The sequence below is a fragment of the Calypte anna genome, chromosome 3, assembly GCF_003957555.1.
Source record: "Calypte anna isolate BGI_N300 chromosome 3, bCalAnn1_v1.p, whole genome shotgun sequence".
In the NCBI taxonomy this organism is placed as follows: Eukaryota; Metazoa; Chordata; class Aves; order Apodiformes; family Trochilidae; genus Calypte; species Calypte anna.
The window spans coordinates 17,119,840-17,191,928 of NC_044246.1; the positions used below are offsets into that span (position 1 = coordinate 17,119,840).

The 72,089-nt window shown below is 39.7% G+C and overlaps 1 protein-coding gene across 1 annotated transcript; it reads left to right on the top strand.

The window, feature by feature from the left end:
• The first annotated feature begins 4,505 nt into the window (after positions 1–4,505).
• PPP1CB (protein phosphatase 1 catalytic subunit beta) lies at positions 4,506–34,433 on the top strand. Its single transcript, XM_030446593.1, has 8 exons — positions 4,506–4,906; positions 17,510–17,641; positions 20,690–20,920; positions 21,253–21,357; positions 26,159–26,230; positions 29,683–29,834; positions 31,336–31,470; positions 32,073–34,433. Exons 1-8 carry the CDS (start codon positions 4,855–4,857, stop codon positions 32,175–32,177), a joined length of 984 nt encoding a protein of 327 aa, XP_030302453.1. The 5' UTR covers positions 4,506–4,854; the 3' UTR covers positions 32,178–34,433.
• Positions 34,434–72,089: the final 37,656 nt, after the last annotated feature.

Here is a 72,089-nt window from a genome sequence, read left to right on the forward strand (position 1 = left end):
GTTTTCGAGACACACATACTAGATTGAAATTTCTATTCTATTTTTTTAACTGTTTCAACACTGGCTCTTGACACTAACAATCTGTTCTCATTTTAATTCCAGAGGAAATAAGGGAACATCTAGACCTGCCCTGTCTTTTAAGTTTGCATAGAAGGAATGAGGGTGTAACTACTTTCACAGGATTTAAGGGTCAGTATTAATCTAGAAAAAGATCTTGTTCTTCAAAATACAGTATTATGAAAGCTTTGATGATTATAGCAAACACATTTGTGTATCAGCCAAAGACTTTATAATGTGTTCCAAATATTTCAGTTATGTCTCTTCACTCTCTGGAGAGGTTCATGTATGTATTATTCCCATTTTATAAATACGGGAATCAAAGCTGAGACCTCACCAAAGTTGCCCAGGTAATGATCAGCAAATGTATGACAAGAAATTGATTGGGGAGGCCGAGTCTGATTTACCCATAAACTCTTTGGAGTAGAAAGAATAAGAGTAAAAAGTATATTTAATATACATGTTACCTTAATAATACCCTGCTTCTTTGGTTGGATTAATATTTAATTATCTCTACAAACTACAGCTACATGAAGAGAAATGTCCCAGCTCTACTGCTGAATGATTAGGGCATTCACCTGACGTGATACAGATCCAGACTCAAGTTTCTGCCCCAGTGGACATTTTTTATCCAAAACTTTGCAGTTCCTAAGAGTGAAACCAAGAGACCCACCTTGCATGTTGCAGTTCAGTGAAGAGTTTTTCCTATCTTACGTATGTGCCTCCAATCCCAAAATACTTGCTAATTTAGGATTGTCCTTCTTCTCTAATGTCTCAGGAAAGCTGATGAAACCTTGACTTTATCTTAGTGAAGAAAAGTATTGATTTGTTGTGTTTTGCTTCGTTTTAGATTTTTTTGTTTTTTCTTAATCTTAAAAGGATATAACAAAACATACTATTTACCCAGCTTCAGTGCAAATACTGACAAAACAAAGAGGGTCATAAAGTGCTACAGAGTGTAGTCTGTTTTGTTTTCTACACCTGTCTCTGAATCTAAACTTTTGGGACAAAATAGTGATAATTTATCTGCAGTATTTGTATACAGTGAGATTACCTTGATGCACTTTCTTGTCATTTCTGACTAAAAAAACAGGATCTATGATTCTTTTGTAAACAAACTATCCTAAGAAAATACATTGCTGATTTGGATCACAAATTTCTATTTCGAGTCCAAAGCTGAAGATGGCTACTGAGGAGGCAGCAGTGCTTCAGTTATCACCTTCCAGTCCAGGAAGAGTATGGTCCTAATTACATGCTGGAAAACTAACCACATGGCTCCTCCTGCTTTCTTCTTCCCATCTGCATCACAGCTGCAGTCAGCCCCAAGTCAGAGCTGGCAAAGGTGACAGAGGACATCAGAAACAAGCTGTAGTGATAGGGTAACACCGGGTGCTGCCTAGCAGGTAACTGAATACAAACTTAGGAGGGCCATGTAGTCCATGGTTTTTGAAAGCAGCAGTTACAGTGGTGTAGTAAATAAATTTAAAGAGCATGCAGTGCACTAACTTTATAGCACAGTGAGAGAAGTAGTACTGGCTGAACCAATGCAAGGTTACTAGGAAAGAGTAGGTAAGGTGAGAGATGCTGAGGCAGTGCTGTGTAGCTGAGGATGCAACAGTACTAACTTGCAAGCAGATATGTAAGTAAGAACTCCTCTCTAGCAAGCCACAGTTTAGGGAATGACACTAACATAACAATTTTTTGCTATCTTCTTTGGAAATCTGTGCCCTTCAAATCTTCCAAACTCAGCAGAAGAGCAGTGCAAATTGAAGGACACCTTGAGATGGCACACAGATAAGGGGAGGAAAGTTAACATACGGGGTATTTAGGGTAACTAACAGTGGGACTAAATAGGGGAAGGTTAGAAGCAAAGCCACGTTGGTGAACACAAGAGGAAATGTCAGAATAAGTGAAGGAAGTTTAGAAAGTTGACTATTATTAATGAGAATTTGCCATAGACACCAGAAATGTTTGGCTCCTCAGGCTACTTAAATCACTAGTTAAATATCTATGGTGTGTATCTGCGCATGGTATAATGCTAAAAATTACTGAACATCTCCCCTTGGTCAAAAAAAAAATGCATTCAGTCCATAATAACTACTTCTTTCTGAATCACAGAAGACAATAGGCCTCATTCTCTGATCTCTTAATTCTATTTGCTGTACTGAGATTATGCCAACATAACCACGGGACCTGCCAAGTTTAACCCATGGAGGAGGAACCTCATGTAGTCCTTTTCCTGCTCGAGCTATTAAGCAAAAGGGGGGAGGGAGCACAGGTGTAAACTTTACAAGGTTATGCAGCAGAGTGAGGTGACCATCCTGTACAGCTGGGGAGTGACTCTGTCCACCCAGCAGCATTCCCATTGCGTGGGCTGATGGAGAAGGATGGAAAGTGTGCTGGGGTGTGTGAGCTGGGATGCTGCCATGGCAGGAACCAAGAGACAGCCCATGAGGTGTCTCTGAGGCTGAGGCAGCACCAGTGTGATTGTATCCTTCAGAAAACTCAGAAACAGAGTAGTGAAATGGATAAAAAAACCCCAAGCTTCATGTATTTATGAGAGATCCTCAGGAATGCAAGGAGACGAGTTGTGCAGGTCAATGTGGGGCAGATGTCATGTGGTAAAGTAAAATAAGACACTGGTACAGCATCTACAAAGAAAGAAGTGAGGTGGTTTTTTTGCAGCTTGTTCTGTTCCATAGCATCTCCACTTATTTTTTTAGAATGAAATGCCTCTGAATTGTTTCTGGGACATGCTGACATGCCTAGCAAAAACAGTTGCTACAGAATGATGCTTAGCTCAGTGTATCTCAAAGTTTAGTATCTTTAGAGTTGTGGAAGACAAATTAATTGTATCTTTATGACACAGTGAAAGATAATTTCATATCCCCATTATGTTGTCAATGCAGAATGTTCTGTGATAATATTATTATGTCTGAGCCTGATGTTGTGATGCTTAAAATAACCCTCAGGGCAGTTCCACTGTGTGAAATGAAATGGGGACAATTCCTGAAAGCTCAAGAGGGACTGCAGATCTGTTAGTTTTGGCAGCAATAGAGTAGTTTGGATAAGGAAGATCCTTCTAAAAGGTGACTAATTATTTTTCCTGGTTTGACAAAAAAGATTATTTTAATGATTTGGCTTTATTTGTTTAATTTAATTTTCACTACTAGCAGAATTTGAAAAATAAGAAAGGATAGCACTATGTGTTTTCAGCAGATGAGCTGAAATTCCATTTCCATACGTGCTGCCTATAAAGGGAGACAGAAAATCAATTTTCTTTTCTGAAGTATCTTCCTTCAGTGTACCAACTGAAACTTTGTCATTGCAAAGGTATTTCAAGAGACTGCTCTTTTACCCGACCCTCTGGACATCTAGTAACATCTGACATCCTATCATTGCCCCGGCTCATCCTAATTGCTTTTGGTTTGCTCACATGCATTTTCTCCTAACCAGGAGAGATAAAGCTGGGTTTTGAAATTATTTAAGGTGACATCATTTTGCAGGCTTGTACAGGCCAATGGAAAAATTCAAGTTCAAGCTCACAAACTTAAGTTTCTGCATCAACATCTATATTTAGTTATACAAATAGCCTGTTTTTCTCTAAAACATCTGGCCTCTGCTATTCTGTCAACATTAATTGTGTTTGTCTGCTGTCCCAGTTTGGAAGAAGTTTTCACCACCTACATTTTAAAGCACATCTCTGTCCATCCAAGGCGAGCATCTGTTGATAAAAGTATGTAAGTTAATGTGTCTTTAGAAAGCTCATCTTAAAAAAAAAAAAAAAAAAAAAAAAGTTGCAGAAATCACCAAAAAAGTACTCTCTTAGCAGGTCTGGCCACAATGAAACTTCAACCACATTGGCCAGGCTTTGCTGCCAGCTACGTTACAAGAGGGCTATAAAGAACACAACTTGTCATACCAGTTCTGACAGATTTTTCTGTAATAAACTGTGATCTTTCACAGGTGCAGTTTCAGCAGAAGGGGTGACACACAGGTTACGCGCAGTCTACCAGGGCTTGTTTTTCTTGTCTTTTGTACATAACCGATGGCTGCCAACGTAACCACTTCTGAAGGAGAAGCAGCACACTACAGGAGATGTATCCTGGAATCCACGGTGAAGTCCTCGGAGCTGCTAACCCGGCTGCAGAGCTCCGGTGGAGCTGCCCAGCCCCTCAGACTCCCCTCGTCCTGCGCTTCCCCTCCGCCTGAAGGGGCTGCCCCAGAACCGGACCCAGAGGAAGCGCAGCGGGGGGCTGGCTTGAGAGCCCCCAGGATTCGATGCCGGGGCCGGGCATGAAGCAGGCCATGGAAGGCCGGCTGGGTGTGGGGATGTTGGGCATAGATCTCCTGCGAGACCCGGGGGGCCGTAACCGAGCCGAGCGGTTACCGGGAAACCACCTGCGAACAAGAGAGGGAAGACCGGGCATTCTCTGCGCATGCGCCTCAGAGCCCGCCGGCCTTGCCTGCGCCTGCGCGGAGCCCGGAGAGCTGCGCGGCGGAGGGCAAGGCGGGCGGAGGTTGGGGAGGGTTCGCATGCGCCTTGGCGGCCTCTGAGGCGGGGAGGAGGCGCAGGGAGGAGGGGTGGCAGCTTCCCCCCATTTAGCGGTGGCGGAGCGGGCGCGGCGCTTTCCGTCAGCTAGCGCGGGAGAAGCCCGGCTGCCGCAGGGGACTGTCGGAGGGGGGTGGGGGGAGCCACTGTAGCTGCGGCCACAGCTCTCTGCTCCTCCTTCTCCTCCCTGAAGCGCCCTCCACCCCGCCCTCTCCCCGCCCGGGACCCAGCCTGGTGGCCACAAAATGGCGGATGGGGAGCTGAACGTGGACAGCCTCATCACCCGGCTGCTGGAAGGTGAGCGAGGCGCCGGGCAGCTCCGCCTGCCTGCCCTGCCGCCCCACGCTCTGCACCGCGGAGGGCGAGATGGCGCCGTCGCCTCCCCCCGGGGCTGCCGGCGGGGCGGGGGTGAAGCGGGCGGGGCGGGCTCGGTCCGCGGTGCGGCTGGGGGAGCTGGGGCAGTGTCTGCTCCGCGATGCTGGACCCGGGGGGGCGGACGGGAGGGGGCTTCGACAGCCCACGCGGTACCGCCGGGCTCGGCTCTGCCGAGCCCCTCGGAGGGAGGGAGGAGGGGAGCTCTGAGGCGTCCTGAGGGCGCTGGTGTGGTTGTGCAGGGTCTGTCCTTCTTGTCTAGGTGAAGTGGCGGCTTTCCTGTGTAAAAAACCAACAACCCTAAGAAGTAAAAAGAAAAAAACCCAGACCAAAGAAAACCCAAACCCGTAATACAAAAAGAAAAAATGGGAAAAAAAAAAAAAAGCCTCGATTCTTCCTTTTCTCCCCGATGCAGCTGCCTGGCTTAGGGGCGAGATGGAGAAGCCTCTTTAGCTGAACTATGGGCGGCCTTATCCTTTTTTTCCGGACGGGTTAGTTGCAGTCTTTGCGAGTTCAAAATTATGTGTATAAAGCTGCGTTGGGTATGGAGTTGCATGCGTGTGTTGGTGGAAGCAGAGGGATTTAGTGGGCTGAAATTCCTCAGCTTGCCTTCGAGGTAGTCTCCAAAAGTGGCTCCGGTGGATAGGTAATAAAAGCTGTGAAGGGTTTTGTGTGTATTAAATAGCGAGTCTTTCCTTTAAAATAAGGAGACCGACGAACCCCCTGCCTTTAGAGAAGCTGAGGAACTATTCCTAGCACTTTCTTTCTATTTAAGCCATGTCTTGAATGTTTAGTCTTAGGCCTCTTCTCTAGTTAATCTTTCGTTCCAAGTTCGCAAATACCTGTTGGAGATGAGAATCCACGGGCGGGGATGTGCTGTTCACTTACTTGGTTCCTCTATTTCTGGGGATCACTTTGCTAGGCGGCAACTTACAGAAAATAATTTCTGGAGTATGTACACAGTTCTAGGTGGGAAGTAAGTTTTACAAGTCTAAAAGTTTTGTTCAGCTGAGTTAACTGCAGAGCAGAACATTTAGGGGTTTGAGGATTATCTTTTTTAGCAGTTGTTATCTGCTTTTTTCCCATGTGAAACCTAATTGTAAACACTTAAATCAATATTTAAAAATTAATAAAGGCTTTGGGCAATTGTGCTTATGTTTGTGATTTAAGGTATGCTGTGTAGGATAGTGTGAAGAAACCTGCAGGTATTATCAATCGAAGTTTATCTTTGATCACTAATAGAGATAAAACATCCCTTTTTCTGGATGTTGAAACACGGATTATTAGGTAGATTTTTAAGACAAACCAAATAGTAACCTAGTAAACATTGACTTTGCAGTATAGATAATTTTTTGGACATCAGAATGAACGTGCATGTATGGTGGTGGGTTAACAGTGTTTGAAAGGTACTTTTTCTCTTTGCTCATCAGTGTAATTAGTTAAATATAGGTTACTTTAAGAGGAGGGGATTCTGCAGTGTTTTGGTATGCAACTTGGATTGTTCTTTATTACTCTGCTTATCTTTTTTTTTTTTTTTTTTTTTAATTAAGACTTGTAAAATACACATTTGCTACCTTTTACATGCATCATAAATATTTGTGTTGCAACTTTGTAGCTTTTTTTGTTATGGGCCTTGTGTCCAAGCAACCTAATCTGTGTTTTGTATTTCATAGTACTTTAATCTTTAGGGATATGTATGTGCAACTTCTGAAGGAAGCTTTGCTTAGTTTTTCATCTCTGAGGCTGGTTCTTCCTCTGAGCAGAGTTTGGAAGATCCTTAAAGAAGATGGGGGTGGGGTTTCTCCGCTTGTCATCTACTACCAGTAGTAGGAGTGCCCTGTTAAAATACGTTGTGTCCACAAAGGAATAGATTCTTGCAGGGTTTTTTTAGAAAAACAAAAAAACACAACTATTGAAAGATTGCATTGTGTATGTATTCTTTGTGCTTCCATTTAATGTCTTTTATTTGTTGTACTTCTAGCACTTATGATTTTAAACTCTAGTTCAAATAATATTTCACAATGAAGCTTTTTTTGTACAGTTGGCAGTTCACAATCTGGAGCTTGTGCTGCTGCTTAGCTGACCTGTTCTGATAAAGTAAATATGAATACCTTCCCACACTGCTTGTGCAGAAAAGCTTCTATTGGCTCATATCTGGAGCAATTAGTTTACAGCAAGTTTTTTTTCTCCATTACTCACACTTCAGCTTTGACTTAAAGGATAAGAAAACATGGCTTTTGAGCTGTAAAGGTGTACAATAAAATAAGCAGAAGTAGTTTTAATGAAATGTCATGACAGACAGGGTAAGTCCTTTTATTTACTTTAAGTGAAATGGGTGGCTTTAAATTTGAATAGCCAGCTACAGTTGTCTCTTGGTGGCTGCTGTACATCAATGTTAAAGTCTAGCAAATACATATCAAAAGCCACAGCAACAGGAAACTTCCCTGCTGTCATTGGGTTGCTGCTTGGTGACACCTGTTTCTAGGCTATGATGTTATCCATCATGAGTGCTTGCTCTTTAATTAGGTTACTCTTTTTATCTTTGTTGCTTACCATAGTGTATCTTTTGGGTTGTATGGATACATTAACTTGCCTTTTGATTGTAATTACCTATTTTAGATGTAGTGGGTGTTTTTTCCTTCTTTTTTTCTGAGCTAGCAGTATGAGGTGGTCAGTCGCTGAGCTGCCTTGGAGAATTTGTAAAAAACACCTTCCCAACCCTGAACGTGTGTGCATCAAAGCTTATCTGAATACATACACATTTTGGAGATCTTTTGAGTACTGGAAGCCAGATGGATTAACTCTTGACTTAAACTGGGGATAGTTCTCAGAAAAACTCAACTCATAAGATGTGGTGATAGTCTTCTATGACATTAGCTTTTAATTTGCATTTTCTTCTGCATATACTAAGTTCTTGTCTTTATTCATTGGCTGAGTGGTGAGTTTAGGAATGGCTAGAGCCTGTTCAGAGTAGACTTCTCTTGCAGAGTGTTAGTACTTGTGTACAAGTTAGTGATGTCTTATAAATTTATTTGGAGGAAAGTAAGATATTATGCATGAAGTCTGAACCTCAGTAGCAATGCTCTTCTTTATTTCTGTTATCTCCAGACTTAAATTTCTGTTTGTTTCTTTACTAGAAGAATGAGGGAAATGCTACTGCTCCTAGATGTGTGCCTGACTGATCTTGGAGATAGGTTTAGCTTTTTTATAAGATTTCTTTTGATAAAGAAATCACTTATTAGTGAATATGCAAAGATTAACAGGTCCTGGAAATAGAAAATTCCATAGCTTTGGGAGCACTTTTAGACTAATGCATGACCGAGAAAGCGAATAAGCCAAATTTAAGACTACTTTCTTCTTGCACAGTTACTCAGAATTCTAGTCATGGGGCAGACATAGATGCTTTATGGCACCCAAAAACATGATTGCCTAATTTTTGCTTCGTTGTGCCTTTTTATTCTTTTTTTTTTTTTTTTTTTTTTTTTTTTTTTCCCTACCTTCCCAGCTATGCCATCTGGTGGATAGATCTTCCCAGCCTATTCTAGCTTTTGGCAGCACAGTGATATGCACATACACGATATTGACATGAGCACAGCAGACATTGAATATGTTGCGTTTTGCCCCACCTAGACACACCAAATATCCCTCTGTGGGAAATGCCCTGAAATTTTCAAAGATGCTGAGCTAAACTTCATACACCAGGCTTGCATTTAACCCAGGCTCTAAGCTACTTTAAGCTTTGGGGATGTGTGGAAAAGTTCCCTGTGTAATAAAGCAAGGATGCTGCAGTAGGTGTGACCTTACTTGTAAAATGCTGTGGATGGTGTTGGGTAAGACTGCTGCATTTCCGTCTGGGTGTTTACCCTTCTGTTTCTGTGCTGTACGTCTCTCGTTTCTGGCTGTAAGGCAACCCAGCTGGACTTTGCTTTCTGCACTTTCAAATCTATAGGCATCTGTATCAGTAAACACTAAGGACAGTACCATATGGAAGAGAGGATGTGCTTGGGGAAACCCAGAAAAATAGTAGCCTTAAATACAAGTTGAATTTCTGTGAAGAAAGCTTATTTATATAGCTGTACAAACATATATAGCCTGTTTGTGCAAGACCTCTTGTTTGCCTAAATCTAGCTAACCTATTTTAAGCTAGCAGTTTGAAATCACTTGATGGAACTTAATGTGCATCTGCTTTGAAACAGAATTATTTTTGGTGAGTCTAGCAGGGCTATGAGTTCTGGTAGAACTGATCCACCAAGAAGGCTGGGAAATACTAATCCAAGAGGAGAGTTGGCAAACTTCAGTAGGTGTGAAGAATGGTTATTGCTTTGACGTTCATCTCAAAGTGTGCTTTATATGACTGGCTTAATAAAAGCAGGTTGCACGCAGTGCTTGCCCTCTCACGTGATGACTTTTAAGAAATCTGCAGTCTTCAGTTTCATCTGATTTCAGATGTCTTGTAGGTTGTGATAAAAATAGTAATGTGAATTACTAATTTTTTCCAGTGGAAATTGGATTTAAATGCTTATGAAAGAATTGAGATTTTCCTTCTTAGTTTTAAATGCCGTAGAACTACCAGGCCCATGTATTATGGTTATTAATGTCTGTCTTGTTTGGTTACCATCTTAACTAATAACCTATCCAGCCAGGTCTGATGGTGTGGTGTGATACAGCAGTAGTGCTTGCAGTTCCACAGGCTCTGTAACTGATACTGAGAAAGAGAAGCAGTGGTGGAGAAGAAAAATAAACCTTAATGAGCTGTTGCAGAACAATATAAACAAACCATGGAGGTGCATCTAGAATCAACAAGGATTATTACCTGTTTGGTGTGAAATCATTGGATAATATGCTATCAGAGAAAAATTAAATAGGAAAACTTAAAGGAATTTCTTGCAAATTTTTAAAATAGTCTTGAGAGAGAGAAATTAGGCAGTTTTCATATGTTTTGAGGACAGTAGGTATTGTATTAACAGGGTGAAGTTAGAAGACTGGTGTTTGTTTCTGGGTTTGTACAGCAGTGCAGCTATCAGCTGGTCCATCTTTAGCTTTATAAGTGCATGACGAATGGGATGGTTGGCTTGCAAAAGTGCACAGAAGGCCAAGAACGTCAGGCAGCTTGTGCTAATTTTCCTTTATTCTGACAGGCTATTTTGCCACTTGAAGCCTATGTGATTCAATGTTTCATTTAGATTATTCTGTAGCACAATTTTTACTTGTCTCATTTAGTATCTTGCTTAGAGATAGAAAGCTTTTGTGTGTAACTACAAATTATTACTACAAAATATTACCATATTATTACTAAATACCTTATAAACTGAAGAGCAGCAAAGGTCAAGTTAAGCCCAAGCTTTTTGTATACAACTTAAGTAACTTCTTGGTACTTTTGGGGAGTAACTTTGTAATTTGCCTCTGCCTTCCTCAAATTTTAGGAATTTCACTAACACTGTCTCAGAGAAAAATTAAGTCAACCTTTGAAAAAGAAGCAGAAATTCTTTGTTTTATTAAGGTTTTGTGCTATCCTAGCCTTCCAGGTGTTCTAGAACAGGAATTGTCACCAATTTGTATGGTACAGCATAGTGAGAGCCTCCTACCTTATGTTTTGCTAGTGCTGAGTTTTAGGATCAAGTGTAATTAAGCAAACAGTAAATGTAGACCAATAACAGGCATTCAGGTTACACCTTTTGCTTACATAATGGAGTAACTAATGTGATCTTGTCCTTTGGTCTTGAATTCAGGAGTTCTTGAAACTGTGCATGATACAGAATAACTGAAACCTTAAGCTAATTTATGGAACCTCTATTTAAGGGGGCAGGTGATCCATGGAAAGCAAATACAATGGACAAAGGTTGTTCTAGGGACACTGGCATGTTTTCATGGGCTTATTTGGGTATCCCCTGAAGCAACTTGGATACTAGTTTCTAATGAATCTCCTTCTCTGTTCAATAGTATGCATTTTAAGAATGTAAATTCATGTTTGGGTGGAAGAACACTTCATAGTTTGATTATTTTCTTGGTTAGAAAATAGTCTTGGGCAGACTGTGCAGTGAAATCGTGTTTGATGTTAGGCCATCCAAGTAAAACGATTTCACAAGCCATCACTGTGTTCTTCAGCAAAATGGTGAGTATCAAGGACATTCAGGAGAAAAACTCCCTTGAAAGTAGATTCTTCTGTTTTTTAGAATAATTCTTCTATTTTTAGTGGGGAGTTTGGATGATGTACCCTAGGAAAGGTGCAGGTCTCTGCTCTGTCCACCATGCAGAGGAGCTTTATATTCAGCAATACATTTTTTACTGATTTGAGCAAAGCTCTGACAGAGCTTCTTTTATAGTATAGTTGTTCATCAATGTAACACATGAATTCAAGCCATTCTTTGCTTAGTTCTGTTACAAAAATCCTGAAACTGAAAATTTCTGTCACTGGCTTAGTTTTCAATGTTTTGCTGCAAGATAGGGAGTGGCTGTTTGTGGATGACATCTTAATTTAAATAACAGAAAATATTTTGGGGGAGTAGAAGTTTTGCTTTCTAAAATTAAAGACATTTTTAAAATCCAGGATAGAATTTCTGACTTAAAACTGAGAAAATACGTAACTTGAATTTTAAAAAAGCTGAGAGCAGATAACTTCAGAACATGGGTTTATATTTTTTTTCCAAGTTACTGGGATTGCCATCTTTGGTTTCCAAATCCATTCTGCTTCTACCATTAGGAGAGAGTTCAGTATTTATCAAATAACCAAAAGTACTTGAACGTACAAGAAATAAGTAGTTAAATGTTTTATTTGTTGATCACCAGTTGTTAAATATTCCACAGAATGTCTGGGGGGAGCATAAGCATGTGGGAATTGCATATATGCAATCTGTAAAATTGCATACTTGCTATCTTGTGTTGTAGTTCTGGGTGTTTCAAGTATACTCTGGCAAAATAGTTCTCTAAAGCCGTAATTTCAGAAATAAGCTTGGTTGGAGCTATTGTGAAAGCAATCAGAACAAGCTGCTTATTCCTTCACTAGTTGTAGATCAAGTTCACAGTGGATGTATTCTTCATCTTGGGGAACTATTTATATTACATTTTTGTTTTATTGTGTCATTGTACTAGAAAGAAAAGATCAGTTCACTGATGCAGTTTACTGTGTGGCCACACAAATGCATGTGCCTGCAAAAAAAGCAAGGGTGTATCATAGAATCAGAGAATTATCAGGTTAGAAAGGACCTTCAGGATCATCTGGTCCAGCCTTTCTGATATTATTGTTTATGTGAAATGTCTCAGCAATCTGTGGAGCTGAGAATTAAAACTTTCCAAAGGGGGGAATCCACCACATCCCCTGGAAGACCATTCCAGTGTCCGACTGTCCTCACAGTGAAAACTTCTCCTCTTGTGTTCAGTTGGAATCTCGCCTGGAGCAACTTGTGCCCATTACCCCTTGTCTTGTCCGTGTGACTCCTTGTAAATAGGGAGTCTCCATCTTCTTCATAGTCCCCCTTTAGGTACTGGAACATCATAATAAGGTCTCCTCTAAGCCTTCTCAGGGCTGAACAGACCCAGTTTTCTCAGACTCTCCTGGTATGGCAGGTGCTCCAGTTCTCTAATCATCCTCATGGCTCTTCTCTGGACCCTCTCCAGCCTGTCTGAATCCTTTTTGTACAGCAGGGACCAAAACCGAACAGGTGCAGCCTGACAAGTGCTGAGCAGAGTGGGACCATGGCTTCTTACCATGGCTTCTTACCATGGCTTCTTACCATGGCTTCTTACCATGGCTTCTTACCATGGCTTCTTACCAGAGAGTATCATCACCCTCTTGAAGATACAGTTCACTCTGCTTGTTGTTTCTGGCCACCTTTATTGGCCTCTGCTGGACATGGCCATGCCATGAGCCTTTCTGCTTTCTCCATACCCTTTCCTGCCCCTCTGAGATGATTCACTTTCTGAATATATGTGTAACTGATACAATGTCTTAGTCTGTGATTCTTTATTTCTGCTGGTGATGCCCTTGTTGATGCAGCTCAGCATCCTATTGGCTTTATTTGCTGCTGCACACTGTTGGCTCACGTCAAGCCTATTATCCACCAAGACCCCCAGGTCCATTTCCACAAGGCTGCTCTCTACCCAAGTCTGAACTACCCTCCTGGGTTAAAAAGAGGCTGCTTCCTAGCAGTGATGCTGGCCAGTTGTTCTGAGACTTGGGAGAAGTCTGGAGTTTAATTCCATGTGATTACTTTGTTCAATATACAGGACGTGTGGTATTGCAGAACATGGTATAAATGTGTAGTAGGACAGCTGTACATACCTCAGCTGATGTAGTAATTGAAGAAACTTCTATTAGTGGAGCCACAAAATGAGCAGCACTGTTACTTAGTGAGAGGCACAACAAAACCAGTGTGGCACAGTGGCTTAAATTGTTTTTCTTTCCATTTCACAAAGGAGTATGGCAACAGGTTATGCTCATAGAACTTCCAGCTGCTAGTTCTTGGACCACTTTTCTTAGTGATATTTTTCTTTCTCTCCAGGTATGCCTTACATAATTTGCTACTCTTAGGCATGAATTTGGAGTGATCCAAGAATTATTTTTTTTTTTTGCTGTAGTTTTTCCACTGTGCAACTCATGTCTCTGGTTACTAATTGCTATCAGTGGACTTGCTTAGGTTGCTTATGAAAGGTTGTGTAGATGCAGAAATCATATCAATACTGATTAGAGCAGCTTTTGCAGTACTATAGGATCTATTGTGCTAAAATAACAGCCTGACAATACAACACATATAGTTGCTTTTATGCTCTTATTGCCTTTATTAATTCTCTTTATTGCTATATAACTATGCTTTAACTATGTAACTTTGCTTTAAGCTCTTTGCAGCAAATGCTCATCATGGCATAGAGCTATGCACATGGGATTGTGTATTACAACAGGAATTGTCCCTATCAAAGACTTCTGTGTAAATCAAAGCTTGTTTGCAGGATGTCTTAGATTAAAGAATTAATTTATGTCTAATGTTGAGAGGCTGTTTCTGCTCTGGGTAAATGATAACCATTAAAAATTATGGGTTACCCCAATGCAGTTAAAGGCTTTTTGTGAGCTACAGCTTTTATAATGCATGCAGCTATGATTTGCATGTTTTAAGAATGGATAGCTTTAGTAATTCATGAAGTCTGCAAACCATCAGTTATACTCAGTCTTATTTTTGTAAATCTTAAATTTGCTCTTGGGCATTTGACTATTGAAAAAAATAAATGTGGTGGGAGGTGTTATTGTTTACAATCTATGCAGAGCTCAACTGAGTAAAGAGAAGTTCAACAAAACTCTAGTTGTAGAGCAAGCTAGTGAAAGATGTGCTTGGTGTTTCTTGTGTACTTGTACCACAGCTGTGGCACAACTGTTTTGAATGAGTACTTGGTGATCCTATCAAGGGCTGAGGCTTCCAGAGTGACAGTAGCTTCTAATTTTTCAATATTCAGTACCCTTATTATGATTGGAGGGTTGTGGAAGAGGACTTGTCCCAACTCTACTATTGATGATTATTCCTCAAGAAACCACATACTTTTTTCTTCTAATGTAACTGAGCTTACATGTTGGCTATGTGGAGCTGTTGAGTGTTCAAATGGAGGGAGGAAAGTGCCTTTGCACAGGTGTGCTTGCCCAGATTTGTATCCTTTCCAAGGGCTGGAAGTAATTGCTATCAGTAGGTGTGTGTTGTCTCCCTCTCTGAGAGTCACATACTTGACATAGTTGTAGCAACCTCTTATATGGAGAATCCACACTGTGCTAATAAGTTACTGGCGATTTTTTCGTTTGTTAAGGGCTTAAAACATTTAAGGCTTTACTGTGAAGAGTAAAGAACTAACATCAATACACTTTATACACTGTAGCAATTAATTTTGAAGTCAGGAATGCAAAAACCCAGCAGCATTTAAAGCCTCAGTTCTATGAAGCAATTATACAAAGTTTACACCTCCTTGTGAGTTTCAAAGAGAGCTACAGGATGGTGTTATAAGAAATACTGATTGGATCAAAATTACTGAGTATTTGAGTGCCTTCCTTGATATGCTGTGTCAGTTTTGGACTTGCTGCTTAGTCTGGTGTTACATTTCTCTGGCAGCATTAATGCTGTATTTGATGGGCCTTCCCAAGTTTAAGTTCTGAAACAAGAGTGGATGGAAAAAGTTTGCAGTTAAATCGTTTCCTTTTTTACCTACATGAAATGTCTTGAATCTGTGTTTTGCAAAACATGAAAATAGTTAAATACAGATTTTATAGAGAAGAAATAGGACTGAAAAGCTAGTTTTGCTGCATGCTGCTTTGGCATGAGCTTGAGCTGGTCAGCCATGGGTTTAAAATATATCAATTGTTTTAGTAAAATGATAGCATTGTGATGTTAAGACTGTTCTTTCAGATGGAGCTTTTTTATGTATAGTGACAATTTATTGCACCTTTCAAAACAAGTTTCTGGTCCATGAAAGAGATTATTATAAGCTATGGAAATGCAAATGTTTGAAAAGACAGAGTTTTGGAGCATTTTGGTACCTCACAGATTGGTTAGTCAAGTCCTGTGCAAAGCAATCACACCTGAGATTTATATTCTTTTTGCAAATAATCCACATGGGACTGAAGATATATCTATAAGTGCATCAATTAGCAGATGTTTAAGATGTGATGAAATGGAAGCCTGTAGGCATTTACTGTTTTCTAGTTATCTTGATTGTGTCTAATGTCTGCCTTTGTATTCTTTTAATATGTAAGCCAACATCTTAGTGCATGAAGAAAAGCAAAAAAAAAAACAAAACCAAAACCGTTTGCTTTCTCAAATAGAGTTGAAATCTTAATTAGCAAAAGGAATGTGACTTACCATATGGCACATATCACCTGGTACTGATTCAGAGCGTCACTAAAAGAACTACAGTATGCCGCAGTCTTGTTCTTGTGGAATTCTAGAAGTGAAGTATTCCCTTTGTATCTTCACTGCAGGTAGATTAGCCCTCCTGCTGTTCCTGCCCTCAGCCTGGAGGACCAGGATCTAGAGTCACATGTTCTTTTCCCTGCTTGAGAAAACCATTCTTCCTTTCTGCCAATTCACATGTTTCTGTGACTGCTTCTTAACCTCAGTTTAACAAGTGTGGTGTTTATTAAAAACAGAATTTCATAGCACACTGATGTAATGGTCAGATGTACAGTTACACTGGGAGAGATAAGCCAGAAGTGATAAATCAGAGCAGAGTTTTTTGAGCTTTGGACTATAGTATCAAGGGATAACTTAATAGAAACTGTTTCCCCTTGTAACCTTTTTTTCTTCATTGCAGAATGTAGATCATGATACTGGTTTTCTCCATAAAATGTTTTATTAGAGTTAAGGGAAAATAACAAAAATTTTAAAGGGAGATCATAGTAATTAAAAAAAATGTTGCAAGCTTAATCTTGTTTTTTAAAGGAGGGAAGCAGGCAAGCCAGGAATTTATTTTGTGTGAAGAACTGGTTTTTGCCATTCTGTTTCCAAATCTGTTATTTGACTTCCTGAAGTTGCAGCTTAAACCTCTTATAAAGTGATGTCTTACGGTGTTTGGGTTTTGAAAGCATTTGTATTTGAACTGCTAAAGTTTCATACCACCTTCTCTTGTGGGTACCATGGTGGTTCAGTGCTGAATGTTTCTTCCACCTACAGCAGATGGCAGACAGCATGTTTGCCTGTTTTAGACACTGACACAGTCTGCCTTATTAGTTTGAACTCTCAAGTTTGGTTTATGCTGAGATGCATAAACCAATTGCTTAAGACAGAGCTGGATCACCCAAAGTGCAGACACATTTGTTCTATTTTGCTGCCTCATTGAAGACTCATTAAAAAAACCTCTGACAGAGGAATCATAGATATTTGTGCAGAGAAGCAGCTGTAGACAAACTTGTCTGAGGTTGTTGGTTGGAATGCAGTGATGTGAATGCTTTTGAAAACTTAGTGCTAAATAGAAGTTTTAGTACCTGACTTATTAGTTTAGGAATTTTCATTCTTATTAGAATGTCTTTGGAAGTAAAGGCTCCAATAACTCAAAAGCCTTTATATATGAATGGAGGTTTCATTAAAATTTCAGTTTTTAAAGTGATGTTCCAAATAGGGGGATTTCAGAGGTTTAAATGTGCTTTTTTTTTCTTTGTGTTTATTTAGGCCTGTGTAACTCAGTTGTCCTAAGGAAGTTTTTGTGCTAATGTAAAAGTGTTTTTAGGATTTTCATTCTCAGGATATTTTGCCTATTGTGAATGCTCTAGTACAATGGGGCTGTTAAATTAAATACTGTTTTGAAGTTGCAGTATATCCAAATGTTGATGGAAGTAAGGCTTAAATTGTTCTGAGAACCTGATTTAAAAGAAATTACTACAGACCTTTAAGCACAAGATACCACAGTATCAGAGATTAATTTACAAGTTGTTGGAATTCGGTAGGTACGTTGGGATGTTGCTGGCTTTTTGTCAAATATAGATGTTAACAGCTCACCTGCACTTACCTGTTCCTGCATAACTGTGTGATAGTTACCTTCAACTTGTTAAACATCTCATTTCAGTACGAGGATGTCGTCCTGGGAAGATCGTTCAGATGACCGAGGCAGAAGTTCGGGGCTTGTGCATAAAATCACGGGAAATATTTCTTAGCCAGCCTATTCTCCTGGAACTAGAGGCACCTCTGAAAATTTGTGGTATGTAAACTTTGTATGTATGTGGTTTTATGTAGGTGTTTTAATCTAGTTCTGGTCTAGAGGAATTGGAAGGATACTGAGGTAGGCAAGTGATGCTGGCTTGGCTGATTCTGATTAGAGTGATGTCCTCACAATTTTAAAGGTAACTTTAAGTCTAGATTGGATTAATCCAAGCTAACAGTTGATAGTTTGCTCCTGGTACTAATTACAAGCAAGTTCTGTTGGCATTAAGGGCTGCTTGTGCCCTTGTCCAGTGCAGATTTTGCACTAGACTTGCAGATTTTGCCCATTGTACTTCCCTAGGAACTGCCTGCTTAGAGCTGCTACTCTTTTGATGACTGTTTCAAAAATCAGTTAGCTTCTTTAAAACAGCTAATGCATTAGTTGTTCTTTTAAAGCATGAACAAAACAAACATATTTACATATTTTGAAACAGAACACTTCAAAAATAGTGTTGAAGAAAGCATTGTTAATCTTCCAGTTGAAAAAATAAAGATGGGTGCAAACTCTTGAATTGTGCCTAGTTACCATGTAATAAATTCCTCGAGCTTTATTGCAAGTTTTAACAAACATCATTATTGCTGTCAGGTATTGATAAAACTACAGTGTGTGTTCTTTACTTGTCTGAACCTTTACAAGATACCAGACTTGTTCAAAACTGTGCTATTGTTAATAGTTAAGCTTGTTAAAAACTGTTGCAGAAGTATTGTGAATACTGGCATGTGACCATCCTTCAACTTCTTAGCGGCAGACACAGTCTTAGCATAAAACTTCTTGAATTAGGTCTCTTAAAGTGTCATAGCACTAAATTTGTAGCAGTCTTCGTTGTTATTAGCATGCTCAAAGATAGCTTCTTCCTGGCAGATCTAAGGTAGCAATGTTTCTTATATTAAGATAAAGTGTAAAAAAGCATTAATGGCAAAGTAGTTTTTAAATGACCAATTTTTTTTTTAGAGTGGGGAGGAGAAACTGGACCAGCTTGCCTAGTAACAAAGTTGAAGTTAAAATGCAGCTTTACCACATTGTGTTTATGCTATGTTGAAAAGCTTAAAGGAGTCTTGTCATATTCCTAGATAAAGAAAAAATAAACTGACATTCAGATTGTATGTAAAAATATGTACTGCAAAATATAATTAACCTTCAAACTTATTTTCTGTTTTTTAATGGAGGTGGTTGAAAAGACTGATTGATGGACAGTACTGTAGTAGAAAATGCACAGTTAAATAAGGCATTTTTTATTTTTAAATTGGATTCCAAATGCAGTGATAGCACCAGGAAGTGTCAGGTACATCCAAATTCAATATTAAAGCAATTGTTGAAAGATGCATTTAGATAAAAGTGAAAGAAACATCACTTTCATCAAAAGGAAAATAAGCAGTTCTGCTGCTTTGAAGTAATACTTTAGTGTGTTCAGGCAGTGCCTGAAGATCCATTATAGGACTGGCTTCTCCTGTAATCTAAATCAGTCCAAAATAAGCTTTTACATCTTGAATTGGATGTGTTTTAATGTAAGATGAAAGATACTTTTATGTAAACATTCATTTTAAAATAGGTGCGGTTTTTACTGTAAGACTTCATATCTGGTAGGCTTTAATTCAACTTGTACCCATATGAAGCTTTATTTTAAAATGCCAGGTGCCTTGAATTGAATAGTAAATGCTTTGGTTCTTTTACAGAATTGTTTCTATAAATTGTTCCTTTGCCCTTTGAGTGTTTTGATCCCTCCAGCTTATGTGTGTAACTGAAAGTAGTTCTAGACAATGAGCACAACTGTAATATTCTTTCTGTAGTATGTTTACTTAGTAGTTAATTCTCCTTGAGTGGGGAATTGTTACAGAAGTCTGTTCAAAGGAGGAGGTATTGCATTTCTCATGGAAAGAGTAAAGATGAATATAGCTATGTAATCTTCTTACTACTGTATGCTTTAATTTAAATGTGGAGCATATGGGTTGGGGAATATGTTGTCTTTTAAGATTATGGAAAAAGTTGTAGATATGCATGTGTTGGGTTTTTGGTTTTTTTAAGGCTGTAGTAGCTAGTGCTTTACTGGAGAATAGCTGTGCACAACAGAGTTGGGATTTGGTGCTGAACAAGCACCAAAAGAGAAAATGCATTAATGGAATGCTCACAGTAGGGGACCTGGAGGTACTAAATTCATACAGCTTGTATTTGAGGGCTCCTTGTGTAGCTTTTTTGCATTCAGTTCTGCAGCCAGCTAGAATGCTTTGCCTGTATTCAACATGTTACTCTAGGTCAGCTTTGGTATCCTCTTTGACTTCATGGGTAGCTCACAGATGGTTGGCTTTGGCTAGTCCAGTACCATAATATGCTGTAGTGTTGTAATTGCTGCTTTGAGGTGTTCCATAGAAAGCCTGCTTAACTTAAAAGCTGGCAGCGTGATGAGTAACACGAGTTGTTTTTTTCTCTGATACACCTGCAGGATTGAGTATCTTATTAGGAATATCAGTCTTTAAGTCTCTGTACTGTTATGGTATGAATAATTGCATCAAAAGAGGAGTTACCCTAATTGCTGGATGATAGCAGTCTCAGTGGTGTTATGGGGAGGAGAGGCAGTTGACCTGTGTAGTAAGTGCTCCCTGCCAATGCAATGTTCAGTTTCTCTTACAGCTTCTTTACTGATCTCCCTTTGCAATAAGTAATGTGACTTATTCTTAGCCCATTGTGTTCCTGGCCATGTAACTGTTCAGTTAGAGACTGTCCTTCTGACCTTGTTTTAATTTTAACAAATTAGAGCTGGCTCAGAAAGCATCAACCTAATTGTGAAGACTTCTGTAGCTTTTCATTTTCAGGTTGGTTTCGTGACAGCAGTTCTGCAAATACTGTGGGTTGTTTACATTTAGTCAGTGCTTCAGTTTGTAATAGTAACATGGTTCTCACTTTTCTGATACCTATTCCCAGTCTGTTTTTTAAACAAATATTAATATTTTTTTTAAATCGATAATAGAAAGTTGCTAGCTGGCTTAAGTTCTTGATTTGTGTACTTTTTATATTGTTGCACTAATTCTTATTAAACATTTCCTTATTCAGGTGATATTCATGGTCAGTATACAGACTTGCTTCGACTATTCGAATATGGAGGGTTCCCACCAGAAGCTAATTATCTTTTCCTTGGAGATTACGTAGACAGAGGCAAACAGTCTTTGGAAACAATTTGCCTATTACTGGCATATAAAATCAAATACCCAGAAAACTTCTTTCTCTTAAGAGGAAATCATGAGTGTGCTAGCATCAATCGGATATATGGATTCTATGATGAATGTAAGCAAAACCTATTTATTTTGATACAATGTTATAGACTAATACTGTTTTTCCAGTATTCTATGAACCTGCTCTGAAACTTTCTAAAAGTACATTTCAAACCAAAGTTAAAGTCACTGTAGAGAATTATTATTATTATTATTATTATTATTTGCTTTTCTCCTGTTCTTTTGAAATGCTATTTCAGGAGATTGAAACTAAAGTAACACTAACAGAAATAATACCCTTTGAAGACAATTGGCTAACATTTTTGGTCAGTTTGTGATATGTATTTTAGGTTAACTTTAAGAAAACAGTCTTCTCTTCCTAATGACACCCAACTGTTTTTGTAGGCAAGCGAAGATTTAACATTAAGCTGTGGAAGACCTTCACAGACTGTTTTAACTGTCTGCCTATTGCAGCCATTGTGGATGAGAAGATCTTCTGTTGTCATGGAGGTAAGCTGGTTGCTGCTTTTAAAATCTGTCTAAACTGGTACTTGGGTTAATGTTAAACCAAATGGAGTGTGGATGTGGATACCTAGCTGAACACGTTTCACCTTATGTTGTCTCTAAAGGTTGCTGTTATGCCTTGTGCTTTTCTGTGCATCTGGCAGCAGACACATCATCCTTACCACATGGCCCTCTGTGCCTGAGGCCTGAGCTTACATTGTCACCCCTAGCAGTGAAGTGGAAGAGTAACTTTCACAGGTAACCCTAGCTCTATAGTGCTGGCCTCTTCAGCTGGCTTCAGAGATATTTGGTAGAAGGGACCACTGCTGTCACAAAGTCAAGCCTGCTGCTTGAAGACATTTGTTAGCCTTACAGCGTGTCAGCTATGGCTTGCCCTGACTGCATACAACATTTGTTGTTGGAAAATCCACATTCTGTGGGCACCTGACTCTGTGCTTGCCTCTTCTTGTGAAAAAAATATTTGGTGCTGATCTGAACGAGGCTTGTCACTTGTCTGAATATTGGAACATACATGGATGCTCATCTTCGTGGAAGGGAACTCCCCATGTTTTTACAGGCAATGATGCTTATGAGGGTTCCGGACATTGCAGAGTCATACAGTTGACAACAATTTCAAATTATTTGTAAAAGAGCCATCCTGCCTTTTAGCAGCTGTCTTTGTGACTGTGTCCATTAACAGGCAACTTGATGCCTTGCACTGAGTGATCCAGAGGTGATCTGGCAGGTGTCACACTTGCACTGTCAGTGAGATGGTTAGAGCTAAGTGGAGTGAGAGCACTGCAGAAACGTCTATTTTGACTAGACAGCTGTCTTTGAAATTAAAAGTACCAGGAGCCTAAAGTTCCCAAGTAGACCTTTCCAGTCTTTGTGAAGTTGAATTGATGGCTTTTACTTACAGGTATCTCTGCAGCAATTCTACCTGTATGCAACATGCTGTAAAAATCACCCTGGCTCTTCTTGCATCTTGTGTTTTAAGCTTTTGACTACACTGCCTGCTGTTATAAGCTGTCAGAGTTTTATGCATAATATGCTCTGAAAGCATGAGAGACAGGCATTAAAGTCTGCAAGTTTCCAGGTAGCATTGAAATGTTAGAGAAAGTCCTTTTCTTACAGATCATCTCATTTTGTTCTCCGTCAGCGTGGTGTAGTGTCTCTTTTTTCTTTAAGAGATGGTACCTGTCTTAAAAGCTAGATCTTTTACTTTAGGAATATAAGATACAAAATCACTTCTTGCACCAAGGTAGCCAATTATCAGTGGCTAAAACAGTTTACTATTAAAAAAATGGCAAAATACTTTTTTTACTATTGCTTTACCTTTTTGTATCTTGTTTGATTCGTGAAGCAGTAGAGAACAAATGATGACAAAATACTGTAGTGTTTCAGGGAAACAAGCTTAGGTGGGTGGTAGAATGTAATCAAGGAAGTTTAGTAGCTAGAGTAGAATGGTGTGTTCTGTGAAGAAGCTGGTATGTTTGTGTCTATAAGCACTTGAAACTTGAGTCATGAGCAAGAACCCTAGAAAGCTGTTTTTCAAGAAAAAATGTCAAGCTTTATTATAAACATATTGGGTGTTAGCCTGTTTTTTAATCAAGCAGGCTTTTGTGCATATAGTATGTTTTGAGAATTCTCTCATGAAAACCAATATTTACTACTTTATTGAATGCTCCTGCTCCCTTAATTTGTACAGGCTTCATCTGTAATGAAAATTACATCACTCACTTGTGGCTGTGAAATAAAGTGGAAAGATTACTAAATGTGCTGTGTGCTCCTAATAAAGCAAAGTGGACTTTGAGCACATCAGTATGTTATGCCCTTTCCCTGCTCTTCTCCAATCCTATCCAAACTGCATTCCAGATCCCATGAAGTCATGGACTGTCAACGCCTTTTCATGATGTTGCTACTATAATAAACACTGAGACAGCAGCACACACCATGCAACTCTGCTGGAGGTTGAAGCTAGCATATAGCTATAAGGTAGGTGCCTTTTTTACTATATTGCGCATTTTTGCATAGTTTATTTTAAAAATATTGTCCTCTGGGATATATAATCAAACTTTGCAAAACCGCATAACATAGTAAAACAAAAGGCACCTAACCTACCCCAGTAGACTATCTACAATAGCTTGAAGCCATGACTCAGTTTTGTTTTTTTTTATCTAGACTTTTCTGGGCATCTGCTGTTTAGAGTTTTGTGTACCACAGTATAAACCAAGCCTCTCTTGGATACATCCCTGTATCCAAATGTTCATGCAGTTGAAAGGATCTGTCAGTGTATGCCTTCAGTCACCTCCCTCTCTTCTCTGTCCTTCCACCTTGCTCATACATGCAATATTTTGACCTTTTCTTAAAGCTGTCCTCTTGACTTCTGATTTTGCTTTTTATCTCACCTCATTAAAGCTTATTCTGTAACCATTCCCAACTTTCTCCCCTTTGCTCTTGATTTTTAATCTGTACGGTGTTACCCTCTTATCTGTGACAACACTCCAACACTCTAGTTCTAATCTTTGGAGACCTTATGTGATTGCTTCCAAGGTTCTATAAACTTACAGTGCATGTTGTAGTGTCACGTTGATGGAACACATTGGACTTGCCACGTTGAATTTAAGCTCTGAGATGGAAGCCATTTTAGTTTAGTAGGATACTAGATTTATGTAATTTCAAGCTCTGGAATTATTTTTTTCTTGTGATGGTAACAACAATGAAATATTTGTGAAGTTGAAGTCTCCTTGATAATCTTACGTAGCATCCAAAGAGACTTGAGGAGCTTCCTGGATTACACTATAACAAATTACTGTCATGCATATTCTACTAATTCCGTGTATCAAGGGGTGGTTCAAATTGAGAGCCTGGATTTGATGAGTCTGCCAGGAGTGATGACAATTCATTTTTATTTTTCCCTTAGGGAAGGGGTGGTCTTACACCTCAAGAATATGATAGTGTATTGAAAGACACTTTCTGTGCTTAGCTGTCATATATGACAAGACAACTTGATTCAATTGTGTGCTTTTCAGTTTTCTTTCAGTAGATAGCAGTGATCACTGTAGTGACAGCAGCTTGACAGTGAGCTTTAGTGTAGCCTGTGTTTGCATTCTTATTTCCTTCATGTAATGCTGGTCATGTACAATTTTGTCTCAAGATCTGAATTTGAGACATTAGCTATTTATTTTTGTGCAGCAGGAGTTAGATACTTGGAAAGAGGAGACCTCTTGTATGGTTACAGAGAGTTCTACAAATGTGCAGGGAGTTCACAGTGGTGTAAAATAGCACAAAAATTAACAGCCACAGGGTTGAGGCATGGTTTATAAAGTACTTTCTTTTAAGGTCTTTATGTTTTGGGTGCAACTTGAAACACTGAGAGCTGTAACTTATGAGGTGACAGAGTGGTTGTGCTTATTTCACTGAGATTGTCCCTTACTTATCTCAGGACATTACTAAGTACATTTAGAGTAGAATCCACATGCCTTTGTGCTAATGTAATATGCATGCAAATAGATCAGTTCTGAAAAAAAGAAAGTGGTAGGTTGATCAAAGTTTAAAAGCTATCCAGCCACTTGAATTTACATTAGTATCCATATTGTTGTGTTAAATAGAAAGGATTAAAACTCCTATGATACACTATTTAAGGTAAGATTTCTGCCCTCCTTCACAACCTCAGAGTAGTACTGTGGAGATAGATTTAACAGGCTGATGAGGTTAGAAGGCTTTTGTCATAAGAATACTTCTACAAATATAATTCAAGATCTTAGTATTTGGAGAATAATTCATTGAGTCTTTATATCAAGTGCATTGGAGTCCTTGTTGTAACATGGTGCATTGCCACTGTGCAAATGTCAGCTGGAACTATTTCATGTAGCGACTTCTTTCCAGTGACAGGTTTTCTTCTATCATGTCCCAAGTTCTGGACTGAGTCAAATGGGTATGGCTTGCTAATATGAAATATGCTTCATCACAAATTAACTCTTTGTGCTCTATTTCTAAATTTGCAACCTCCTTGATTAGGTAATCTTGGCCTAAGTCATTTAAGTCATTTCAGGACCATTACTTAAGATGCTAGAGCATCTAGTATGCTGTCTTTCATGCCTCTGTGGCTCAAGTAGAAAAGCTGTAGATTTTGTACTTTAAAGCTGTTCAAAGGGTGGCTTTGGAATCCCAAGCTCTGATTGTAATTACATGTTAATATACAAAGACACAAGTCTTTGTGATAAATTAGGTCTTTGAGTAATTGAGGTACTGTGGTTTTATAAATGACTTAAGCAGCTGAGCTGTAGTAGTTCACCAGCTTGTGCTCCTCCATTGCAGTTCCACAGTCTAATACTTGTTTACAGCAGTCACTGGCTGCTGCTGAGCTGATGGATGATAAGACACTAAGTAACAGTGATCTAGCTTATGATTCAAGTCATACTTGTAAGCTGCTTTGGTTTGTGATCTTTTAAATCTGGGTAAGGAATTTTCCTTTAATTTTTTAAAGAAAGGTGATGGTTTTAAAGAAGGTCATCTGGAAATGCTGGGTTTTTTCTAGTAATGCTCTATTGGTTTCTCCAGTAAGTGTTTCAGAACGTACCTACTTGTAGAGTTCTGTGCTGTGTGGCTAAAAGCATAGTAGGAAAACAAAACCCCGTACTAATGTTTTGTCTGTCCCTCTGTTCAGGACCTTAGTTGTCTTACCGCACAGTGGTTTTTTATATTACAGTGGAAACTGGATGTTGAAACTCTAATTACGTGTTTTCTGGAACCCTTTTTACAGGTAAAATATGTAGATAAGTTACCACTTTTCTTGTACTTCCAGGACTGTCTCCAGATCTCCAGTCAATGGAGCAGATCCGGAGAATTATGAGACCTACAGATGTTCCTGACACAGGTGAGTAACACAGAATTTACTATAAATAAATCTTAATAATGGAACAGGCTTAATCAATTTCTGCACGTGCAGTGCTTTGACTTTGAGAGCAGCCTCTTTTTGACTTTGTGAGCAGCCTCTGTTCACAGTACAGGATTCCTCTGAGTCTGTGCAGGGCATGAGCCTTGTTCCTCGTGATTGCCAAGTTACCTGACATGTTAGAGGCTATTGCTCACATTACTGATGTCAGAGAAGGTTAGGATACGTTAACCAAATATGGATACATTATCCCTTTTTGCCTTAAAACAAATTTAGAAGTCTAATAAAATAATCGAATTAGACTAAATAGCAAGTTCTTCTTCCTGCCTTGGTTAGGCACACCCACACTTCAATTTATCAAAGAACATAACTGTTCAAAGCTTGCCTGAGTATCATTTAAAGTATCTGGGCTTCTCTCTACTGGAGGTGGTGTCCCCTTCCTCTTTAAGTTTGTAAAGTGTACCTCCCGTTTCACTGTGACTGGGATTGCAATTACTTGTATCAATGTGTTAGTCCCAAAATCCTCTTCTACTAGTACATTAATACTTCGTATATAGTGCTGGATGCAAATTGCTAGTGCTTTCTGTACAATGTTCTTTTGAATGGTTAAATAATAACCTTCCTCAGTGTCCCATTTATTCTGAATTTTGTTGTTAGTGTATTGAAAATACTGTTGAGCAGTACAATGGATTATTTTTTTAAGTGTTAATTTCAACCATGGTATGATATAACTTGCAGAGTAGATACCACATCTACTCTCTTTTTGAAAGTGTGTTTTTTAAACATTTAAATTTACAGTTAAATCTTGGAATAGAAGAATTCTACTTCCTCTGTTCCTCAGTGCTTACACAGAGGAGTGATACTCATCTGCTGTCCCTTAGACAACATTTCTGTGCCAGCTGGTATATATACACTTGACACTGGGAAGCATTATTAGGCTAGTAAATGAGTGTTTCTGTAGTATAAATTACTACATTGTTCTTCCTTTTGTGATACATATAATTCTCTCAATGCATAACCAAATGCATGTCAGTACAAATGCTCCGTCTTTACGTTTATCAGAGCTGTCAGAAAAGGCAGTCCTATGCAACAGGCTAATACCACCACATGAGCCACCCCCAGGACTGCCCTTGCAGAATGTAGTTTTGGTTTCCATGGACACTTCACTGAAATCATATGTATTCTTAGTACCTCCTAAAAATAAGTGTGAAGATGAAAAAAAAAAAAGTGTCTTTTCTCTGTGGAGTGGTGTACAGTCTCAGTTTTGCTTTCAGAAGCAGTACCCAGGTGTTAACCAGCAGAGGTAAAATGAAATGACCCATCAGAGTCATGTGTGCATAGGGTACAGTTACTTAGAAAGTCTTGGTCTTTTGGACTTACTTAAGACAGCTGCTATTACAGAGTGGAAGTAAATTTTTTTAAAGTGAAAAATAAACCGAAGAAGTCAGACTTCTGTGAAAGTTCCAGGTTCTTAACAGCTGTGCCTCTTTGGAGGGATGTCACTTGGTGACCATTTGTGTTGATACAGAAATTTTTGGTAGATGTTTGTGGGACTTGTGTGAAGAGTAGATCATGATGGCGTTTTCTAGGCTGATGGAAAAAAAAAGGCTTTTCAACTTCAGTTGCAGTTTAAAGACCTCTTATTTTTGTTGTATTTTTATGGTGTTTGGAAGTTGTTTGCTCAAATCTAACTCAGTATTCCAGCTTGCATCTTTTGCCTTCAGTAACTGTTAAAGTAGTTGCATTTTACGAGGGCAAGGTATAAATTATGTTTTGGTCAGCACTGCCAACCATATGCTCATTAGAAAACTAATCTTGAATGCGTCGAGTGGGCTGTGCTGGTCAACCTAAGCTGTTGCAGTGATATATGTTGTGTATGTTCAAGTACAAACATTCTTGGGCAACATGGTTTAGACAAATGTCGCAGGGTTCTGTTACACCACTACTTATAGATACTTAAGATTATAGGGCAGATTTCTATGTGTAATTCTAAATGTGATTTTGGTGAGAGATTAGAAAAGGAAGCACTTCCTAAGCAGCTGAGACAATCAGGTTGTGTCACTTGTTGGAAATTCGTGACTAGAAAGCATTAAGGATTTCCGTGCAACCATTCTGTGTAAAAAACATGGTGTTCAGTATAGAACTTAATTCTGATCAAGTAAGATTTTTGTCATAGCCTGTTTGTATTCAGTAGCTTATTTCTAGCTAGATTTAATAAAATGCAATTGTACTTGCTCTGTTCTTTGTCTCGTGAAGGCAAATAAGATCTTAGCCTGTGTTAGAGAGGATCTGGAGAAAATCTGTGATTGGCACCAATGATGGTTTGCTAGCTGTGTGTAATTATAAATGGGTCTGTTTGCACAAGAGGTTTCAGACATTAGTTCTGCTTGATTGCAACTCGAAGGATCTGGTATTTAAGAAATAGAATATATTTTGTTTAGCAAATAATCAGACCTAACTGTTAATCAGACTACTGAATGACAGATGAAGGAGCCTGCTGGTATATCTTCGATTGTGAAACTATGCTTTAAGGTATTTAAATACCTAAGGGTTAGTCCTCACGGGTGAAAAAGGTATCATTTAATGGAAACCTAGGAAATAAATTCTGAATGCTTTTTGTTTGTGTTGCAGTTGAATTGGCTTTGTTCTTCCATGTGTGAAGGTGCTTAGAAAGTTTTATACATAAAGGCATTGCTGTTTGTCTAGAGCAATTTTTTTTTAGTATCTAGTTTTAACTCCAGAGTTGGCTGACCTTTTGTTGGCAGCAGAAAAAAGATCTTGACCAGCACTAAAATGCCAGAGAGGCTTATTATTCTAATTTAAATGCCAAACTGGTTAGCAGAGGCTTTTATGAGAAGTCAGTAGTTTAAGTCCAAGCAAACTGAAAGTGCTACCTGAAACAATATATAGTGATTTTCCTGTGTTAAATTTTGCTTTAGCCATGTAAGGTTGTTCATGCATGTTAAGAAAGGTAAGAATCAAAGCTGTTTCATGTTCAGAAGCTTGTGATACAGGTTTATTTGTGGTATTTATGACTGGCTTTGCATAGGATTTTTAATTTACTGCAGCTTTCAAACTAAGCTTACTTGGTGAGCTGTGAAGTTGATGATTGCCTTTTAAACGTCACCCACTGCAGTATTTTTGAACTCCTCAAATGCTCACAGTAAATATGCTGAATATTAATTAATGTTTCGTTTAACGTTATTAAATAATATTTTGGAGAATTATTTAGCTATGTCTTGTCCGGGTGAGAGGCAAGTCTCCAGACTTACAGAGACCATGTATTTTGTTTGAGTTGTAGTGAAAGTATTGCTGAATTTGTTCCTAAGGCTTGTTATGTTCTTTAGGAGAGCTGCTCTGGTAATTGCAATTAAACCATTTTACCTTCTAGACTGATATTTCTTAAGCATGCTCACTTTTGTTGTCTTTCAAAGGCTTGCTGTGTGACCTCCTGTGGTCTGACCCAGACAAAGATGTGCAAGGTTGGGGTGAAAATGATCGTGGGGTCTCTTTCACTTTTGGTGCTGATGTGGTCAGTAAATTTCTGAATCGTCACGATCTGGATTTGATCTGTCGAGCTCACCAGGTATGAATTATGCTGCTATTGCTTCTTAAAACCTCTCTGTCTAGACTTGCAGCCTTTTCTTTTTGGCACTGATTATCAGTAGGATGTATTTAAAATGTACTTTGCATTGTGAGACTTACAGGATGAAAAAAAATATATACTACAAAGCTGTCAGTGAAGTAGAATACTAACACCAGATTTCCCCACTGATCTTTCTTCTGTATAGTTTGTTTACTGTTGTGTATCAGCCTCAGAATGTGAAAGTGACTTGAATTTGAGATTTACACTGAAGTTCCAGAATTCTTCAGTTTCCATAGGGCCAGTTAGCTGGTAGTTGTGGCTTAAACTATTGATGCCTTGCTTCATTAAATTAATTTTGAATGCTTCTACAAACAAGTCTACACAGAAAAGTTTTCAATGCTGCCTTTGTTTTGTTTCAGCTATCTGGAATACTGTGGCATTGATTGTTTGACTTACTGCAGTGTTCAGAAAGCAAGGTTATTTTTGTAATTGTCAATCTGTAACTGCATGCTTTTGCTGTTTTTATTAAGTTACTTTAAGCAAGTGTCCTAGTTAGGCAGATTTCAGCTTTCAATTTCCTGTGTAACATTTCAGTTTAATTATTTAGTCAATTTTAAATGTTCTCTTCTACTATGAAACAAAATAGGCTTTTTACTCTGTCACTGTTGGACTCAAGTACGCTATTGGAACACTTAAATGTTTCTTGTAATTTTACTGTTAAAACATTAGAAAAAATTAAGTGTATGGAATGGATATTAATATTTCCTAACTGCTGGTCTGGTTTGCTGCTAATTTCCTGTATTCATGTAGTCATTTCAGTTTGTTACAAAATGAATACAGCATCTTATAGAAGACTGTGGTGATAGGACCAAAACAAAGAGTTAGTGCACTATTTTCACTACATGATAACACGCAGCTTCTGAGGAAGAGACAGCATTCTTAGCTGATACATCATACTACTTACACTGCTCTAAAGGTGAATTATACTCTTAGAGAAAACAAAGTAGAACCACTTTGCTTTCAAAGCATCAAAACTATAAAGGTAGTTGATATCTTTACAACTATACTTGATATCTGTACAATCAACACCACTTAAGAGTTACATTTGCAATGAAGATGGCATCCAGACCCTGTGTTCTCTGAACTAATAGTCCAAACAGTCACATTCTCTATATAAACAATAAAATGCTGGGTATCCATGAACAGGCAGTGCATAGTCAAACTTTATTATGGAGCTATTGAGCAGTCAAGCTGATACATATTTAAAGTTGGACACGTCAGGCAGGTTAAGTTACTTGCTTTGGCACTCAATGTCCAGACAAGACACGGTGAATTAACCGATCCTGTCTGAAAGCCAAGGCATAAAATACTTTTTTTTTTTTTAATGAGTTCTTTTCACCTTTTAATGCAAGTCCTGTTCTCCTCAAGACTGGCTTTTTTATTTTTCTTCAAAATTTATCTTTATTTTTGTGAGCTATATTGATTTCTCTGGTGTTGACAGGTGGTTGAAGATGGATATGAATTCTTTGCTAAACGGCAGTTGGTCACCCTATTCTCAGCTCCAAATTATTGTGGAGAGTTTGACAACGCAGGGGGGATGATGAGTGTGGATGAAACTCTGATGTGTTCCTTCCAGGTATGGTATTTTTGTACAGTAAGTACAGTAAGTTTAGGTGTGAGGCTATGTGGACTGAGTTTGCTTGTTGTGAGCCTATGATTAGTCTAGAGTAACATACTTGAGCTACAGACAGGACTGAGTAGCAGGCTGGTGTTTGTGGACAAATAGAACTGCAAGCTGATAGTGAGAACTGTGTGGGATTTGCTGTTTTCCTAACTCCTGTATATTAAGTTGTTCCCTCTATTCAGATGCACATTTCAAAGTTCAATTGGGTGGTTCTCTTTAGTCAGACATAGTGATCAAAGTACTTATGCAGACTAAGGGACTATTGGGACCTTTTAGTAGGGTTACAGTCTGATCAGATTTTAATCCCTATTCCTTCCTGGACATCTTCTCAGCCCCTTCACTTTCCCCTTCCCACTCCAATGTAGCAGTGGATACTAGAAGAATTTAGAAGTAATATTCTTGTTGTATTTAGAAGTTTGTAGGATTGTGATATGATTGCTCCCGCACTCCCACCCCCTCTTATTCCCGCAGAATAAGGTTTCATGTTGGCTTAACAGTACTTGAAATGTTCTTAGCTCTCACTGACTCAAAAGAACCTCTTTATTTTCTCTAAGATATTGAAACCATCTGAAAAGAAAGCCAAGTACCAGTATGGTGGACTGAATTCTGGGCGTCCAGTCACTCCACCTCGCACAGCTAATCCACCGAAGAAGAGGTGAAGAAAGAGGAATAATATAGAAACACCATCAGATCTGTCAAAGGACAAAACTCCATATTACAGTATATAATAAATGTGCACTGTAAAACCATCCAGCCATTTGACACCCTTTATGATGTCACACGTTTAACTTAAAGAGACGGGTAAAGGATCTTTATTAATTTTTTCTAGTAGAAAGATGTGCGACACTGTATTGTAACAAGTATAGCTCCAAGTTCAAATATCCAGCATAGAGTAAAAACAAATATTAGGAAAAAACTATTCAACTGCATATTCACATTTTCCACGGTTTTTAAAGCTGACCAACATCCCAGTTAAAACTTAATGTAATAGTTATACCAGATGAGAGCATGATGTTCCATTTGTGTAATGTGGTCTTATTGTTGCTTGATTGCTTTTACTTTGGTTATTTTGTAGCTAGAATGATGAAAATATGGTATCTAGTCTATTTCCGGGCTCTCTTTGAAACTGAAATAAAGAAGGAGCTTCTTAGAACAGCCATTGATCTCTTATGCTCCCCCTAACCATACCCTCTTGTTCATAACATGGCTGCCCAAATGTGTGTCCCATCATAATGCAGTTCGTAGTAAGGTAGTGATTAAAAGGCAAAGTAAGTCCAAAATGCCCAGATTGGACAGCTTGACAGCCAACAGAAATTGAGACAGAAAAACCTGTCTTGACTTTTTAACTTAAACTGCCAGACAATAAATTTGTGCACTACACTGTTTTAAATTATTGACGTTAACACTGTGCTATGGCACTTCATTTAACTTAGATAGGACAAAAATGGTATTGCCTGTTAGTTGGTAACTTGATTATGTGGTACCTTGGCTTTAGTTTTATTAGCATGAAACACCTTTGGCATGCTTAGCTTCCAGGTAACTTCCTACCTGCATCAAAATTCATCTTACATAGTTCCACAGAACATGAAGATCCTTATTTGCTAAGCCTTTTTCTTCATAAGAGGGTGTTATTACATGGATGTTCATCAATGGACAGTACACTAACTGATGAGTGGTGAGCTGAAAATGCTATAGGAGTGTCCATCACGATTAATAAGGCTTATGTCACTAAAGAGTATATCCTTTGGATTTTCATGATCAAATTTCATATACTATTGTATAGACTTCTGCTTTGTAGTGTACTATAGTAGCAATAATTTCTGTACATGATCGATTTATGCAGTATTTCTTTGCAGTTCTCTCCTTTCTTAAAAGAGTTAATATTGGCAAATGGCAAGATACAGAGAAGATACAAAATCTGCAGTAGGATAAATGAAAGGCACAGATTTGTCATGCTTTAGGATGCAATACTTATTGGATATAACTATAAAAGCTTTTATTGACTATTGCAAATTTGTCATTTTCTTTGGGGGAAGGCTTCAGATTTATACCATTCTAAATGTGCACCAGTAGATGTAAAACTCAACTACAGTATTGTCTTCGAAAATGTTAAATGGAGGATTCTGGTAACTTACGTTTTATGGACTGGCACATTATCTAATGCAAGAGATATGTTGATTTCTGACTCAGTGAGCAAGTTCTTTAAAATGGATTTAAGCCTCTTTTCTAATTCCATTTTGTTTTAAATGCATATTTTAAATGTAGGTTTTTTCATTTAGTAAAAGTTGTCTAATTCATTTGAATGAAGTCTGACTGGTTATTTTAACATACCTTACTGTCACTCAAGAAGTATGGAGTTTGTTGTTTAAAAAAAAAAAGGTAGAGCAGATATCTCTGGCGTTGATCTGTAGTGGATTGGTCTGTGGTTTTGAACAATAGTTTAATTTATCCCGCTTAGAAACGAGCAACAGTGTTTCAAAGCATAGAATAGAATGTAGAAGTAGAGTTCTTCTGATACTGCTCAGAGACACTTGTTCTTGAAAGTCAGTGATGAGAGCTGCCTGAGAGTAGCTTCAGTTTGTGACAAGGTAATTGATGAAAACTGTTCTCCAAGCTTTGACAGGGTAACTTCCTGCTTGTAAGTCACTGCTTACGTGAGGTTTAGTGTTAAAGTTTAAAAAATCCTAGGTTTTAACAAGTGTCAGCCTCTATTATTAGAAGCATCATGTTACCAAACATCTGGTTTAACATTTTTCCATTTTTTCCTTAATTTCTGGAACAATGTCTTCTGTATCATGAAATGTCCAGGTGTAAAGCTGTGTGTTATGTGAGTACTTAACATGCTCGCCTGTATTACAGATGCTTTGTCAAAATGAAAATAAAGTCTTCAGGCCTTCTTATGTGTCCTAAAGAAACAGGAAATTCTTAGTTTATTTTGTGGCACTAGAAAGCCAGAGGTGGTGGTGGTATTCTGAATTGCTGGTTTCATATAGCAGCATCACTTGCAAGGGATATGAGTGCTGCTTTACTTTTGGGGAGTTGGGATGTCTGCTAACATCCCTCATCATCCAATATTGCAGAAAAAAATACATGATTTAATAACTCTGCCCCTACAGATTTGATTGATACTCTGTATTGGAACATCTGATACATAACAGAACTCACCAAACCACTTCAGTTTACAGTTACAGTGTTAATACTGATATTGAGTATTTTTTCTATTGTCCATTCTGGAAGAGGTAGAAAAGGGAATCTGGGTCTAATATTCAGGTAAAATTAACTCTTTCCTCCATGGGAATAGCTAGTGGTCTAACTGATAGTAAGGTTTTTTCCATGTAAATACCTTGTTCGTAGAAACCTAAAATGCTGCTAAATAGCATTATTAGTGTGCTGAAGAAGTAATGGGAAGATTCTCAAACAAGCTGTTAAGAGTCATAATAAAACATAACATTTGGGGGATGTTTTTGCATGTTCTTCCCCACACCCACCTCCACTTTTATCCGGCAGTAATATCCATTCCTGATTTCACAGCAGAGTACAACATGGCACAATAACCTCTTGATTTGTTTCTTTTGGGTTGGCAGGTATTCAGTGATTATCAAACAGAGAAGTACCTGCTTTAATCTAATTTAAAACGTTGCTACAAGGAATGCTTTGGTCTCTTTTGTGTTGATTGATACGAGATTCTCATTTTACATCACTTTTTGTTGTGTTCTTAGTGGCCAGCTTTTTATGCATGGAATATTCATAATTGCTGCTTGAAAGGAGAAAAAATGCTTCATACAATTTTGGCAATTGTGCTGCTCTAACAATTTCAACACTGTTTCTGCTGAGGTATAGTTATTTTAGGATCTGTTTCTAAATGCTGTAGAACTAGACTCAATGAAAACACTGCAAAGGGTCTTATACTAGGGGATTGTATTAAATTTGATGTGTCTGGACACAGAATTATTTTTGGCCACTGAAGTCTTGAGTTGGTCTTTGTGCTTCCAACTTTGTGTGGTGAAGTGGAAATGTACTGCTGCTAGGTGTCATTAAGCTACAAGATCCTTTCACAAAGAGAGTTTGCATTTGTACAGTATTCAGGTGTTGAGAGAGGAGCTGGTAAGTCCATATGACTTGGCTTGTAGTATTCCACTGCAGCATGTTGGTGGGAAACTCCAGTGGAAATTCCTCAGGTCTGTGAAGGTTGCTTTTATTGTTAATAGACATCCCTGTTTTAAGGTTGTTTGAAGGTAGGGATCCTCAGTGCTGTGGTTCTGCTGAAAGATTGTAGAAGTAGCTGTTGATGAACAGTAAGGGATATCTCTTATATGCAGTGTTCCTGTCTGTGGCTTGTCTTTTGATAAATCATGAGGATATTGCTATCATACTGTGGAAGCTGTGAGAATAATTACTGAAGCTGTATGTTGTTCATTTAGGGTTGGTAAAGATATTTTTTGCTCTGTAGTAAGGAGAATATAAAAGATAACATGCTGCTATCAGATATGGTTGAACTGAAGATGATCTGAGAGTTTGGACAGATGGAATTTTCAGAATATGTAGATGACAAATATATCTACAAATAGATGTAGAGCACAAATATCCCTTGCTTGGGCTTTGGTGTAAAGCTCAAAGATTAACTGAAAAGCTTTGTGGAAGCTTATGTAGATAATAGTTGTAAAAAGCTAGCCTTTAACCAGGTGATGAATTCTTCCTGGCAGATCATCAGTGTTGTATCCATTGCTGATATTTCTGGAACTTTCCTTGCTGCCAGGTTTGTTGAAGACGCTTTATACAAACCTGACTGGTAACATTACAGCTTAGAAAAGAGCAGAGGCGAAGTGATACGGCCAATATTGTATTGCTTTAGAACTTGCTGTAACTTGACTCAGGATCCATCTGCTTTGTAATGTACATGAGGATAAATGGGAATATTTTGCTACAAATGAGCTGGTTAAATAGCAAGGGTGAGAGAATAAATACCTCCTGGTACATGAGCAGAGATGGCTACATCAGTCAAATGTCTGTATCCACGTGGGCTAATAATATGCTTTGAAGAGCAGTGTGGTGTTTTAATACAAAACAGAGTTGTGATGAAGTACTTGTTGATAAAAAGGAACTCAGTGAATCACTACCAGGCTTGGGATATTTAGGCATAGCCTTGGATATTTTTTTTCTCTGCAGTCATCTGTTTGCTTCTGCTAATTAGCAGTAGCAGCTTTCAGGATTGTTTTTTGTGCAGCTGTATACTTTTTTTTTTTCCTCTTGAATCATACCTTGGTTTTGCTTGCTTTATTCCCAAGGTTGATCAGAGTTGTTATGACAGCATCTAACCAGATGGCTGCATGCAGTTCTTGGGCTTATAACCAAGCATTATTCTTGCTGCATATATCAGATGGTCAAAGCAGAAGGAACCTCAGGCCATGTTGCAGTGAACACTGGGAGATCATCTGACAGTAATTCAATATTGGGGCAGTAACTAAGTTGCCAAAATAAAACACAAGTATGGCTACTTTGTGTTGATTTGGGTCTTTCATGGATTTCTGGAGCTGGTAGTGCCTAGGCATTTTCCTTCCTAATCCCTTGAGTTGTTGCTAAATATGCAAAGCTGGTTACTTTTTCTCTATCTTAGTGTGCCTTGTTAAAATAAATAATAATGATCTCAATGTATTAACTGGTAATAAGGACAAAATTTCACTCTGTTTCCCAGTGTCCTGTTTGAACTCATATTAATCTCTCTACCTGTATGTCCTGATAAATGAGATTTTAAAAATGTAATTCAAAATAACCATTTGCCACAACCCCTTGCATGACTACAGTAATTTTTCCAAGGAAAACCTATTGCTGCTTGGATCTTTAGGTGGATCTTTAAACAGAGTATATGCACTGCATGCAGCCTGGCACAGCCCCTTCCCTGGGTTCTGCCTTAGTTGCAGAATTTGCAGCCCAAGCTTCCTCTGTAGCCTATTACAGACCCAGACTTTAGAAGCAGTCTTATCAAAAAGCAGGTGCTATCTAGATCCAGCTGCCAGTAAGGATCAGCAAAAGCTGTTCTGTATCTTCATGGAGAGATGTAAGCTTTAAAGATAAGAAAAGCTCCCAGGCAGAACTCAAGAAACAAGTACCACTTGAAAAATCCTCCTGAAATAGGATAGACATGCCCAGATGTTAAGTTTCATTGCTATAACTTAACCTGAGTTACTGTTAAATGGAGGAAGTAAAGCAAATAGGCAGGATTGCAAGTTTTTCTACTCTCATAGCTGATACTCAAAAATAGTAAATTACATCTGCAGAGATCAGAATAAACTACTGATTTTCCCCTTGGTGGAGCGTTCTGCCTGTTCACATTGCTTTAAAGGTGTGAATCTTCTAGAGCACGAGAATAAATGGTGTAGATAGTTCCAGTTCTTACTGAAAAGGCTTAGCAAAAAAACCTGATACCTTGTCAACAAACTGGTGCTGCTCATGACATGAAGCAGAAGAGCATACAGCATGGATGAATGCAGAGGACAACCTTGATGAGTAAATAGATTCCACTATGTTTTTCTCCATGGCTTTGAAGTCCCTATAAACATACTGTAATGTGAAAATAATTACTGGTATTTTATGTTGTTTCCTCTGGCTACTTCTTGGCAGCATTTCTACAGTCCTCATATGAAGTCCCTTGTCTTTTCAAATATCTGGGAATCTACAAATTATTAATTTTCCACTAGCTACCCCAGGATATTTTTTGTTTGTATTTCAGGTTGCTATACTTGAGTGGTTTCTTGCACCTTCCATAAAGATAGAACATGTATCATTTAGGTGAAATGCTGGGAGAGGGAATGTGTTACAAGAACTACATTTTAAGGGGTATCTTAACAGTAACTTAATTGCATCTGGTTTCCTGGAGGTTGGGTTAAGAGGATGAGCTGTAAGATTTCAGGCCCCATTCCGTTCCAGCAGTGATGAAGAACAAACCTTACTTCTTTCTTTCCTACTCAAGGGTCTTACCTAAAGGTACAACAACAGACATGGTTGTGTTGGGAGGCTGTTTTGCCTTGCCTTTACCACCCAGGGGTAGAAGAGACTCTTATCCTTGGTCTATCTTTTTTATACTAATGCTATACAGTAATTCAATGCAGTTACTTAATGGAACAGTCCAATCCAGTTGAGATAACAATTTTCTGTTAGAATTGATCTAGCACACAGATGCCATCTGGTGGTCGAAGGTCAGTAGATGAAAAGTTCCTACTGCAGAACTGGTTATGTTATTGCACATTTATCCTGCACTTGTCTGACATGAAACACTTTATTCCTTGTACTGAAATCTTTCCCTGTACCAAAATCTATCCATAGTGTATGGCTTCATAATTTGCACCTTGCTGCATTGAAACTAGGCTTACCTCAGTTAGATGTACAAATTTATTTCTCTTAAAATCTGCAGACTTCAGAAAATCTCTTAATTATCTGAGCATTCTGAAGGAAAAAAAAAATGTCAGAGATGCCATGAAAAGCACAGAAAAGTTAGGCTTTGTTCTAAGCAAAAGTTTCCGTGTTTCTTCACTCATTAATTTTCTATTTCCAAGTCTGATGAAGTAAGTTGGGATTCTTCATATAAATTTTCAGTTATTGGAGGAGGACTGGTGGAAAGTATGTTGAGTATTTTTAAATGTGTTATAAAATATTAATAATAAAACTACATTTTAAAAAAAAAATTGTTTTTTGCTTAGGTGTGGAGAACCAATTGGGAGATGCTACTTGAATAGGTCTGGTATTAAACTCAATACTTATCTGCCAAAATATTTATATAATTTTTGTTGCTTTTAATTAAGCATTTCTTCCTCAACTCCACCGATGGGCCTGGTATGGGCATACACTGTGGAGAAGGTACTTACAGAGTTCAGACATGGTTTGAAGGAATCTCTTGATATTTATATAAGTTCCACTAGATGACTGCAGTGAGTTGCTTTTGAAAAAACATATACTACTGTGTTCAGAGCAGTTTTGTGTCTTTGAAGTGAATCCTTCTGATTGTTCTCATATGCTGGTTTGGATTGCAGAGCTCATGCTTTTGTTTGAAAATCAGATCTTTTGGTTTAATGCAAAAGAAATCCGTTCTTAGTGTATGCACATGGTGTCAATAATCCAAACTACCAAGTGGGTCATACCACTGCAAAATCTTCCAGCAAGGGTGGGTGGCACACAGATCCACTGATTGATAAAATGGAAAAAAATATGAACTTTGAAATGCTTCCAATGCTATGGAAATTGAAACTGGCAGCAGCACTTCTGACACTGTCAACAGTCACACTGAGGTCTGTTACTCTACTATTCCACAATCTACCCAACATTTTCCTCAGTATCCTTTTCATTCTTTCTGTTGCTTCTGGTTTTTTAATTCTCTTTTCTGTCTGATTTTCTGACCAGTGGTGGCATGGTTTGTTTGGCTTCCCAAGTCTTCCAGTATGGAGACACTTGACACTGCAAGGAAATACTGATTCTCAATCTCATGGTAGGGATGAAGTCTTCAGTGGCTGTATAGCAGCAGGAGTATGACAACATGTACTTCAGTAGTCACTGACTACTAAAAGACCAGCAGTGTATGGTTCAAGAAGGCAGAAGTAGTTTTGAAGACCAGGGCAACAACCAGATTTTGAGGTGTCATAGCACGTGTCCTTACTACAATGATACTGAAGAGATCTCTTTGGAATGACACAGCCTCCTGTGCTTGCAGCAACTTGAGATGCAAGGCAGGTGACTGCACTGCTTTGCTGTACACATTGTTAGGGTGGAAGACAGACAGGCATGTGAGACTTCAGGTGGAACTAGGGCATGAGTCCAAGTGTGTGGAGAGGCAGTGAGATGCTAGTCTAAACAGCAATGCTGTTTGAGGCCTTTGAAGGCAATTCCACATAGCTGTGGACTGTAGGAGAAATCTACCATGAAACAACTTCGTTTCACAGTGCTGATTTCCTGCCAGGCCAGGTCTGTCCAAAGAACAAAGCAAACTACAGGGAAGAATGATGTGCCAATGTAACCTTCCTCAACTTCAAGATGCAATACAGATTCTTCCCCTCCATAAATGCAGTAGGTTGTGAGCTAGTGAATGTCAACAGTAGTAGTGGTGACAAGTACTGCCTGGGGTGTTGGTTTACATGGAATGAAAAGCAGTTCAAACTGCTGACATTTTTTTGCTGGTTTTTTCCCCTCCACATTCCAGCAGGCCTGGAAGGTTTCATGGCTGCCCTTCCTTTACTTAAGCCCTGAGAGGAGCAGCATGAAGTTTGCCCTAGAGGACACTCCTCATACCACTGATCATTTCATGAGCTTGGATGTCAGGTACAGAGCTGCTATCTCAGTAAGCAACCTGCAGTCAGGGACTGGTTGTGGGCCAAGTTCCCTCAGAGTGTCAGGAGAAAATGGATGTGTTGTCTTACTTGCTGGCGTGACTTTTGTTTCAAATACACAGCAGCCTGGTGAGAGGTAGACAAGCTGTGTCTCAAGAATTTCAGGTGGTTGGTTCCTAAGGAGGCTGTGCCTGAAGGTGTCTGGTCACAGCTGTCATCTAAGGGGATAGCGAAGGAAGAGCTTGAAGACAGCCACGGTCAAAGCTACTTAGAACTTGTAGCAGTCCTGACAGTCCTTGGGCAGCCTGCCTACCAGGCTTCTTACAGCGCAGGAACAGGAGACTGGGAAGGCTGAGGGAAGACCAAGTATCTACAGGAGGGATTGGATTTCCTAGCAGAGTTTCTGCATCATGCTCTTTGATAATGAATCATGGATGAGCTGCAGGAAGAAAAGGCAGCGAAGGTCAACTTGATTCTTTCAGCAGCTTTCATACACTTCTGGTCATAAGATAACCCACTCCAGTCACGTAGGTGAGCGTGAGGTAATGGGGCATGGAAGCAAACTTGTACTGGTCCTCTAGCTTTCCTCAAAACTGGGAGTGTGGTACTTACCCCTCTGGGTAGACCACACTGGTAAATTTGGACTATTAGTCCCTAGTGAGCCACTCTGAACCCTTAGGAGAAGTTTGTTATGGCCCACTCATTCCTGTTTCTTTCCCAGAAGTTTTACATCCCACGGGCTCCCTGGGGGTCTTGTCTCTGCACTCTCACGTTGGGATTATGGGCCACATCTCAGGACATACCGTTTGGATGCTTTGCTTGGACATTCCTCTTCAATTCAGAGGTCTCAGATTTTTGGGTTTCCGCCTCAAGTTACCTGACTTCTTGCCTTGTGCTTTTCAAGGTTTCAAACTGAGTCGCATAAAGCAGGAAGCGTGTGATAACTGAGGAGATTGCTTCAGTGCAGATGTAGTTCAGAATAATTGGATGCTTTCAGATGCCTGCTAAATTATTGGCTCAAACATCCACATGTGATGAGTAGCATGGATCTGTAAAATACATGTTCAGATCTTACTAATAGTATCAGGTACTTGAGAACAAATATCTTATGCCCTCAGGGTTGTGTCATCTTAACCTGAGACTATGAAGCAGGCTGGGAGGAAATAAAAAAGCTCTGAACCTTGTGGAGACAGGATTGAGCATACATTTATAGGCTCATAGAATGGTTTGGTTGGAAGGGACCTCAAAGATAGTTCCAACCCCCTGGAATGGGCAGGGACACCTCCCACTAGACCATGTTGCTCAAAGCCCCATCCAGCCTGGTCTTGAACACTGTCAGGGAGAGGGCATCCACAGCTTCCCTCAGCAACCTGTTCCAGTGTCTCACTGCCCTCACAGTGAAGGTTTTCTTCCTAATACCTAAGTCTGCCCTTTTCGACTTTGAAACCATTGCCCCTTGTCCTACTATCACTACATGCCCTTGTGAAAAATCCCTCTCCAGCTTTCCTGTAGGTCCCCTTCAGGTACTGGAAGGTGGCTGTGGGGGGTCCTCAGAGCCTTCTCCTCAGGCTGAAAAATCCCACCTCTCAACCTGTCCTCCATCCAGCCCTCTGATCATCTTCATGCCTCTCCTCTTGACTTGCGCCAAGAGCTCTGTGTCATTCCTGTGTCGGGGGCTCCAGAAGTGGACACAGTTCTCCAGGTGGGGTCTCGGGAGAATGGAGTAGAAGCAATCTTCTCCCTTGACCTGCTGCTGGTCCTGCTTCTTCTGATGCAACCTGGGTACAGGGGCACTGTGGGCACCCCTGAGAATCATGCAGGAGCTTGATTGTCATGTACTTGTCAGGTGTGAGTTTGTTCCATGCAGTGATGCTTGTTCTTTTTCCCTCGTGTTATAGAGAAATGTTAATAGCTATAAGTATTTTTGCACTCTGAGCTGTCGTCTCTCCCTTTTAAAATCGTAAATAGAAGTCGGTACGAGATGCAGGTTTGTTTCTGAGATATGGAAGTGGCCAGGAGGTGGCATCAGGGTACCACAAACAAGCGTTTGAGCCTCACCGTGGCACTTAAAGACTGAACATTTTTTCAATTCTTGTTTAGTCACCCTTGTCTGTACAAGTAGGCTTTATTAGGTAGGTGAAGTGCACTACTTTTATGTAATTTATCTAATTCAAGAATTAAGTATTTGCAGGCAATTATGGTCAGATATTTTTTAGGGTGATTGAATGTGGTAATTTTTGTATGCAATTGAACTGTATTTATATCATTATGAATTTATGCATATAGGTCTTTTTATATAAGTTGCTGATCTCTGACACTTGTTTTAGTGTCCTAGTTTTCAGACCAAAGAAAATTAGGGTGGCTGAAGTTTAAGAAATATTTGCTTTGTGCTGCAAATGTGATGCATTCCTATCTCCTTTCCATGTTGTAGTCCCTAGTACACAAGTATCCAAGTAATAAATCCACCTCCCAACCTTCTAAGGCAGGTAAGTACCATGGTAGAAAAGCAAAATATCAAAAAACTTTTTGGCAATTGAGTGCTTGTGAGGACTAGAGTGAAGATGCAAGAGTTTCTGACTCAGGCCTGTATTCAGGGTTAGCTTATTACTTAAAGGCACCATGTGTCCTGTATACAATACTGGAAAAGATGGCCACTATTTCCTAATAAAGGAATAGTTTTTTTTTCTTGGAACTCTTCCAGAACTCTGATTCTTCCACAGTCTTTGTTTTGTCCTGATTTGTCTTATTTCTTCCTTAATCGTAATCTTTTCAGAGTGAGCAAGAAGAAAAAAACACTTTCTCCACCCATATCTGAGACACTGCTTTGGTCTTTTGTTTTTGCAGACCCACAAATGGCACTTGTAAGCAGTAGCTAAAGAAAACATGGCAATCCCTCCTTTACACCAGTGCTGTCCTATTGGTATTAGCAGTGATCTGCTGCAGGGTTGATGTGCAATGTTCTAATTGCCCAAGACTGTCGACTGCTCATAGTCCTCTGCTGATTGTAACTAGACTTCTGTTTGTATTTGAACTGATGCTTGCAATTCTTAAAAATGGCTCAACAGAGGAAGAAACAGTACCCTTGAGAGACAGGAAAAAAAAAATCACGATCCTCACTCAGCTTTATTACTAGCAGATACCAGAGGATGACCTGTGGGATGCTGGGATGTTTGTTTAGCATGCTGCAGTCATCCTGCCTGTGGCTTAGATAGATGTTTTCTACAAAGACTGGGGACAAAACCATTTGTCTGCATTTCTGTTGAAGCCATTTGTTATCATTCTGTGGCTGCCTGCAGCTTTGGAAGATCCCCTGTTAACATGTTGTCTGTGAGGTGGGAGTGAGTTGACAATTTTGTATTTCTTTTGCATGGGTCCCCATTTTGTAGAAAAGCAGCATGGATACTTGAATTTACATGGCATTATCCTGTGATGTTAAGTCATTGTGCATCTGACCATGTAGGAGTAGCATACATTACACTGAACAACTTAAAAGAGAAAAAATAACTTCAAAGTGGAGAGCACTGGAATGATACACATGCTTCTTAAAAGCAGATTTCTGAGCCCACTGCTAGCTTTTACTGGAAACCACTCAAAATTCCACTCTGAATTAGCATTTGAAAGTAAATTGTTTTTATAAATTTCCCTGTAGGAAAAACAAAAGTTATGTGCTGCAGTTGATGCTTACCTCTTGTTTCAGACTGACATTTTTTTTCTTTTTTCCAAGAAAATTGTCCACATAGGACTCCAGCCAGCTTTAGTATTTCCATTCTGGGAGTACTAAGTATTGTAGGCCTGTTGGGAAATAAGCTGTTTGTGTAGTTCCTTGCCCACTTATGGTGATCTTTTTTTATATTTTTTGTATCCACTTTTTCCATCCTGAAAATATGCCTTTATTATCTCTGCACCATGTTTATTAGTTTATAGTTTCTGCTGACATAATTTTATAGGTAGGGGTGTGTGTGTGTGTGTATATGTGTATACAATTTGAAATATATCTGCTGATTTCTTTCTTTGGAGTGAAAAGTTGGGGTGGCCAGTTTAAGGGTCTGTCATCCCTGAGTCCTACTAATCACCCAAGCTCATCAAAAGAAACAGTTTAATTACATTAGCATAAAATACAGGTTAAGATTATTTAACCCTGCTGAGGTGTTGCTTTAGCAAGTGTTTTACTGATATCTAGACTGTGTGTTTTAAAGCTATTCAGCTGGAGGTGGTTATCATTTGTAAAACAGAACAATTTGGAGTGAACAAGCCCAAGAAAAAAATATATTTGTGTGATGCTACTGGCCAAAAGGGTAGACACAAAGTGGCTTGTGATGCAACGAGTTAGAGATATGCATTTAATCTTGTAAATCTGAGCTGCTGTAATTCAGGAAATTAGCATATAGAAGTTTCTGTTGTTGCCTAAAAGGAATTCTTCAGTTGAGTTCTGTAATCTTAACAAAGATATTTGTAAAATTTGGATCAATTCATTTTCCACTAAGAAAGAATTAATTTGACAAAATGCTGACCTCTTCTGCTAGCAATTAGAATTTCCCAGTAATTCAGTGTTCTTCAGAAATAGTCACTTGTTTAAGAACATCTGGAAACAGAAAAAACCTGACTATTTCCAGTGGCTGGTCATCTGTATATCAAGCACTCTTCCCTTCTTCTGGAGTGATGTTCCTAACTATGGAGATTCTGCATTGGGAACAAAGGATTGAGCCAAAGCCTCAACCTTAACACCTAAATAGTTCAGTCTATGTACCCTGAACTTAGTGTTTTTCTAAACCACCTTGTCTTCCTCTTCCAAAGAGTTTAACTCTTAAGAACCTCATGCTCCTATTGTAACAGTTTGCACCCTATTTATGGTGTGGGATAAAGCAAGAATGTTTTTTGAGCTCCACAGTCAGATTAGAAAATTAGTTGCAATCATGCACCATCTCTTGCTGCCTCTTGGGCATACTAGCATGTTCCTGGATATCCCCTGTGTCAGTATCCCCTGCATGACAGAGAAGTTTGTTAACAATTTGTTGAGAAAGCATCAGTGGAATTGATATTGTTAAAGTTATGTTAAAAAATGGCACCTTGCATTAGAAGATTTCCCTGTGTCACATGCTACTTTAACTCAAACCACTACTGTTACAGCAGGTATTTCAGAAAAAAAAAAGTAATTTTTCAGTCTTATTAAATATTGATTGATTTCAAATTCATAAAGTTGCAGAACACAGCTGTATCCACAACAAATATATTTCTGTAGCTATTGACTTTCTTGAAATGCTTTTTCACTAATAAGAGCAAATGTTGTTCCATAAAAAGCAAGGAGCTTATGCTGATCCCTGTAATTACTTTTCAAGCAGATGGAACATGTATGTCCAGCTCATTTCAGAAGCCCCAGGCACAACATCTTGCAGTTATGTGGAATCAGTCTCCATTCTATGAAAAAGAATAGCAGTAAGGATAAGTTGTGAACTTTTCTTGATCCCTACCACACAGCAACTGTACTGTCAAAAAGACATGCAAAGCCTTGAAAAAAGAGCTAAATAAAAATGAATGTTGCACAGAGTACCTTAAGCACTGAAAAATGGTAATTCTCAATGTTAGCCATTCTCAGTGTGAAGCTTTCAGTGCTATGAGGGTTGTGTTTTGAGGCTGGCCAGCCTAGTGAGTCAGCTTTCTGGCCAGAATCCTGCATGTATCATTAACAAGTAGTATCCAAAAAACAGGAGGGCAAAGGTTCCTTCTCACACTGTACAAAAGCCATCTGTTTGGGCTCAAAATTAATCTACTACTGCATGGAATCAACCTTTTATTCAACATAAATTTAATTTCAAGCTTGTCTGATGCTTAATATCTGCAAACTGTCTTTTATTGGATCCCAACAAAAAGCCTGCCAGGTTGTGTATTAATTGAAGCATGACAACTGTTTTTCTCATGGATGATGGAAAAAAGAAAAAAAAAAAAAAAAAAGCAACAATTTAAAGGGCTGCCTTTGCTAATTTGGCGTGAAACTAAAAGCTAGAGTCTGGATTCCTTTCTTTTGGCTCATACTTTATCATCAGGATTTCTGAAAGCAGCTGGAACTTTTGCTGCAGAGAAACAGGGTCTAGCAGGCTTCAGCTGGGATCTGCATTGTGCTGCCTGGGCCAGCTGAGCCCCTTCCCCAGAGGAAGAGTCCCACCCAGTGGGAGGGCACATGATGACAGTGCCTCCTGTCCTCCTGGCTCTGCCAGAGAGGAAACCAACTCTTTGCTGGAGTCTAGGAGACAATGTCCAGAACCTTTGCATGCTTTTGTTGCCCTGGTAACAGCATTTTCCTTTCTGAGCAGCTTCTCTGCCACTGATACCATTAAATACCACAGGGCTGCAGATACCTCTTGGCTCTTACCTCCTTGTCTGAGGTTCTAGGGATGCAAACCAGGAGTAAGCTATGCATAACATTACCAGTAGAAAGGTCAGTGTCTTCTAGCATACATTTACCCCCCATTGATTTTACAGAGGCCTTCCATGAGAAAAGATCCAGCACTTACTACATAGCCATGAAATAAAAAAACTAACCTTACTACTTGGTGCCTGTAATAGATAGCCCCAGAACACAGTAAGGCTCTTCAGGTCAAGTTCTCACCTCAGTCTGTTTCTGCTTAGATGTTTCGTCAAGTATTCACAGAAGAATGTCCGCAGCAAGATGTAGCAGTTCCAGGTAGCAGAAATCTTTGACCTCTCACTCTTACTATAAATTCTTGTGCATTGCAAGATTTTTCTTCTGCAGTGTGGAAAGGGTGAATATACATGATGTCTGTAAATGGCTGTTTGACATGGGTAAAAGTGTGTGTCAGGGTTTGTGCTAAAATTTAAATAGTATGCTAGCTATATGGTAGTGCTTGGCCCCATCCTCTGGCCCTCTCTAGTCATCTGGATGTGTCTGTGAGTCCTGCAAGACTGAATAAATGCACCCAGGAGGATGATGCATAATGTGACCTGTGCAACTTAAGTCTTAAATTGCCCTTAAGTTGCAACTTCAATGAAGCCCCTGCCAACAGTTTCTCTCATTGGAGTCATCCTCATCCTGTTCTGTATTTAATGTCTGTACAGTCTAGGTTTATCTCAAGACTGTTGCTAAAGAAGAGAGAGAACTGCCTTAGAAAAGAGCAGCTATCTGCCTGCTGGGAGGAAAGGATCTGCCTGCTGTGAAGGGAAAGTGGCTTTGGACAGGTGGCATGTGTTAGAACTGAGCTAGTGGAAGTAGGAACTGCACTTGAAGGTAGTGAATATGGTGTTCTGTAACCCTTTGCTGACATGGGAAGCATGGGAGTCTCTGCTTCCTTACTTCCCATTAAAGTATCTTGGAAACATCTGAGATAAGCTGCTTCCATCCCCAGGGACTGGGTTAGCTGCTGGAAACTGTGTAAAGTGTATGAGGAAGAGAAACATTATGCCCATGTGAGCCAAACACAGTCTTAAGAAATAGAATTCTTGCTCAAGCAGGCAGCTGGCTACTCTCCTGTAAGACGATAAACGTGACTATCTTGAAGTTGCTGAGCTGTCCCAGAGAGAAGCTTTCTTATGCTGAAGATGGAACAAGGTGATAGTGCTTCCTTCCTCCCTGTGAAGCTCTCAGTAGACAGCAGATCTGCTTCATCTCACTTCCACTCACCACCATTTTGGGGCTTTGTTGGTGAAGAAGTATTGCAGCCTTTTCCACAGAATCTTAGGATCTTTGCTTTTACAGAGTCTGTAGACAGTAGTAGTGATCAGTTGTTAAGGTGGATTTGTTTAGGTAGAGTCGCTTGTAGGAGGGAGAGGACAGACCTTTCCTTCCACTTGGATAATCAACCTCTATGAAATAATTGGTATGCCAAGAAGAATAATATGAAATTTTAAATTTGAAATGTTTTGCTGTATATGTATTCTTTTTTAGTGGGTAAAATAGATGTTACAGAAGAGGAGGCTTTGTACCAACATGAGAACTAACTGGAGATGAAAATGAAACCAGAAACACTGTCATTTCACATGGTACTACTCTCCCGCCATTTGAGTGCTGTCTTTAAAGCCAATACGTCTTGCTCATGTTAGGGTTCAATTTGCTTTTGCATTATCTTTTAGAAGTTTTGCACTATTGAAAAGTAGTGTAGAACAGTAGTAAATATTAGCATTTCAAATCCATATGTTAAATCAAGCCCTTTAGGTATATTAGGTAGAAGAAAGTTTTTATATGGATTAGCTGTTTTTAATCCTTTTAAACACTGATCCAGTGGAGCACTTAAGTTTGTACTTAAAACTAAGCACAGAAGTGTTTCCCTTTCAATCACTAGGACTATTTGCATATGGAACTTTAAAGAAGGGTTCAAGCACTTATCCAGATCAGGATAATAAATAAACAGGGACTCTTTGACATGGTAACAAAATAAATTAATGCCATCTCAAATCTTTCCATAACTATTTCACAGCCTTGTCCAATTTATACGTGTTTTCTCCAGTCAGTAGCTTCACCTGTGTCTGTCTGATCCTTTCTTGAGAAAAGAAAGGTTCCAGGTTCCTTAGGGTTTAGCAAAGCAATGTTTTGTCACACATTCCACCCATCTCTTCTTATAAAAAAACAAAACAAAACCAACCTCTTCTTTTACCCTGTGTACTTTGACCTCAGCAAAATTAAAGGGTTGCACTTGGAAGCACAATGTAGTTTTTGACTTACTGTTTCATCCCTCAAGTTTTGCTTTTAGTTTTAAGATCATATATACACTGGGATGAAAGGGCAGTAGACTCTTCCATCTTGTGTACCACTGGTTAAGAATCAACAAAAAATAGAAGTCAAATGTGCTCCAAAGCTTGTGACTCCTTTGCTTTATAGATGAGTATCCCCAGCCCTTTCCAATGTATTTTGTACATTACTCATTTCTCACTAACATTTGTGCATTTGCCTGCAGGCTCTGTTCTGCAGTGTGTTTTAAGAATTTTCCAAACTCAAATACCTCACGAGCTGCTGGTTTTCTTGTGTGCAGATTGAAAAAAAAAATACAAAAATTGAATTCCTTGGGCCATCTGAGAGCTGTAGTTGGTGTAGTCCTTTATTTGAAGATATAGCAGCTTACAGAGGAAGTTTGATCAAACAAAGTTTGGGAAGGGGGGTAGAAAGGCAAGGAATGAGGGTGCAGGTAGGTGCAGGTGTGGATTTCTCTATGGGTCAGTACCTTGCCCACGCAGTGTCCATGTGCTGCAGCCTTGACCACAGATTTCTGGTTCCCCTTAAATGTAGCTGCTTGCAGAGGCTTGAAAAAAGAAATTACAAGCAAGAGTAAATGCTGCTGCTCCAAACTGTTAACAGAAGGGGTTTCAAATCTGCTGGAGCGATTTCAATGTTGAGTCCCTCACCCTTCTAATGTGAAGAGCTGATGTATCCAAATGGCACTGAGACTCTCAGCCTCTGGTTAAATTTTTGTGTAGCCTCTGTATGTGTGACTTAGAGATGCAATCTTTCACACCAGGATATTGCCAAGCTAAAATTGCCATGTTACAGCAGTGGTTCCATCATTGTGATGTCTGTTTTATTTCAGGGGGGGAAAAAAAAATCAAAATTAAGGTCAGTGTCTTGTTTACAGCTCCTAAATATATCTTCCTTTCTATAGTAAGTGATTTTGTTTGCATGCACAGTAGAGACAAAAGAAGAAACATAATATGTCTTAGCTTCAATAAATTTAGTCTCGTTTTTTTGAATAGTAAAGGGAAAGAACACAAGATGAATGGAATAGAATTTTATTGAAGTTTTGCTGTATAAGCATGTAGCTCTGTATAAGTCTCTATGTTACAAAGCTTTAAAGAAAGTAATAACTACTGGGAAAAGAGCTGAAAGGAATTCTCTGTGTAGGGGTCATCTTGCAAATAGACATCAATATTACATACTGACCAGCGTCCTTCCTTATCTATAACCTAATTGAAATTGCTGTCTTATTTTAAAATGATGAATTGGACAATTTTTTTTCCTTTTAAATGTGTATAAATTATTCAGTAGTCTTCCAGGGAACCTAACTGCTGTGCTGCTAGGAAGGTTTGGTATGTTTTGGTGCTAAAGAGGCTCCAGGCAGCTTCACTGGGGGATTTTGCCATGGAGAGTTACCAGTAATTTGGTACAGTCTGGGCCAACATCTGTAAGTCCTAAAGCAGCAGAAAAAAAAAGATGGCACAAGCAAGGCTATGGTGGTCTTTCCACTGGAACCACAAACTATAGGCACATAATAATCCAAAATACAGCCTTATAAGCAAAAATATAAAAGAAGTGACTACAAGAAGTCTGTTTTCTATGTGTGTTCATGATGTGCGTATCAGTTTCTAGCTGGCTTGTTCCACTTACCATAGGTTTAATACAGTCCCAGTGCAATGCCTTGTGTGCACATTGGGCTCTGGGAGTTTTATCAGCATGTTACAGCAGAGGGCAGTAGGAACCTCTGCGTAAAGTTGTTTGGTATCTGAAGTAGATGTTTTCTCCCCACTCCCTTTTCTCTTCCCTGCTACAGTGTTATTCAAGGGCGAGATAAAGCTTACAGAAGGGAGCTGCCACAACTGTCACCGTACTTGTCACAGCGAGTGCAAGGTCTATGTTTGTAGATCCATTTCTAGGTAGTGAACTGATTCTTTAACTTTGGTGTGTGCTGCAAAGAATATAGGCCTGAGCTGATGGCAGGATCTGGGCAGTTTTTACCTCAGAATCCTCTAACAGTGAGTAGAAGGGAAATGATGAGTCAAACTATACAGTTCATCCTCAAGCACATCTTCCTGTTAGTTACTGAAATAGCTAAATTTTCTCCTGGAAGGTTTTTCCTTGGTTTTCCAGTACAACATCTGTAGTCTAAAAACCAGAGACTTTAAAATTGCATGCATTAACAGAAGGAAAAAAGCCAGTGCTGCAGAGCAGCTTCAGCTGGGAACCTTCAGCTCCATCCAGCAGGATGATGTCAGCAGTGCGGGATTGCCTCCTCCCTCCCCTCTGCGCATCCCCTTTCCGGGCTCCGCTCTCCCTCAGCATCTTCTGCCGGTGCTCGGCTGCCACTGCAGTTCAATTGGCTTTGGTTGCCATTACCTCCTGTCAGTTCAGGTTAGTGTTCCCGTGCTGCAAGCCGCCTTAGTAGGCTTGGGGTTTCCCTCCCATCCTGTTTTTATTTCCTGAAGTGGGACGTGCTCACACACATTCTTCCCTGGCTCAGTTTTATGCCTCGGCAGCAGCGCAGTCAGCTCTGAGCACAGTGCCAGCTCACAGCCGAGATCAGCAGAGGCTTTGAACTTGCTCCCTCCTTTAATTGGAAGTAGCCGGGGTCTGATGAGCTTCCAGATAGCACTGCAAAGCTCAGCTTTCCCCCAGCCCTGCCTTCTCCAGGCTTGTGAGAGTGTCTGTGCCTGGGAAGGAGGGAGTTGGCATTGTGAAGTTCAGGAGAGTTCAGGAGAGTGGGGGATTTACTCATTTCCTAGTTTGTTGGTGAAGGATCTGCCTTGCATATTGCTACACCTAGGATTTATTTTTAACTCTTTTTCTGGTAACTACAGCATAAGTACAGATGGACTTACTGAAAGAGAGAGAAAACGTACTACAAGTTATACAGAATGTGCAGAGGGATACTAGGAACATGGCAAGCTGTTGAAGTTCCTAACTCTTGCAGTCATTAGTATTTTTGAAATTGAGACATTACAGGACAGTCAAGATTTCTCTTTCTATTTTTTTTTTTTTTCCTGTCTTCCTTTGATTGCCTGTATGCTTGTAAAGCATGGGTTGAAGTCAGGACTCATGTAGCACAGAGCAGTTCAGAAAGCAGACTGGTCCCATCTTGAAGGACAAAGGTTGCTTACTGCACAGTTGTTCAGAGGTGAAAAATGCAAGAAATAATAGACGTGAGCTGCAGCTTCCAAAGATCCCCTACATCTTGTTCTGGTGCTCTGCTTTCTGTATTACTCAGATTAAGCCCATGCCAGGTGAAGTCCCATTTTGGGTAGACTGCTGTCTAAGCAGCAGAAGGGGAGTCAGGGAAATGAGTTATTAAAGACTTCTGCTTTGGTAATGTCTGCAGGATGTCACATTGTAGCTGCATTGTGTTACTGCATCCCTGTGCTAAGATGACCCCTTTGTGCCGTGCTGATGTGTCACAGGGCTTGTCTGATCCATTCTCTCAGAGTTGTGCCCAGGATGCTCCGAAATAGGAAACGTCTGCTAGGTACCAGGTGGAGGACACACATCTCTCCAAGCTATCTACACTTTCAAAGCTAAATATCCCTGCAAAATTCCTTTTAGAAACTGGTTTCATTATGCATAGCTATAAAGATTGCTTTTACAAAACTATTTTTTTTTAAAAAAAAGCACTTAAAATTTATCATTAAAAAAAAAGTGAGATGACTGTAACATAGGAAGTTTGCCTAAAATGCGACCATGTGGACAGATAAATGTGTATTGAAAATACATTTAAGTCCAAATGTTCAATATTACACCTGAAGGAATGGCAAAAGGTGTAAAACTGGCCCTTTCAATTTAATAAAATCTTTATATAATTGTTGTGTGGTATATTTTCTCAGCCCAGCCTTTTAGTAGATGGGTGTCAAAAGGCTGGTTTCTTCTGTGGGCATCAGAAGACTGAATGATTTATCATGTAAAATGTAGTAAGGCGACAAAGACAAAAGGGTTAACTGATTAAAGGGAAGCTTTGCATTTAAATTTGAACTTGCTGGTCCATCCGTGTAGTTTTTTTGGTGTGAATACTTGCACTGACTCTGTTCATATCTTTTTAGGGGAGACCAGAATCACTGAAACTGGAAGAAAAGCTAAACCATATCATTTTTAACTAGTTCAGAGCCCGCATATGCTGCATGGTACCAGTGAGGTAATTCCTATCCTGTCAAGTCATACTGCAATGGTACCTTCCTTACGTTTAATTTTATGCTGCTCATTAACAGAAAATGGTGAAAATAATCAGCTGCTTAGAGGACAAGAGCAAAGCTACTAAAGCAAAACAGTTGAAAAATTCCCAGCAAACAGGTTGGGTGTTGGAAATTGCTGATTAAGTAAAATTTAGGAAGCATTTAGGAAGCATAAGTAAAAAAAAGGAAGCATTTCACATATGCAGACACATTTCTATTTAAAATTTCAAGGAAAGCTTTTGAACCTTTTTTTAATTTGACAAGCCAAAAGCATCTCATTCCAATTATAATTTTAGATGTTGCATATGATGTTAAGTTGGGACAGCACTTTGAAAGGCAATTTCAGTATTTTAGTTTGCCATTTTATGTACTTTTAATTATAAAGCAAACTTGAATGGTTTACTTCTTCCAGAGTGGATGGAATGTCTATTTTGAAGTCAGTACTGTCTGAAATTGGTCAGTATCTTATGCAGATGGGAAGTCAGCACCCTACAAAGTTGCGTGGAGGAGTTTGATAGCAGGAGTTAGGAGGAAACAGAGAAACCAATATTCCCAGTGAAGCTGCACAGCCGCTCTGTCTTAACCTTGGTCAGATTTTAATGGATGACTGCTTTAAGGATCCTACCTGCAGCTGTATCTGAACCAAAGAACTGTTAGAAATGTTAAAAACCCCAGTGCAAGGTCTTGGGACTCCATCTTCTTTGGACTCCCCCATGTTATGGAAGCTTTGGGTTTTGACCAGCTGTCACTGATACAGAAATAAAAAAAAAAAAGACAGGATTGATCCAAACATATGGAAAAGAACTTAACAACAGTAAAGTACCCAGCTGTTGAGGACCAGATAGTATGATGATGTCAGCTTCATGATATTTGCTTAGAATACAGTAATTAGAGAAAATAATTCTGTTGTTACAAAAGGAGAGAAGTGCTACATTACCTGTTAGGACTTCTGGTTTCCAGGGTCTGAGATCCATGATCAGCCCTCTTCAGAGCAGTAGGTGATGAAATAGGAATCAAAAAACAGGAGTGGTTACTTGTTTTTCCTATTGGGCACTAAATGAGATGAATTTGGCCTTTATAGCTGGCTGTGCCATTGTCTGAGGTCTAAACTGTTAGGAAGTAAACCATGTGTCCTGGTTAATTCTCTAGTCTGCTCCTGGCAGGGTGCTGAAATATCCCTACAGAGATCATACTGTTGTGTTACTAGGTTGGATTTGTGATGGTGTTATTGTGGCAGTGCCCATAAGAAAAAGCATTGAAGCAGTAATTTGTCACATGGGTCACTTGAGTATCCTTAATAAAAAACTTCTAGCACATGACTGAGAAAGAAGAAAGTAGCAGCACAATTGCTTCATTATATTCAACAGATGTTTCCCAAACTAAGTTGTAAATTCTTGAGGCCTACACCATGAGTTAATCTTTCCTGGAGCAATATCCTCTGCTCTCTCGGAATAGTTATGATTATTGCTATTACATCTATACATAAATGCACTGGGGATCAAAGGTTCATTGTTTCAAGGTGTGCAGTGTACAGAGCAAGAGAGGCCACCTGATGGTAAGAGATCCAACCTAAGTGGAAAGACAGATGAGGGGAAGCATTACAGTATGCTTGACTCATGTCTTATCTCACTGGCCTTTGCTTCACAGGTCTTACTCAAATACAGCTTTCACTTTGCCCTGCTTTCAAATTCTTAAAAAATCCTTTTAGAAGAAATTAGGCAGAGGTTAATAGTAGCTTTACTTTGAAATCTGCTTATGCTTTACATAACATAAAAGCCTGATTGTTTAGGTTAGATCTCTCGTTTGTTCTGTGCCGCCCTGTATGAGCATAACAAGTAAGACTGAGTTTTGAACAACAGAATGCCAGATGAATTCCAGTTAATCCATTTCCTTCAACCTGCAGAAAGGGGGAGGGGAAAGCATTCAGTGCAGAATGGAATGACACTTACATGGTGAAAATCTCACGTAAATGCACAGAGTTCAAACAGAGGTAAGTTTAGCCTGTTCATCCACAGTTTCTACTTGGAATCGAGTACAGCCTTTTCCTATTCCAAAGAAGTGAGTTCACCTCATTGGGAACACTACCTTGGCCAGCAGGCAGTATCTGGCAGATCTTCTACAGCTGCAAGGAACACTTCAACCTCATCAGCTGAGCTGAGCCTCCAATGATGGTCTGTATAGATGTCTCCTGGATGTTGGGTTGGTTTCCCCTGCAGCCTGTCTTTCAACAGCTGGGAAGAATTCCATGGATTTGAGACCTGCATTGTAGCTGAGAATTAATCAGCCTGGGGTTTGCCAGCATGCGGTTCTGCTGACCATGCTCACAGGCTGCTCTGACACTGCCTGCTTCTGAGGTAAAACATCCTACTCCTCTGAGACTCAATGGGGTACCAGGGAAACACAGCCATAGAGGTTTTGGTAACACAGCTGCCCTGTAGGGAGCTGGCCTGGGTCCCTTGGCACAGCACCACACCATGGATGTATGTGTTTGCAGCTCAAAATATATTGGCTTGCATAGCTGCCAAACTGCAAGGCACTCATACCTAGCTAGCTCCCTGCTCTCACTTCTAGTTCCCTTTCATTACTGTTGCTTTACAGAGTTGTCTCTGGTCTTAGAGGACCATCTGCTGTTTTATTTTTCTTCTGCAGAGAAAAGGGTAGTTTGAATTCTTCTTACTCAAGAAGGATCTAAAGCATCACTGAGGGCTTTTTACCATGAATTCAATAAACTTCAGGTGAGGTCCTTAATCTGCTTGTGTTGCATTTTTTTTCTACTTTAACCACACTTCTATTATTTCCTTTGTAATATTTCTAGGCCATTGCTAACACTTGAGAAAAGTTCCAGTTTAATACTTTACATGGCTTTTCTTAATGTGCCAATGACTGTCTTTCATATCACTGAGGATGCTGAGAAATATGCTGGAGATATCCACTTCTTTTCATACTTCATATTGCTTCTTACTCTGTCTACAGTGTTTAGGGAGATTTAGTTTGCATGACCTGGCTCATGTCTGGGACAATTTTAATTGATTTTGAGAGGAAACTGTGTAAATTAACTTGTATAATCTAACATTGTATCTGATGCTTCCTTTCCCTTTGCTGGTGGTATGTCTAAAATGAAACAAACAACAGCAATATCAACAACAGAAATTAACCAAAGATTTGTGCTTTAGAGACCTAAGCAATAGATTACTCTTACTTCTCTTATCCTCTGTGTGCCTATAGAAATTTTTTTCACCTCTCAGAATTTGTTCCTTTTTCATTTTATTGGCAATAGATGCTGTCATTACTGCCACAGAGCAGAGCGCAGCAATTTCTCAAGGATGCTTTGCTATATTGCATTTTCTGCCCCAAGATGGAATTCAAATGTGTTGGCAGAAATCTAGCAGAACCCAAGAGACACTTGCTTATGATGCAGCCAGGCAGTTTAGCATAGGTGGTATTCAAGCTCTGGCCGAGTTCAGTGTTCAGTGGGCACCAGGAGCCACTGCCTTTCATTGAGGTTTCCATAGGTGCTGTAGTCACCAGTTCCTGGCACATATGAGATGCTTGGTGTCTAAGTGTGGTGGGATGGCCGTGGCTGGCAACCAAACTCCCACCAGCTGCTCACACCTCTCCCTCAACAGGAAAGGGAAAGAGAACAGGAATGAGACAGCTCATGTGTTGAGATGAAGACAGGGGGATCACATCTAGTTACCATCATGGGCAAAGCAGGCTAGGCTTGAAAAGAGTTAACTTAATGTATTGCCAATTACGATGTATGTAGTTAATTATTGAGAGGTAATTATTGACCTGGGTATTGGAAAACACAAATGCAAGCACTAAAACACAGGCTTATGGTCTGCATCTAGCAGTTTCTCTCTGCTGCTCCCATCTTGTCACGCTCCTCTTCACTGATGCAAGTCCTCCCCAGGCTTGCAGTGAACATCACTTCACCAAATCATCAACTAATACAAGATTCAGTACTCCAAGCACCCACAGAAGTGGTATCCCAGCAGTGGTGGCACTGCCCTCCATGCTGGGTGCCATGCAGAGCAGTAGTGTCAGGAAGAGACCTGGGGATGCTCAGTGACTGGAGATCCTGCACTGGCCCTTGTCTTGGTGTCCGTGGTTGGGTGTGAAGGTACTTGGCACTTCCCAGGATTAGGCTATCAATAATAAACCATTTTAAGTATCTCAAAAGCAGTGCTGTGATGACAACCCATGTAATTAATCACATTACTTTTAATAGATCCTTCAAATAGTGCCAAGTCTGTGACATCTGCTGCGGTGTGGAAATACCTTCAGGGAAGAGCATTTTCAGTAAGGTAATACCTCAAAAGGTAGGCCTTAGACAGATAGGCTGAAAATGACCAAGCAGAGGATAAAATGTTTTAACAGACTGTTAACCACTCCTGCTTATTGCTCAGCTAAAAACCATGACCATTCACCCATTTACTGGTTCATGATTTAATTAGAACTGACTTCTAAAAACGCAAAACCCGTCTGCCTAAGAAGCACTTCTTGTGGAGGGCCATGTTCTCCTGCACCTTATTTCTCTTTGGTATCACTATTACTATTGGTCATTTTGGCATGGTTATCTCTGATACACAATGGTGAGCCAAATCTGGGGGAAGCCTCATCCTCAGGCTATGCAAGCAGGCTTGCCCCAGGGCAATTAAGAGCACTGATTAACAGCAACAGAGTATAGGGAGCTGGTGTTTTCACTCAAATACAACATCACTTCTGCTTTGGTTCTTTTGGGGAAATATGCAGGAGAAGTTATTAAAACAGGGTTTGCTCACTGACCTCCAATTTCTGTGTTCATAAAATAACTTTGTTTATTAACAAGTCATCTTTAGCTGACATGCATTGTGCTCTCTGAAACATTTTGTGGAGAATTCATGAATCAAACTGACCAAACAGAATACCTGGGAATTCATTTCAGAGGGTATAATATCATATTCACAGTAACTGTTCATCTCTGGAGATGGATAGGTTTTGGCTGGCAGCTGGAACCCTGGAAATAAGTGCATCCATCTAGTCAAAGGAAATTAAATCTATTTTAAAAAGGGATTTACTATTACATTTTCATGCTTGTGTCAAGTCAGGGTTTGGATTGTTCTTGGTTTAGTGCTTGTACCTGGCTCATTCATATTCAGTGGAATTATTGTGGAAATAAATAGTCACCTAACTTTAAGATACTGCTCCAGTGAATCTTGAAGGACTGACAGAAATACATCTTTCCATGGTTTCTCCTCATGCCTTCGTGACTCTCTCTGCACCAAGAACTGTGTGCTGCAGTAGCAGTGCAGAGCTGGTGGAGTTGGTTTTATGTCTCAGAAGTAGTGGAATTTTATGTCCAGGTGTTTTTTCTGGAGTCACTCTGCAGCCCTTTTGCTCTGTGCACGTAGCAGTGGTGAATCACAGATCCTACAGTGCTTCAGGAATGGAAGAGGGACAGTGTGCCATGCCAGGTCGAATTTTCTCATTCTTTAAAAATGTCATTGCACAAAAAACAGCAGAAAAGTTGCCTAAAAGCAGTATGGAAGCAGGAGAGGATTGTTCAGTGGGTCTTTGTTATCTCTGTGGCATGGAAACAGAGAGCTGGAAATGGTACTTAAGTGTCTGGAAATCTCCAAGGTAATTTCCAAGATTTGCTGATAGTTTACATGGAAATTGGGCAAATAATTTTACAAAATAGTACTTCCCAGTTAATTCCTCTTTTCTGTATGATGTTTACTCAGTAAATGACTGTTTTATGGCCAAAATTTACTTGTTTGGCAGCATTGTTGGTACAATCTTCCTTTACACATTATGTGTCTAAGTTTCAGAGGTTTCCAAAGGACTCATGATTTCCCCTGACATTAGCTAAGCCTACTGGAGTTCAGTATTTGAAACAGGAGGCTTGTTATGTTCCTTTAAAGTAGCAAGCAAAAAACCCAAGCAAAAAATGCCTCTGGCATTTAAATCCAGAGCCAGAGCTAGGTCACATCAGCTCTGATGGACTCAGGCATTTAGGTAGGTGAGTGGACAGTGTCACTGCTGTGATTCCTAGGGGCTGTTCTCCTGTCTCTCTGCTTTGCTGAGCTGCAGCCGATGTCCCAGAAGCTCAGGGGAAATGAGCACTTGGATGCTGACGAGCATAACCACCCTGTGTGCAGCTCTCTGTTCAGCATCCTGTCAGAGGGTGAGCTGGGGCCTTCAGAGGGACAGGGGCTGAACCTTAATCCTCTTTTATTTACCTACCCTAGGTGAAGGGAGCAGACATAAACTGACATGGGAAGAGAAATGGGCTTGCTAGGAGATACAGCACATCCATAGGGGTTAGGATTGAAGGGTGAGGGCTCTGTTAATGAAAGCCTTAGGATGAGCTTTTTAGGGAAGAGGCCTGGAAAGAGATGCTGGGGAGTGGTGTGAAGCTGGTGGTGCTTTAGATGATCTAGAAACAGTGGCTCCAGGGGTCTGCTATGGGTGTTTATTTGTTGCATCCAAGTAAGCTGATGCTGGGTTTCTTGCTAGAAAGGAGGAAAAGGGGTGAAGGAAGGAAAACTCAAGTTTGTAATTTAGGACTGACTCATTTTGCGAGTTTTTTTTTTTCTTGCTTAGACTTCGGTTCTGGAAGCTATAAATCAACATCAAGTCAGCTTAACTGGGTCATGACCCCACAATGAGACAATCTGATATGAATGAGCCTATGGCTAAACAAAATAACTCTGTTCTTGAGGACAACTTGTCTCTATTTGGTGTAGCAGCAACAGGCTATGTTTTACTAAGTCCTGTAGACGTAGTCAGTCACCTTGCTCTGTGCTACTGCCACGTGAGCAATGCCACCATGTAACACATCCAAAGCTAAGTGGGAATGAAAATGCTTTTATGATGTGGTAAAGAAATAGCATTTTTTAAAAAATTAAACCACCTTGAAATTCTGATCCTCTTTTGAGATGTTTTGCATGTTGCAAACTGCAACTGGATTTTCAAAACCAGGAGAAGCAAGAATAGCACCAGAAGAACACTTGCAAGAAGGGCTGTGCTAGACACTAGGATGTTGGTGTTCTCATCACAGGCATGCCATGAGTGTGAAGTGTTCCTGAGATTACAGGATGAAAATCAATAGGTATTAAAGAAAGGAAAAGAGATAATTGAACCTTCTTTTCCATGACCTTTCACCTGGTACAAACTTCATCATGTGCGCCTAGTACTTGCATGTTGTAGCTGAAGTGCTTTAATTGTCCTTGGAACAGATTAAAGGGTGAAGAGGAACAAACATGAGCCATCCTATAACTCAGGAGAGTTGGTGCAGCTATCAGAGCTCAGCAAGTATCTCTTACACCTTTAGGACAGCAAAAAACACAGAGAGTAGACTGCTAAGAGGACTATCTTCTCCTTTGCCTTCTGGATGACTGCCCACCAAGTGAACTGAATGTGCTTAAAGATTTTGGTGCTGATCAGTAGCTTGTTGAACCAAACAAGTACTTTATCATCCTGGCTGTAGTAGACTGGAAGATACAGAGCTCTTGGGTGAACTGCAAGCATGGTTTCAATGAATGTTTTCATTTATCTTCACTTTGGCAGCTGATAAGCCTATAGATGTTCTGTAACTTTAGATCCCACTATTAAAATCATTCTTGAAAAAAAAAAATCACCCAGTATAAAGTAGATTTTAGTAAATCTGTACAAGTTGGTTTTTGTAAAGGCTTATTTCACTGCCCATTTGAATCCATAAAAATGTTTCAACTGACTTCGGTGACTACTGATGAGATGAAGCAGGTTGTTTCATGAAAAACCTGGAGTAGAATGGTGATGATGATATATAAAGACTGAAAACAAAAGCTATTACTCTCACTAGCATCAGTAAAATAGGAAAAGATACAAAGGTGAGGAAGGGGAAGGCCCTAGAGTAAAGAGAAATATGAGAATGAGTCAGAGCTTTCAACAGGATCTGACTCTGGCTGGAGTTTTTTCTTTGTGCACAAATGAATATAGCATACAGAAGAACTGAAATGAAAACTTCTATGCAAAGTAACTGAAGTGGGTGAATGTGGTATGTATGATGGCTTAATTTTTCGATCTGCAGAATAAATTGTGACAAACTTCCAAAGAAACACAATCATCCTTGTTTCAGTACTCAGTGCTCTGGGGGAGTTGCAGCATTGATTAAGTTATAGCCTGTGGATTTCAAGGGCCCCTTTTGGAGCATGAGTTGCTGATAATGAGGTTAAACTTCACAGAAACCAGGTGATTCAAGGAAGCTGAAATACAGTGCTGCTTTTTCCATTGTGATCTGTGGCCTGCTCAAAGGTCAGCTGGATTAGGTTGACCTAGGAGGAGAGCAACAAGTGAAAGTCAGTTTTTCCTTGCTCAGATATAGAGCAGGAAAGCAAATTTTGCCCTCCTCACTTCAGTTTTTCCACAGGGGCACTGCTTTGGCAGGGAAGGTACACAGAAATCTCTTGGGCTTTATCGGTAAACACGCAAAGCTTCATTGATGTTTTTGCTGGTGTGCTCTCTGTGTGCAGCAGGCTCCACAGCTTTCCAGACCCACAGTGAAGTCAGGAAGCTCTGCACAAGTGTGGAAGTGTCCTGTGCAGAGATCTTTGTCACTGTAAGGCTTTAGGCACTGCATGACATGAGGATTATTTGCTGCATAACAAAGAGTTTTGTGTTTGAACATGTTTCAACAATATGACAAAGACTTGAAAAAAATTGCTCCCAACTTTATTTGAAGAGGTAATTGCTAAGGAGAAAAGAATGGGACTGCTGCTTCTCTTGTGTGTTACCTATTTAGTTGGCACATCTCCAAAATCAGCTAATGCAAAGATAAATCTACATTTTTGGAGAAAGCTGTAGGTAATGCAAATCATATACTTGGCTATGCACTCCCACTCCACTCAAATTCCTTTCTAAAGTGATGAACATACAAGGAACTTGAATACACTGTGGAGGAATATATGCTACAATGATTTAAAGAAATCACTGGGGGAAGAAAACCCACAAAGCATGCTGAGCTGCTATTTTCCAACTCAGGTGATTTTTTTTTTTTTTTTCTGAATCTATTGCGTTGGTTTCCCCTCTTCCATTCCTTTCTCTGCCTGTTGGAGAATTAAATGAGCCCTGGTGAAAAGAGAAGTCTGTGGCTTTAAGTCCAATTCTGTGGATTGAAATGGGTCTTAATTTCTGCTTTGACTTTGCACCAACCATCTCCTAAGTGCATTTCATTCATTTAAAAAATATAGTTTTATTTCTCCATTTGAAACATATTATGTTTGGGTAATGTTCAGTCTCAACTACTGTTTAGCTCAATGGAGAAAAGTTTTGTTTTTCATTACCGCCCACAACCTAATCAGTGTTTGCAGATATATCATCTTTTATTTCCTCTTTAGCTTCATTTAACCCACCCGTACTAGATGCATGATGTTGCCATTTCCCTTGTTAAGTTCTTGTTGTTCTACCAAGCACTGTGGAGTATGCATGTGACATAGCAAGATGGAGCTGCACAGGCATAGTCTCATGGGCAAAAAAAACCCAATTCCCAGCCTTTCTGTTAACCAGTGTGATGTCTTTCAGAAAGATCTTGAAGTATTTTTTCTAGAATTTTCCTTGAGTAACTTTTGTAGGTGGTGATGAAAATCCTTTTTCATATCAGGATCGATTCTAAGAGGGGCAGAAAATTGCAGGTGTGTGTGAGGGGGGAGGGCTGTCATCAGTGGGCCAAGGACGCTCAGCTCAAAAATACACAACCCCACACCAATACTTCAATATTGTTGTAATTTCTTCCTAATTGTCTAGTCCAGAAGCTACTTCTCAGCTGCTTGAGGTCAAAAAGTGGAATGCAGTTTGTAGCCAAGACCCAAACTGAAAGAAACCAAAGGGTCTTTAGTGAAGGAAATGGGAAATGCTGCACGTTTCCTTCCCCAAGTATGAATAATTATCTCTGTGACCTCAGTTGCACAATCCCTTGTAAGTGATATAACCAGCGCTTTCCAACAGAAGTGATGAGATGGTACCTTGTGGGGGTGCATGGGTAGGCAGGCTCTAAGACCGACAGGAGAGACACTTGAGTAGCAGGGACCAAAGCAGGCTGTCAAAATTCACCTTAGAAGAGTTTGCATCTGCAGACTCTTGGTTTGTTCTAAAGCAGGTTTTGAAACATTGTTAGAAACTTTTTTAGAAACATTGTTAGTCTAGGGCTCTAATGGTGGTGCTGAGTTGATAATCCTGGAAACCAAAGCTCTTAGTTTACCCAAAAAACCTAGCACTGGGCAAGCAGCAGAAAGTGATGCTTCCCCATCTCGGCCTCCTCCCAAGGGGAAGGGGTTCTGCACAGCTGCATCCCTGTTCCCAGCGGGTGCTTTCCCTGCCCAGCTGCTGGTAACAGAGTATTGGCTCACTGCCATTCCAAGTATCTCACATACTGATGTTGCCCAGAACCCAAAGTGCATTACCTCAACATTAATTGAAATGCAGCTTTCTGTAGCCCTTACAAATGTGCTCCTCTGTAGTGTGAAAGCATTTGTTTCCAGTGGAGATCCTGATAAGTACTGAGATTTGGGAGCAGGGACTGACCTCTGATCATTGGCTTTCAGCCTGGTTTGCTGCCTTGCTGGGAGAAGGAAGGGAAAGTTCTTCCTCATAAAAGCCAACTTCATGTCAGTGTCTCCTGTAAACATTTAGTGTGTTTAGCTAAAACCAGGCAGCTTTCAAGCTCCCCTTGTACTGAATCACTTGGCTCCTTTTCCCTATGATACTCACAGCTCAGAAGTTATGTCTTCATATTTAATCTGTACATGACCTCCATTTTTGATAGATATTGCAGCTGCTGCATTTCCAAGTTTGACTGCTTCATAGCTCTCCCCTCATTTCACCTCAAAAACTGCCTTGGGATTTTCCTCAAGGCTGCCAAAATCAACTTCACCTCCTCCTTGGAAGCTCCTTAGCTCCACTGTTCAGGGACAAAACCTCTTCTTGGATGCTGCCCAAGAACTGCTCTGGCTGTACTCCTCAGGGGGCTGGAAAGGTAAGAGCAAGGAGCCCTGCAAGATGCTCTGCATTTTTGCAGTCCTTAGACTTCTGGGAGAACCAGGGCTCTTGTGCTTGTAGACCCTTCAGGATTCATTCCCATTCATCCTCCCCTGGTGCTTCTTCTGATCGTTCTTAATGGCAGGAGGGTCAACTGACACCTGTTCAAATCTAGGTTTTAGACTGCCATCTGCTACATGACCTAGTTCCACTTGTGACTTTGGAGTAATTTATGCAATTGAAGTTTGATTCCATGCTTCTCAGAAATTCCTCAGATTTATCCTGGTTGTACAAAACCCCTTTAGCCCCTGTCACTGTTCATGTAGTTCATGATTATCAGGAACCAACAGCACATAAATAGCTTTGGTTTCCACCACACCCAAACCTTAAACAAAAATGAAAACTTGCTAACACCTTGTAAGGCAAGCTTAAAAAAGGAAATGGAGAAAAGGGAGCGAAAAGGTCACAGTGTTTAAAAGAAATGTAAAGTGAGCACAGGAAATGAACACATCCCAGAATGGAAGCTCAATTTGCAATGGCAGCTGCCCACTTTGAACTGTTTTTTTATGGTGTGCTGCACCATTACGCTGTAGGTTAAATACCATGATGTAAGGTCAATGGCCCATTCAGGCATGGGCTAATTTCACACTGTGCCATTGTTAATAGGCAAGATTTAATGGAAATTAATCTGTTGGTATCTGGTCTCCTAAACAAATTTTAGATAATTTTGATCTGCCTTGGTAAAAGATCAGTTCATTGTTTCTGGCAGTTTTCTTTTTGGAAAATTAGTCTCCTCTTTAAATACTGAGAGATGTGTGCCATCATTTCTGTTGGTATTCTCCTCCTCTGCTTCAGTCTCAGGTTTTCTGGGGTTTGACAAGGTCCATACAAGTAGATGTGCAGAGAAGGGGGAAGGAGTGAGTCTATGAGTGGGTTGAATTCAGTTCTGGGATGAGTTGAGAAATGTAACTGTCTTCCATTCTTTAAAAACTTTTTGACACCACCCTTAATGATACATTTTGATTCTGTTTTGTTGTAATAAACAAGTCACTTTGCAATTTGCCCAGACCATAAATTCTTAGGAAACCTGTCTTATCTTCCATCAGTCCATTACATACCATGGTTTCCTAGAGACAGCCAAATTTTGATCTGGCATGAACTGATACAGTTCTATTTGTTTTAGCCTGAATGTGCATTAGGAAGCATTGGGGTGAGGACCTTCACCATGTGCCTGCTGTTAACCTCTGGGGACTTGATGTGCTACAGCCATAGCAACCAAACTATAATGTCAGGAGGGCCTAATTCAAAAAGAGAAAAAAAATTAAAGAAAGACATTCAAAGTCTGGATTTAGAAGCATATAGGTAATAGGACAGTGTCCCTGTCAGAATCTGGACAGCATTTATGTGTATTCTGGTGAGTTCACATGTTAAAAATGGGCTCCCACTAAACGTCACTCAGTAGCCCATGAGGTTCCTGAACTGGACTGCAACTCAGCTCTGTGCCATGCTTGCTTGAGTTAAGTTTCTGAGTGGAGACTGGGATTTGGCCTGGCTTTTGATGGCTTCAGTTATGGTGAGGCTCTGGACTGAGGATCTCTTCTTTTTCAGTAAGTAAGAACATTTTTAAATTCTGCAGAAAAAGAACATTTAGCAAGCCTCTGCTGGATTGAGTACCAACAGATTGTTAATTGCAAAGTGCAGTGTGATTGAGTCTGATCTTTGGCTTTTACAGAGTGTAGCAATTGGAAATGGCCTTTCTTTTAAATATATGCCATTCCTAGGATGGCTCCTTCTTGAAACTGTGATCTGATAATTTTTAAAGTCATAATAATGTGAAGAAAGAAGTGGCATACAGTCCCCTTGGTAATGGTGGAGAATGGCAAAGCAGAGGCTTTGAGATAGTCCCAGCTGTGTCATTAGTATTAAACTAAGTCCAGCACAGTAATTAACAGCCTAGCAAATATGAACTCAGTCCTTGAATAGCCATGGCCTGGAGCCCAAATATTGGTGCTCTGTTTGAGGTCAAAACAGATGACCCAGAGAAGGGCTGAGTGGAAGCAGTCCCACTTCGCACTTGGCAGCAGGATGGCTGCAAGCACCCCCCTGGCCAACAGGTCCACCCTGTCCTGGCCGTGCTCTCCACACCCCTTTAGCAGCAGCCTTTGTCTGAACACAGTCCTGCCCAGTGGCTAAGCAGTTCTGTGGGTAATGCAGGGTGTCTACAATTTTACTTCAGCCACAGAAATACAATGATTTATTTCCCTGCTTTGTTTTCCTGCATGTCTGGGAGATCTGAAGGCAAGGTTTGAACTTAAGGAAACAAAGTAAAACAGTTGAAGTCTAGACCAGAACATAGTCTAATATAATGTTGTAGACTTGCTATTTAAGGAACACTTTCTCCTCCTGTGTCCTTTTTCTGTCTCAATATCTTTTTCTTTTTTTTCAACGTGCAGTAACAGAGGCAGTGGTTGCCTCGGTACTGGTTAAAGGTTGTACAGAAAGCCACAAACAGATGTGAGGCCTGGGATCTTCAGTGTAGAGCCTTGCTGGAGAGCCTGTTTACTTCATTAGCAAGAAGATTAAAAGTAGATTTTCTTCGTACAAAGTGCTCTCATGGTAAGACTGTGCTTGTCACCAGAAAATGATTGAATGGCTCAAGAGAATGTGTGGAGACTGGTGAAGTACATCTCAGCCATCTGGAACCTGAGGCTAAGCAAGCTCAGACTAGAAATTTGGCTTAGATTTTGGAATGATGATAAATTACTAAGAAAATCTCCTAAGGAGTGATTGTTCATATCCTCTCCCTAAAGTAAACACTGAATAACTTTTCAGAAGACATATTTTAGTCACATATTTACCTAAATAGATAGCTATTTCACTATAGACAGGGTTACTACCTCGAAATTAAAAGGGTGATGATACATTGGAGATCAGAAAGGGTGGTTCTGATGGGTCCATTCTTTGAATCTATAAAAGACCAATTTTTCACCTGCATGTGCCAGATGAATGGATACTCAAAACTGGGTCTAGGTCTAAGCCAACAGGCATGATTTCTAGAAAATTCAGGATATGATGGAGGGTAGGAGTTTCTGAACTTTTCCCTACACCTACCTACCTTTTCCTTTGGGTAAAGAAACATTTGCAGTGCTCTTAGATGATGATGTTGCAGGTAGAAGTTGGCTATCACTTTCTCATTGTCCTTAAAACAGTTGTTTTATTGTCATCCTTGTTGATGAGAAGAGGACATACTACCATTTATTCTGTTGTTATGCATAGAGAATAACAGGAATGTTGATGATCAGGTTCTTTGTAGGGATGCCATGGAAGAGACTGACCAGCATCTACTCTTCCAAAGGCTGAGTCTCTTTTGTAGTTTCCAAGTAGTTCAAAGCTGCTGTCCACCTACTCTACCAGTCAAAATGATCATGTTCCCAAGTTTCTGTTTCATGTGTGGGGAAGTACATGGGAATTTGGACTGTGAAAACAATTATTACCTGCAATTGCATGCTGCTAAGATGTGGTTACAAATTGGGTTTCAGTTTTACATTTCCTGTTTGCTGTAACTATTTGGACTGGCTATGGCATTTTGCTCAATGTATTTCCTTCGTGAAATCCATCTGCCTGGTATCTTCTTACTTTAAAAACATATTTTGCATGCAAGGTCCCCAAATAGCAAATGCTTCCCTATCTCCCACCTTTTTAAGGAAAGGGAGCTTGAGTAGCCACGTGTGCTGAGCCAGTGGTGATTGGAAGAGTGGGAATGTATTACTGCAGTCACAGGGAAGATGGATTAGGTACGTGTTGCCCATTGCTTCCATTATTTCAGTTGGAGTTTGGTGTGTGGACCTCTAGCAGTTGGGTGACTTCAGTGAGGCACCTGAAATTAGACACCACTTTTAATGAACACTGTATAAATAACATTAGTATGAGGGATTAAAAGAAGAGCACTGAAGGAATTTAAGGGCATGGGGTTGATGGTTATCCTTACGACTCTCCTTTGAACCTGTGACCTAATCCCACTGTTTACCCTGCAGTATTACTTACTCTGTGATGTGAAGGCAGTTGTCTGTTTTGGAAGAGGTAACAGTTTCACATATGTACCATACTTTAAGAATGATTGATTGGTTTCAGGGAATCAGAGTTTTAGTTACACCTAGGTAATCCTGCTAAGAAATATACTTAGCACCAACCTCTTTGAGCTTACTCAGAAATATCTGCCTATAGTCTGAAGGATTCCCTATGCTTTTAACTCAATTTTTTCCATGCTAATGTCAGTGCTTTACCATTCATTCTCTGGTAAAGGTAGTAGTTGGCATTGTTCCTATTTCCAGGATGTGACATGCTACCTGCACATTTCTACCTCTGAATTCACAGCCAGGCTTCACCCAGAAGGGTGCTGATATAAATTATTTAATTTTGTGTTTGGAAGGTTCTCTCTGGCCGTATAAAATAGATTCCATTTGAAAGTTGGTTTTTGGTTTTTTTTTCAAATCGATTTTTCTATTAGCTTTTGAGCCATAAAGTTATGCTGAATGCAGTTGGATAGAGCATACACCCTCAAGTAACTTCTGGTTAAGAACCTTAAACCAGATCTGTTGAACAGATGTTCAATGAACATTTTTGCTATGATAGTACAGTGGTGTAATATTCCTACAGAAAGGCATGCTGCAAGCAGTTTGGACCTGAGAAGTAGTTAGTAATGTGTGGAACACAAGTCAGGGGCTCTGCTGTGAATTCCTCTACAAATCTGTTATGTGATCCTGAGGAAGTCCTGTTGCCTGTCCATTCCTGCTTCTTCCTTGGGTCTCATCTGCTGACAGTATCCTACTTAACATGTTTCCTTTGAGAGGTAGTAAATACAGCATTTTAGGGTTCAAACCTGAAAATTTTTCAGCTCACTTCAGACTGTTACAGTTGGATTAGATAAGACAAATAAAGAAGAATTTTGTCTTCATCTGTTGGCATTGCACATCCTGAACCAGACTTACAAAGGTATTACCTCTTGCATAAACAAGCCACAAATGTATAAATTCATGAGGGATTTTGAAAATCCAGGTCACTGTGTGCAGGTATTGTGTTAAATATGTCTTGTTCAAAAGTATTGAACACATTCAAGTTGACGGATAGAAATTCCCATGAGAATACAAAAAAATGCATCTTGCAGGAAAAAAACTACCACAGAATCCCACACTCGATGCTGATACCACACACTGAAGTATTTCTAAGTCGGCCACTGAGCATCAATTCTGCATTGCAAGTTAATTTCAAAGTACTCTTTATTTATACCTTCCATTTGTCTGCACAGTAGGAAATAATAGTTTCATTTCGACTGACTACATCTTGTGCTGCATAGCAGTAATTGCCTGTCTTGATAAAATTTCTCAAATTTCTGCTGAGTGCAACTTTACAAATCACACTGAATGATTTTTTAAAAATGCAAAAGTTTGCTTTTCCTAAAATTTGATTACAGAAACCATTTCACTGCTTAGACCTCCCCAAACCAAATCTCTCCTGGTAATGTATAAAGATTCTGCTCAGTACCTATGCACTATATATGTGTGTGTGTGTATATTTACATAAAGTGTTAATGCAAACCCCCATCTTCATTGTGTAAGCTGACAGGAGATATGGTCACCAGCATACATGTATGACAGTAGGCTGTGCAGTGGAGGCAATGCAGTGATAGCTGCCTTAGCTTCCACTGTAAATCTGAGGTGTCATGCACTATTTAAGTCTATATCTAGATAATCTATGCAGGCTGTACCAGAGAAAGCACAGCTATGAAATGTATTTTACAGATATTTCCATGGGGAAAGAAGCATCTAAATAGCTTAGAAGCTCTGGAATCAAATCAATACATCAAATAAAATCTCAATCCTGAGATTTTTTTTCAAGCGATGCTGTATTTGCTTCCTTTTGAAAATGTAGCAGGGTGATGTATGTGCCCGTCTTTCAAACAACTCTTCTGTTGAGCATTGCTGATTATGAGATCCAAAAGCACAGCTCCCACTCCACTGGCTCTGTCATGCCTCAGCCAGTGATGGACTCTTCTGGCTGCAATATCTTCTGATTGATGCCTTTCCACTAAGCAAAAAGAAATACAATATTCATAGGGAGGAAGAGAAAACAGGGAGCTATAGCTCTGTTTCTCAATAATGCTGGCAGACAAGCAGGAATGCAGACACCTGGATTTTGGTCTCCATTCTCCTATTCAGTACGCTACATGTGACCCAGCACCTCGCAGAGAAAAGGAAATCTCTTTTCAGATTTCAGAGTCCATATTTAGAAAGTAGCATCACGTCTTAGATCTGTGCCAAGCAGCTCCTGGCTAGTTGAAAAAGCTATCTCACTACTCCCACCTGTGGATCTTGTATTAAGAAACTAGATACAGATTTCTTTAATGGTCTCTTCAAATGAAAAAATCAATCTGCTGGGTCTCCATAGGTCAAATGTAATTTCCAGGATTTGGCCAAGACATGTGAACTACTGTATGCAAAGCAGTGAATGCTTTGGGGCCTTAAAATGAGCATTAAATAGTATCTAGGAACCCTATTTTTGTCTGAGATAAATATCTGTGCGTGCTGCTGCTGTCATTTAGCAGCACTGTTAAGCATTGTCTGGGAAATTTTACTGTTGCACCATCTCAACTCAGCTGCAACAGCAGATTAAACAAGAAGCAAAGCAAAGCTCCCTCTGCATTTTTTGCAGCTAACATACTGTAAGTATTATCAAGGATAAAATAAAGTGGGGGCAGGGGGAGGGGAAGGAGCAGGTGGGTGTCAGCAATAAGCATAGCTGTAAACCTGTTTTCTGTGTGCGTTTTAATCAAAATCTCCTGCTACCCTGAAGCCTGTCTGTGCCTTGGTAATAGCCTTCTCTGTGTTGCCCTAGCCACGACTCATCATTTGCTGTACACCCAGCATTAAAGGCTGGACCCTGCTTCGTTACACAGCATCTTAACCTTGCTTTGCCCTTCCACCCAACAACAGCCGCTTTGTTTCCTTTCGCTAACACTCAGGCATCACAAATTCCTTCTGTCTCTAAAGCCATTAAAACAGAACCAGCACCATGCCAAGTGGTTTCAGAACTAACTGATTTAGATGCTGGAGACTGCTGCAAGGCCAAAAATAACTCCTCATTTCTTTTTCCTTCATTGGTGAAAGTAGGAGAGAAAGTGGCCAATGACAGAGACACAAATCCCCCGTAGGCATCGGAGACAAATCTATTTCGTGGCAGGAAAAAAAAATAATGCTGTTGAAAAATGTTTCTTTGCTCAAGCCAATAGATACAGAACTGCTGCATGCAATTTTGCTGAGCTGATGGTATCACTTGAATGGCTCACGGACTACATAAAATGCATTATATAATTATATTTTTAAACATTGTCCCCAG

Bases quoted from the DNA above. Each gene is read 5' to 3' on its own strand.
- PPP1CB (XM_030446593.1), top strand. From the start codon at position 4,855: ATGGCGGATGGGGAGCTGAACGTGGACAGCCTCATCACCCGGCTGCTG. The intron at 20,921-21,252 runs GTAAGCAAAACC...CTGTTTTTGTAG, and splicing joins ATATGGATTCTATGATGAAT to GCAAGCGAAGATTTAACATT. The intron at 31,471-32,072 runs GTATGGTATTTT...ATTTTCTCTAAG, and splicing joins CTCTGATGTGTTCCTTCCAG to ATATTGAAACCATCTGAAAA.